This window comes from Medicago truncatula, chromosome 4 (assembly GCF_003473485.1).
Source record: "Medicago truncatula cultivar Jemalong A17 chromosome 4, MtrunA17r5.0-ANR, whole genome shotgun sequence".
Lineage (NCBI taxonomy): Eukaryota > Viridiplantae > Streptophyta > Magnoliopsida > Fabales > Fabaceae > Medicago > Medicago truncatula.
Window position 1 is genome coordinate 42,633,578 of NC_053045.1, and position 71,132 is coordinate 42,704,709.

General features: G+C 32.8%; 7 protein-coding genes and 1 long non-coding RNA gene across 9 annotated transcripts in view; 6 read left to right on the forward strand and 2 right to left on the reverse strand.

Moving 5' to 3' along the window:
- Window positions 1–2,678: 2,678 nt before the first annotated feature.
- LOC25493052 (rac-like GTP-binding protein RAC13) lies at window positions 2,679–4,370 on the forward strand. Its single transcript, XM_013601458.3, has 7 exons — window positions 2,679–2,985; window positions 3,074–3,161; window positions 3,247–3,356; window positions 3,445–3,508; window positions 3,641–3,705; window positions 3,806–3,871; window positions 4,014–4,370. Exons 1-7 carry the CDS (start codon window positions 2,887–2,889, stop codon window positions 4,110–4,112), a joined length of 591 nt encoding a protein of 196 aa, XP_013456912.1. The 5' UTR covers window positions 2,679–2,886; the 3' UTR covers window positions 4,113–4,370.
- Window positions 4,371–7,934: 3,564 nt separating this feature from the next.
- Window positions 7,935–15,107, forward strand: LOC25493054 (WUSCHEL-related homeobox 9). The gene is made up of 6 exons (XM_024780692.1): window positions 7,935–8,261; window positions 8,585–8,778; window positions 8,883–9,181; window positions 13,040–13,903; window positions 14,020–14,219; window positions 15,096–15,107. Exons 1-6 carry the CDS (start codon window positions 7,935–7,937, stop codon window positions 15,105–15,107), a joined length of 1,896 nt encoding a protein of 631 aa, XP_024636460.1.
- A 5,830-nt stretch (window positions 15,108–20,937) lies between these two features.
- Window positions 20,938–24,614, forward strand: LOC25493056 (WUSCHEL-related homeobox 9; the record flags this gene model as incomplete). Its single annotated transcript, XM_039832771.1, has 3 exons — window positions 20,938–21,829; window positions 23,929–24,128; window positions 24,571–24,614. Coding segments are annotated over 3 exons (1,101 nt in total), but the record flags the coding sequence as incomplete, so codon positions are not given.
- A 1,320-nt stretch (window positions 24,615–25,934) lies between these two features.
- Window positions 25,935–28,692, forward strand: LOC25493057 (ras-related protein RABA1f). The gene is made up of 2 exons (XM_013601463.3): window positions 25,935–26,371; window positions 28,020–28,692. The coding sequence occupies exons 1-2, from the start codon at window positions 26,151–26,153 to the stop codon at window positions 28,450–28,452; spliced, it is 654 nt and encodes a 217-aa protein (XP_013456917.1). The 5' UTR covers window positions 25,935–26,150; the 3' UTR covers window positions 28,453–28,692.
- Window positions 28,693–39,769: 11,077 nt separating this feature from the next.
- LOC25493059 (28 kDa heat- and acid-stable phosphoprotein) lies at window positions 39,770–43,660 on the reverse strand. The gene is made up of 8 exons (XM_013601465.3): window positions 43,471–43,660; window positions 42,663–42,700; window positions 40,819–40,899; window positions 40,615–40,698; window positions 40,486–40,520; window positions 40,277–40,362; window positions 40,101–40,166; window positions 39,770–40,007 (listed from the first exon to the last, which is right to left on the reverse strand). The coding sequence occupies exons 1-8, from the start codon at window positions 43,535–43,537 to the stop codon at window positions 39,973–39,975; spliced, it is 492 nt and encodes a 163-aa protein (XP_013456919.1). The 5' UTR covers window positions 43,538–43,660; the 3' UTR covers window positions 39,770–39,972.
- A 1,435-nt stretch (window positions 43,661–45,095) lies between these two features.
- LOC25493060 (transcription elongation factor 1 homolog) lies at window positions 45,096–47,293 on the forward strand. The gene is made up of 5 exons (XM_013601466.3): window positions 45,096–45,255; window positions 45,916–46,038; window positions 46,218–46,288; window positions 46,816–46,837; window positions 46,961–47,293. Exons 2-5 carry the CDS (start codon window positions 45,926–45,928, stop codon window positions 47,019–47,021), a joined length of 267 nt encoding a protein of 88 aa, XP_013456920.1. The 5' UTR covers window positions 45,096–45,255; window positions 45,916–45,925; the 3' UTR covers window positions 47,022–47,293.
- A 5,281-nt stretch (window positions 47,294–52,574) lies between these two features.
- LOC25493061 (transcription factor VOZ1) lies at window positions 52,575–58,654 on the reverse strand. Of its 2 annotated transcripts, none has more exons than XM_013601467.3 (5): window positions 58,427–58,654; window positions 57,633–57,880; window positions 57,285–57,434; window positions 53,773–54,271; window positions 52,575–53,662 (listed from the first exon to the last, which is right to left on the reverse strand). In XM_013601467.3, exons 2-5 carry the CDS (start codon window positions 57,858–57,860, stop codon window positions 53,109–53,111), a joined length of 1,431 nt encoding a protein of 476 aa, XP_013456921.1. In that variant the 5' UTR covers window positions 57,861–57,880; window positions 58,427–58,654; the 3' UTR covers window positions 52,575–53,108. The 2 variants fall into 2 exon arrangements, with proteins under 2 accessions (XP_013456921.1, XP_024637757.1); XM_024781989.2 differs by having other exon boundaries at window positions 57,633–57,889; window positions 58,427–58,637.
- A 10,510-nt stretch (window positions 58,655–69,164) lies between these two features.
- Window positions 69,165–71,132, forward strand: part of LOC25493062 (uncharacterized) — a 2,539-nt gene continuing 571 nt past the window's right edge. The window contains exons 1-5 of the long non-coding RNA XR_003010834.2: window positions 69,165–69,440; window positions 69,546–69,605; window positions 70,000–70,336; window positions 70,438–70,590; window positions 70,979–71,130. This is a non-coding gene — a long non-coding RNA (uncharacterized lncRNA). The remainder of the gene's footprint in view (window positions 69,441–69,545; window positions 69,606–69,999; window positions 70,337–70,437; window positions 70,591–70,978; window positions 71,131–71,132) is intronic.

Consider the following 71,132-nt stretch of genomic DNA (forward strand, 5'->3'; position numbering starts at 1 on the left):
AGGTCCGCATTATAACATCAAGTTTAATAATATTTAAAAAACTAAAAGTCTCCCTTCAAATAAATAAATAAAAGGTCTACCTCTCATATTTGTATTATTCGAAAGATGAATGTTTAAAATATTATTTGACTACTTATGTATTTATTGATATAAATTTATATATGCATTGAGTGTAATACTCACAATATTTGGGTTCGTCGTTGGCTCGTTGCTGAGTTGTATCATTAAATTTAATGAATCCGATTTAAATTTCAATCAATAGAATGTAGTATATTTAGAAATGTATGTTTGAGAATATGTTACTAACACTACCAATCTCAGTCTCATGTTGATCCATTCAAAATTAGGTTCAACTAAAAAACTAGGCGCCTTATGCATATGATGGGATATGAGATATTATGAAAAATGCTAGATGTCGCTCTTATATTTATATTCCTTTCTGTCTTAAATTTCATTAGTTACTCCTAATTTATTAGATGAGTTATTGTGTGCATGTGAAATTACACTTGTTTGTGAGGTTTCACAATAATTTTGTTGTTTACAAAGTTTGGTGCGACTTACCTGACAAATTTTACTCAATTTCTTAATTAGATTGACTTGATGATTTTGTACAACGGAGCTGCTGGTTCATGTGTAAGCATTTCTCCACACCTATGTATGGTGTTTTTGTTAGTTTTATTTTTCCCCACATGCTATCTATGTCTAACTCACTGTTTCATTTCATGCATTGATCAAATTAGACTTTGATTTCATTTTTATTTTATTTTTGTGTAGACCTTTTGAACAATGGAGTGAAACAGACAACAGATGAATGATTGATACATGAGAGATAGTTTTTTTTGTATACCTTAGAAAAGAAATTACATCCAATAACTCATTGGAAGTTTTGCAAATTTACATTTTCTACAAACCTATGTGATGTTTAGGAGAGAAATAGTTTTTTTTGTAGCAAGTTTCTTTCTAGTTATTTTAGATTTTAATTTTTTTGGAATATATATTGTTGCTACTATTTTTTACGGCAGCAACTTAAGCATTGATATAGTGTCTAAACTACTTTTATGGTTGCTAAGTTTAATGCGATGATTTTATTCATTTTATCGGAACCTTGACACAGACATGTGTAAATAGTTGAAGAAATTCTATTACGGTAAATGTGAAATGAGTTAGAAGTTCTACATTGTTTAAAAAAAATAGAGGCTGAACATTTTATAAGTGGGAGGACCCACGAACTCATTAGTGTCCGGTTCATTTGTGTGGTTGCTTTTAATTCAATGTGGATGATCCGCCATGCTTCCCTCTATGACCCAACAATGGTATTAAAGTCGACGATTCCACGAATGATGTTCAAGTGACGTGTTCTGTTGAAAGAGAACCAATGGCAGTGCAAGTAAGTGTGTGTGGATGAAAAAGCTTACACTTGAAGGGGAGTATAGTGAATGGAAATCACTCGTACTTGAGAGTGGAGATTGTTGTGGCAAGTGTGAGGTGAGTAAGAATTCACATATTTCTTAAAAAAGTAGAGGTTGAACAATTTACAAGTGAAATGTCCATAAATCTATTATCTTAAAATTTTGGATCAAGATGTGATGTCCAACTCGCTGTTGTGGTTCTCGATTAAATATAAATGATCCCTAACTTCCCCCTATGGTCCAGCATTTTTGATATACTTGTTATATGCCCCAAAAATGTGAAGTGTTGTAGTGAGTTGGATACACGGGAACAATGGAGTCAAGAATCAGAGTGCTTTCAGCTCTCATAACTTTATGATGGTGCACCCATCAATCAATTTTTAGTAATTTTAACATTTGTAATATGTCTTCTTTGTTAAAAAGGTTTGTACATGATAAAAAAACTGAGGTGGCATTGCTTTCCTTCCCTCCATTGCTCTCTTCCACCCATCCTCCGAATATTAACTTTTGATCCTCAAATTTTGTTAACAACGAAAATTGTCATGATAACATTCGTAAAATTATTACTTTTTTTTTTGTCTATATATGGCTTCATGGTAAAATTTTGGCTCGCTTTGCCAGTGAAATTTAACCAAATAATAATTTTGCTTAGGATTCAAATTCAACCTTAACAAAAGCTTCTTAGCCAATTGGTTACCATATTATTTTCCTATGGTTAGAGAGTGTACGACTGAACTGAAATTTCGATAAAATAAATAAATGTAATCAAATCATTATGGGTTTGTAAGTTGCAACGACTGAACTGAAATTTAAATAAAATAAATAAATCAATGCATTAAGAGAATACACAGCATGCAAAAATACATTGCTTAGTATAATGTTTTCCATTGAAGTTTTTGTGTTACAATAAGGTGGAGTAAAAAGCATTAACTTTTTTTGGACCACTCCAATAATAGTGGACCCATGAAGGATAAAGAAACCAATGTAAGCTAGCTCAATCCGTTTAACCATAACCACAAACATATTATAATTAGAAACAAAGACATACCCAACAAACATGTCACAACAAACTTATTTGACTTACTTTACATCATATCATACCTCAAAAAATAATTCCTTAATTTCATTATAATGTATTAGCTAATTAAGCAAAAAATTCTTTGCTTTTCATAATTCATTACCTCCCTTCTCCCACACTTAACCAACTAACTAACACCACCACTATACCTACCTACTTTGTTACCATATCTACTCTTGTCCTTACACTTTAAGAAAAGTAACACTTTTTTATGTACATGATTATAAATTTTGATCAATTTCATGAGCCACAACAACTAAAAGTAGGTAATATAGACTTACTCCTAAGTAGTTAAAGGCTTGCTTAGTCACCCCCTCCTTTAACTTCCATCATAAATATTGTTTCAATTGTTTCTTTGCAACTATAGTTTATGATCTTAAGTTAAGAAAAACAAGAAGAATGAGTACTGCTAGGTTTATCAAGTGTGTAACAGTAGGGGATGGTGCTGTTGGAAAAACTTGCATGCTTATATCCTATACAAGCAATACCTTTCCCACTGTATGTTTCTAAATAGTTCAATTTACATGTAAAAAAATATAGTGATGAATCTAATATATTTTTTTTTCTTTTGATTTTTCTATGATAGGATTATGTTCCAACTGTGTTTGACAATTTCAGTGCTAATGTAGTGGTGGATGGTAGTACAGTTAATCTTGGTTTATGGGATACTGCAGGTTAGTCTAAAGCTTTATTTTTTACTTTTAATATAAATCAATATCAAGTTTTGATGAGGTGAAATTTTGTGTGGATTACTTACAGGACAAGAAGATTACAATAGATTAAGGCCATTGAGTTACAGAGGAGCTGATGTGTTTTTGTTGTGTTTTTCTCTCATTAGTAAAGCTAGTTATGAGAACATTTCCAAAAAGGTTTTTTCCTCTATACATTACCTTATAAGTTAGATTTAGATCTCTATTATTTTTTGGTACTGTAATAACATTTTTAGTTTATTAACAGTGGATATCTGAGCTGAGACATTATGCTCCAAATGTGCCTATTGTGCTGGTGGGAACAAAATTAGGTAAGCTATTCCATCTAAGTAACATTTCAACCACCATTATATTATAAGTTGACAGTAATGAAAATTTCATTTGATTATAGCTTACAGAACATTCAAAATGTCTGATTATGTTTAAATCCTACGTATGCACAGATTTGCGAGACGACAAGCAATTTTTTATCGATCATCCTGGAGCGACACAAATAACAACTGCTAAGGCATGCCGTCGATAAATAAATTATTCATAAAAATTTCTATATTTGAAACCAATATTATTTTGAATGTACAATGGATTTAATCAATGATTGTGGTGAACAGGGTGAAGAATTAAAGAAAATGATTGGAGCAGTTAGTTACATTGAGTGCAGCTCTAAAACACAGCAGGTAAAATTACAGCACTTCTTTTTTGGATTTAACTTTTTTACTGTTTCATATTTTGAAGCAAAAGATGCTACTTAATTCAACTATTATATTCCAATTGTGAAGTATTTTTTTAAGTATTTGTTCTAATTCTTTTTGTTTACAGAATGTGAAGGTAGTTTTTGATGCTGCAATAAAGATTGCATTGAGGCCACCTAAGCCAAAGAAGAAACCACGCAAGACAAGGACATGTACATTCCTCTAATTTGGGGGGTGTGAAAATAATATATAACCACTCCATTTCATTTTCAGATTTATATAGCAGAATTGAAACCATAAGCTTCAATGTTTTGTTTGTGATTTTATAGTATATAGAATGAAAAAAAAGAGTCTTAAGGGTTATGGACTATCTTAGTGAAGAATTATTGAATTAATTATTTTTCTTTTTGTGTCTAGTTGCTCTTGTTTATGTAGTTACTCATATTTGAAGTTAAATTGGGAATTCCTTTTGTATTTCATGATATTCTGATTCCACTTTTAACTTTAAGTTGTTTCTTTCACTTTGGATTGTTCAAATTTTAAACTTAATTAAAGGAACTTTTTGATGACTAATCACTGTGAAAAAGTTAAATTTGAGCGACATTAGCTTGTGGCATTAAACCAACATAAAACTGAATTTCAGAAAATCAAAGTGATTGAATATAAGTGGTTAATGCGTTTATCGGAATGCTGCCTCAATTTTGATGGAAAAAAAATGAACTGGAAATTTGCTCTTTAGGCATTCATGATTTGCTCTTAAGCACCATAAACCGACGAAAATACTCTCAGTAGCAATAATTAACGATTGTTTTGGAGACTTTTTAAAACGGTTGGAACAATTGAAGAAGGAATTTAACGGATTTAAAAAATGTTTAAAGGCTGTTAATTGTCATTTTGTGGTGAACAACACTTAACGGTCGTTCAACCAACGATAATTGTTAAATTAAGCAATTAGAGGGTGACTCATGAGCAGCTTTCAATGAACTGACTAATCGAACGTAGAAGGTGGGTTGGGCTAATCAAATTCAAAGCCTAAACTATTTAAAGTTCAATCCAATCTCTAAAAGAAAATTATTCTTCCTACCCCTCAAATTGTACTCTTACCCCTATAAAGCACATGAAATCCTAATTTTACCCTAAACATGTTAAATATTTTAAAGAAAGGTGGTTATTCATTTGGACTTGGATCCTCTAAGGGTCACATAGCTGTTGCACCGTGTAGCCGTTTGAGGAGATCATTTTTGTATCCATTAGTCAAGACTATAGTTGTTGTGGATGAAATACTTTCCACCCCTTCCAATTTCTTTGCTAGGGATAAAGGCATCAAATTGATGTTCGACCCCAAATCACTTTAGGCTTCATGAATAAGAATCTTACCAATCATGCAGGGTATAACAAAACATCGTCTTTTTATTGGCGTGTCACCTTCCTTCTTCTCTTCACTCTCTACCCCACTTCGTTCAAGCTCTTCCTTGGATCCTCTTGTTTCGAAAAGAAAGTTTTCATAAGCTAAACAAATCCTTGTAATGGACCCAAAATGTCAGAGAATTTGAATTTGTTGTCGCTAATGGACAACTTCTTCGTGAACTTCCCCACATCATCTTTGTTCTGGACTTCTTCTTTAACTCCCGCCTTCATTATATTGGGACTTTCACCTTCCAAGCTAATAACATATGTCCTCACTTCCAACCACCACCATCAACACCCTGCCCTAAAGAAAAAATCTAAGCAACTAGCACCAAATGATTTCCAGACAAATCAAAAGGTCGTCTAAACCTATTACATAAAGGATCACCCTCTAACCACAAATCAATCCAAAACCTCTTTGAATCATCATCACCCACCACTCACAACCCACATCAAATTATCACCATACCAATTACAAACTCCATACCCAAACCTCTTTGAATACCAACTATATCTTTCTATTAAGTTGACCCCTTCTTCCTTTACTCATACCTAGCCGCAAGAACCTGATATCACAAACACCATTTATTCACAAGCACCTTCGAACACCATTTACCGAAAAGGTCCAAATTGAACTCCTAAATTCTACGAACCCCCAAATCTCCTTTCTCCTAATCCAAACAAATTGTGTCCCATTTAATCACATGGATTTTTCTAACATCCTCACATCAACTCCTCTCTCTTCACTGGTTTCCAAACAATTCCTTCTGCTCATTATTATTATTATTTAATCAAACTAACATGTTTGTGTGTATGAAAGAACCAAATCAATGACTTTATAAATTCAAAATTTCAATTGAAACAAATTAAATAGATTTGATATTTTTTTTTTCATGTTTGGGGTGTCATATAAGGAATAAAACCAAACAAATTCATTTTCAAAATTGAACCGTTGAGATCAAAACGAACAATTATATTTGATTATAATGTACTTTATGTTATATTAGTAGTTATTTCTTAGAAAAAAATATTGTATTTCTTTTAATAATTAAATATAGGGTTAATTAAGTTTTTGATCCCTATAAATATATGCGATTTTGTTTTTAGTCCCTATAAAAATAAATCACACTTTTTAGTCCCTACAAAATTTTCTGTTAGTGTTTTTAGTCCCTGTTAAATTAAAATTTAGTTAATTATGCTTAAACTTCTAAATTTTTGAAAGATTTGTTACATACATGTTCATAACATCGTAAGACACTCTTTTATAATTTTTTTTTAAATTTTTTAACATGTAATGAATTAAATATGAATTTTTCTAAAAGCCGAAATTTTAAGATTATATTAATAAAAATTTGGACCTAATAATAAAATTTTAAGTTACTTTTTTGCGGAGGAACTTTATATAATATTCTAAGTAAGTATGTGAAAAATATGTTACAAATTTAAAAGTTTAAGCACAATTAAGCAAATTTTAATTTTACAAGGACTAAAAGTATGTGTTGTTCCCTATTAAATTGAAATTTGTTTAATTATACTTAAAATTTTATATTTTTAAATGATTTTTAACAAACATGTTAAGAAATTATAATAATCTCTTTTATAAAAAATTAGAATTTTTTAACATGTAATGAATTAAATTTAATTTTTTTAAAACGCCAAAAATTCAAGATAAAACTAACGAAAATTTGGACCTAAAAATAAAATTTTGAGCTAATTTATTGTGGCAAAACATTTTATAACGTTTTAAACAAGTATGTAAAAAATCATTATAAAATTTAAAATTTTAAGCATAATTAAACAAATTTTAATTTAATAGGGACTAAAAACACTAACGGAAAATGTTATAGGGACTAAAAAGTGTGATTTATTTTTATAGGGACTAAAAACAAAACTGCATATATTTATAGGGACCAAAAACTTAATTAACCCTTAAATATAAATTTTTCTATTGTAGTTTATGTAATTGTATTGGTTTATAAAATAAGTGTGTGAAATTATTTTTTTACATTTTATAAAGTAAACTCCTTATTTTTTTTAAATCTGATTGAACTGAATCGAAGAATCTAAACTAGCCCACAAAAATTGACACCAAAGAGAATCGATAGACCTTGAGGAGGAGCACCCTCTAAGATCTCAAACCAACACGGTCACCAGTCTAATCCAAATGGGTTTAACGAATAAAGAGTTGGTATATAATTTTTGTGTGAAATATATATGACAAAATATCAAGAAAATGAGAGGAGCAGCTATAGGGACTTGGATTCCATGAATGAATTCATATAATTTAAAAGTGACTGCAAGAGTAATTTTATCCCTAAAAAATGTGAAAAAAAACCTAAATATCAAAGTTTTATTTTATCGTTAACTATTTGATCTTTTTTAATGGTTTAACCATATCTGTTTGATTGTGTGAATTTAAGATTCCAATCAAGTACGGATTCCTAAATTCACACATTTAAGCAATATAGGCAATTAAAAAATAACATAGTTATTATAGAAGTATCGTAATACTCCATAGTTTGTACAATATAATGAACATCTTTCAGTGAATTTTATAATTGGTGAACATTGCATGAGAGAACTCCAAAACCAAAGCCTAGATGGAACCCAAAGCTTGAGCAAGTAGTGTTGTAGGCTAAATATGGTTTGGAGGCAATTCCTTAATAGATTACCCACTAAGTATAATCTAAGCCTTAGAGGTGTGAGGTTGAATTCATCTTTATACTGTGTTGGCGGTTGCGGTAGGCTTGAGACTGTGAACCATATCCTTTTTAATCGTGCTGTTTTATGGTCGATTTGGAGTGAGTCGTTGAAATGGCTCGGTGTTTTGGCTGTTTTTGTTGAAGGAGGATTTGAGCGTCTCATTTTGTTCAAAGGTCTAGTTGCAGGAGGTAAAACCGTTTGTGAGAGGTTGGGAGTGATATTGGTCTCCATTATCTCTTCCATTTGGAATGCTAGGAATGCAAAGGTATTTAAACAGGCTGCTATTAAATGGGAAAAGGGAGCAGATGAATATAAAGTTCTATCTTGAAGAATTATTCAATCAAGATCGACAAGTTTTGTTTTTGGATCTGCGCTCTTCTGTTTCTGTGGAGCATTCGTGTTGGTTCTGTTTTGGTGTCTATTTGATGGCCGCAGGGACTTTCTATCGTGGGAGCTCGAGTTTCAACAAATTCGGTGCATACATACATCAGCTATCACAAGAAGTTAGGAACTATTTTCACAAATTTGTGTCATCCGTTCTAGTCCCTGTGTTGCTGTCTTGAGTTGGTTGCTGTTTTGAATTGATAGGAGGCTTCTGGTTCTGGAGTTGGATTAATCAGCTGCAAGGAATGCGGGATTTTGAACGTGGATCTGGATTGGAGAATTTGCCAAATTTGCTTTGGTTTGATGTATGTTCTATCTGTCATTGAGTTTAGAAGTTTCAGGAAGGGTACTGTGCCATTAGTTTCATCTTATAAAGGTTTACATATGCAAGGCTTTTGGTATTGGTGTAATTAACATTGTACATGTATTCTGATCCTGTTAAAACTTGTGCTAGGATAAGTGTTATAAATAAATTTTTGCTGTTTAAAAAAAAAAAAACAAGCGATGTTGAACCCGCGGAGAATAAGGTTAAAAAGATACATGAACAACTACAAGGGTTTGGACAAGTTGGTGCTGTTAATGTTTCTTACTGGTTTCAAAACCGTAACTCCAGAAGCAAACAAAAGAAAAGAATCTTGTACAACAAGAAACTAAAAACACAACAAAACTCTACTCCGTGTAACTCTCTTCCACAAATCCTCACACCACCACCCAACTCATTTTCCTCTGATCATCAAAAAGCCTCCATTGGATTCTCCAATATTAATGATGTGATGGTGTTGTTGCATGTTTCACCTGCAGGTCTGTGAACCAAAACCACCAAGGTCTCAAGGCAACACCACCAAGTCAATTTAAGTGGGTTAAAAATGATATTTTTACTGTTCATAAGTCCTAACTCAACTGAAAAAATAAATATCGAAATTGTTATGTCGAACGTCGTGAACAGGACTCTAACTCTGACTCCTACATTTGCGTTTGTAAGATTCAAATGGCTATTTTAATTTCATCCGTCTAAAAAAAAGATACCTTTTCTAGTAAAAAAAAAATACTTTTATAATGCAAATAACCTTTTACTTATAATCTTTTTATCGATAAAAAAGATCGTTAATTAATTTTTTATTTTAATTTTTTGTCAAATAACCTAGTGGTTAGAACTCCGACCCCAAATGTAATATATATATGGGATTTGCTAGAACACACCCACTAGTTTTTATGTGGGAGTGTTTTAGCAAGTTATAACTAAAAAGTTAACAAATACAGCTTAAGGTGTATGTTGCTATAACACACCTTCTAACAAAAACAAGTGGGTGTGTTCTAGCAAATCATATAGGCATTTGCTAGGATACACCCACTTAGTTTTTAGAAGGAGTATTTTAGCAATTAAATAACTAAAAAGTGGTTAAATACACCTTAAGGTGTAACTCTGCTAAAACACTCCCACGTAAAAACTAGTGGGTGTGTTCTAGTAAATATATATATATATATATATAATACAATATTTGTATCAACTTAGTCAGATTCATAAAACAACTCGTTACTTAATTTTTGAAATCAATTCGTTACTTAATTTATTAGTCAAGGAAACAAGTATATGAAAACTCCTTAAAAACTCCATAAGTATATAACTTAAGTCAAAAAGGAGAAAAAAGATATATGTATATGAATTGGTAACGGATGAAAATAAATAAGGACTCTCAATGTACCGTAAGTATTTTATAAATTTCAGAGTTCATTATTTAATACAATAGTGAACTTTGAATATTTTTAAGAAATACATAAAATGAGCATTAATGTTTATAAACAATGAAATAATATTTTTTTAAAAGAGTTTTTTCTTTTTTATAAATTGGATATCTTACACGCGCAACTGTAGAGATTAATCCTAAGTTTTGTGGGACTCAAATGGGAAACAAACTCTTCTTAAGAGTTTTAACATTGTTGCCCGTCTAAAATTCGTGTCATCTTATCTAAACACTCTTAGGTAAATTATATCATTAAACAAAACAGTTTACAAATAGTTATTCATTAAAAAGAGTTTGCAAATAAGTTAATCTGAACTCCTTTTTATGGTTATCTTCGAATCATATGCCATTTGCTTTTTGTTATCATGATTGGTGGCGACATTCACTCCTTTATATGTGTGTCATGTAATTTTTTGTTATTTTCCTTTGGCTCTTGGCGACCTCTTGTTAGGTGCCAATTGCCATCTTCTTGTAACAAACATTGTGTAATTCACCACTTTTAACACACCTTGTACAGGGTGAATTGCTCTTGGCATGAACAATATTTTTCATTTTGATTTGTTGCAAAAAAAAGAGTTTCCAAATAGTTATTTGATTCGTAAAGTATATCATTAATTACCAACAATAAATTAGTTCAAATACTAATCCAGAAGTCTAGCTCAACTGGCAAAATGCCGAAATTGTTAGGCCGGATGTCATGACCGGGGTTCGAACCCCGGTACCTCCACTTGTGTGTGTGAGTTTATAATGGCTTTGCCATTTCGTCTATCTATTAAAAAAAAAAAAATTAGTTCAAATACTAATAAGGGATTTAGATTCAAACGACGGAAATTTTGTACCTACAGTAACATAGTAATGCAAAAAATATAAATTATTATTTCATTAGTTAAGAAAACAAAATACGAAAACTCTTTGATATGTCAATGTTCTCCAAAAATTATTTGGGTAATAAACAACTTTTAAGTTTGGTACAAGCATAGAACAATGATAAATTGAGCACTCCGGATCCCGTGAGCATAATTCAATTGGTAGGGGAATACATTATTATATGCAGAGGTTGGAATTCGAACCTCAGACACCCCACTTATTCACCTTATAAGGTGAATTCTAACCACTACACTATCTGATTAAAATAAAATAAAATTGAACACTCCGATAAATTTGATTGAATTTGTAGTTTTCATTCAATTATTCAACATCAAATCATATTTTTATATTTATTATTTTAAAATAATTTTTAATAATAAATTATTTTTACTTGAAACGACCATTAATATCTTAAGTTTAAGTTTGTTCTTATCATCATTCAAAAAAAAAAAATCATTCAAAAATTGGCTAAGATTAAAGCTCCCATGAATAATACAATTCGAGTCAAATTAAAAAAAGATATGTATGCTATACATAACGGAAGAAATTAAATACAACTCTCAAATGAATCCAAAAAAACCCACATTTTTCGTCAAATTAACCTGAAGAAAGAACTTTACAACTGCAACTACATCACCATTTTTCCAATCAAACAAAACATTTCACATTTCTTCGGCTTTGAAACCTTATCCCTCCCCTTTTCTACTCTTTCAATTACATCATCATCCATCACAGTTTCTTCTTTCTCTTCCATTGATCATGCACTACTCCTTTTTCTCCGCAGTACGTACACACACGTATGCGCATGTAGAACAAGCAGTTTTCTTTGTTGTGTAATAAAACAAATTTAAGTTAGGTCAATTGGTAGCAACAATGCATAATATATGCAAAATATAGGTTCAAACCCCACGACTACAAAAAATAACCGGTGTAAGTAAAGCTGGCAAACATGGTTCTTGTTTTTATTGCATTCATTTTCTTTTTTTGTTTGTTTCTACTTTCCTTTTACTTCATTGCCACGGTGTATTTCATGCATGCATCCATTTTTATTTTTAATTTGACTTTTTCCCTTCTATGTGCAAGCGTTTCATTAAATAGGAGGCCACATTTTCCATCAAAATAATCTGAAGAAAGAACTTTGCACTTGAAATTACATCATCTTCCATTACTTACTACTACTATATATTTCTTCTCTTTCTCTTCCATTGATCATACACCATTTCTTCACTGTAAGTAAGAGCTACAGCTATACACAACAGTTAGCAAACATGGTTCATGTTCTTTTTTTGTTTGTTTCTAATGTGTCCAGTTTTATACATTTGTATTCTAGTTCCGTTTTATAAAACCTAGTACTTATCTCTAATAATCATCTCTATCTTTTGATATTTAGGTTAAGTTCAATAATTTCCCTTACTTTCTCTATCTATCGCAGCATATCAACGATCGATCAGTGATGGCTCCCAGGAAGAAAGTACATTGGCCAAGCAGGTTCATTAAGTCGACCAGTTCGTCGAACTCCAACCATCAAAATCGTCTGCATGGCAACCCCTCCTCTCTCTTCAATGGTTTCCAAACTACTCCTTCTACTTTTTATTATTATTATTAAATAATCAGACTTACATTTATGTTTGTATGAAAGATCAAAATCAACTACTCTACAAACTCAAAATTCCAATCGAAACAAATTATATCGATTTAGTTTTTTTTCCATGTTAGGGGACATGTAATCGAATCAAACCAAAAAAATATGATCTTTTACTATTTGATTTTTTCTAATCTTAGCTTTAAAAGAATTAAAAAGCCTAAATCTAACATCAACTATTTGATCTTTTCTAATGGTCTGACCATATTTGCTCGACAATGTAAATTTAGGATTTCAATGCAAGTAAGATTTCCTAAATTCACACATTCAAGCAACTATAACCCATAAAAAAATAGTTCTAGAAATATCATAATACCATGCTTCATAGAGTGTAATGCATATATTTTGGTCAATTTAATAATTTGTAAACTTTGCATGTTTGATCGGCTTATAACAAATATTGTTTAGGCGATGAAGATAGAAATCCTGGACCAAGGCCAAGATGGATTCCAAAGCCTGAGCAAATCCGCATTCTTGAAGCCATCTACAACTCAGGGATGAAGAATCCACCTGTAGATGAAATCAAGAAGATACGAGAACAATTACAAGAATTTGGACAAATTGGTGATGCGAGTGTCTTTTACTGGTTTCAAAACCGCAAGTCCAAAGGCAAAAACAAAAAAGCACCCTACCCCAAGAAATCAAAAAGACAACCAATTGCAGATCCAGCTCTTAATAACTCTCTCCCACAAATCACCACACCACCACCCAACTCATCTTCATCATCTTCCTCTAACAATATTATTGGAATCTCCAATATTAATGATGGGACGGTGATGGTGCCTAATTCACCTGCAATCTCTCTGAACCAAAACCAAGATGATACTTATCCTGACACCCTCGCTGAAACCGGTCTACAACTACCTACACCCCCATTTCCCTCTTTCCCGGTTGAGAATCATATTAATGAAAGGGTAGTGCTTAATGACATGACAACACTAGAGGGGTCTAATTACTTCTCTGATTTCCCGAATATGATTGAACCCTCACCTCAACAAAATGTTGATCTGCCTCTGCTGAATTATGATAACATCATGAACAATGAAAATGAAAATGGAATCTACTCAGTCCATGATCTTTTTTATCAAGAGAATATTCAAGAGGAAGCGATGAATATGATGCACATGCACCAACAAGACCCACAATTTAATTTTGGTGTCACGACAACTTCAAGTAATGATGATTCAACTGATCTTGCTCCTCTACCTCCGGCCATTGACATGAGTGCACCTGTTGATGTTCCATTCCTTTTTACCGGTGATCAACTTCAAGGTATAATCAATATCAATTTTTACGATGGATGGATGTCGGCAATGTGCATCGCTTAATGTTTTTTTTTTTGTGAACAACATGTATATTATAACGATTAGTTGATGTTTGGTTTTCAGGTTTTGGTGAGGAAGATGGTATGAAAAAATGTAGGGTGTTTACTACCAATGAAGTAATCGAGGTTAACGCTGGGCCCTTTAACGTTCGTGAATCCTTTGGTAATAGAGCAGTTCTGTTTGACTCCTTCAGTACCCCGGTTCTAACTGATGAATGGGGTGTCACCCTCAACTCACTCTACCATGGGGCTGATTATTATCTGGTATGCAACTTTTTTCTTATCTACCATGGAGTATTTTACTAATATATATTATGAGTGAACAACAATTACTTAGACACTAATTACCAATATAAATGATTTGGACACACATAGATCACATACATATCAATTAATCATTTGAAAAATATATGTTTAAGGAGTAATTAATGTTATTTAGTATGGTAAGTTCCCAAATCATTTTCCCTTAAAAATAAAAATAAAAGTTCCCAAATCATTTTGATTGGTGGGTAATGATATTTTCCCTTCCTCTAAAAATGATCAATAGATGAACCTTTAACATTTTTAGTAAAAAGAACTGAATTTTATAATAATAAAATAATGGACAACAAACATAATAGTTTTTTTTCAGGGACAAACATAACAGTTTATAGTTCTTAAAAAAAACATAAGAGTTTATTAAAAAGGAGGATTTGTCGTTGTACTGGATCTGTATTAGACATCCCCTCTTTCCCATCACTTCACTATTTGTGTTCATAATTATTAGTCTCTCTATTTCTTTCGTTCTCAAAGTGTAGAATGATATTTGTGCGTTCATAGATTATTTTTCATATATAACTATCGATTTAATTGGTATACCTTATGGGTGTAAATATTTTTTTTTTTTACAGATAATTAACATTGTTAGTTCATTAAAATTATTTTGGAAATTACGTATAGGAATAATTGTGATAATTTTACAGTGTAAAAGTTTGGGTTGAAAGTTAATCAAAATTAAATTAATTAATATACTATATAACACAATCTTTTGGTACTAGACACGCATTTTTTTTCAAACTGGTTTTGTACGAGTAAGTCAAGCACCCACCTACATTTTGGGTTGTAATGTTATTGATTTTTTGTTACAATTTTCTTTTTCAGCTATATCTTTGATTTGCTTCAAATGTGTACTCCATATGGTTGATGAAATGTTTGAGAGTGATGGTCAACTTATCAATAAGAGGCTAATTGCGATTATCGCTAAATTCAACATTCTCTCATCCTTGCAATTGACTTATCAACATGCGGTTGAATTGATCCTTTCAAAGATCGCCTATAGTTAAAATGAGTGAACACCAGCAAAAAAAAATTATGAGGATGGATATAATTAAAGTCCGTGGATCTTTCACTAATCTCGGCCATTTACCATATGTGAAAGAATTTAGTTTGGGTATTAGGATTAAGAGTTTGGTTTGTTAATGAACTTTTGGTTTCTTAAATTTGTGTATTGGTAGCATGTTTTCGGCTTTCAAAATGTGTATGGGAAATGTCTCAACTCATAGCCAATTTGATTGTACTCTCGTTATTTCAATATTTGAATGAAGCTTATTTTATTGTCAAAATGAGGAGGAGATGATGGAACGGCTAGGGATTACATCTCTCTCTGTATGTGTGTGCGCGCAATTTTGTCTTCTCCATATTACTATATCTAGAAGGTCAATAATTTGTCTAACTTTTATATTAATATATAATTCAATTTATAATTTTTTTTTTAATTTTCAAATCGTGAAGCAATACTTGAAATATTACTGTCTATTTAATTTCAAAGAAATCGTGTGGTATAAAATTCTGTTGAAGATTGAAGTAAGATATGAAATGAAGTTTAAAAGTTCTTTTTTTTGGTTACGAAGTTTAAAAGTTCATGAATAGATAGATTTTTATGGAAGATCCATTAATTTTAAACATTATTCTTAATCTAAAAATCCATATTTAATTCGCTTCCGGGAGAAATAAGTTCACGATATATATCAAGCACTATTCTAGGAGAATTCTTCTGGTTTGAATATAAGCATATTATACTGCAATGAATGAGAGAATCAGTGGATTCAAATATTCAGAATTTGTTAAAAGCATGGAAAGAAATGTAGTGGTGCACTTTATGAGCTGCCTACAATCCCTGAAACACTACGAATTACAAATAATTTAATCGCAAGAATTTTAGATTTGTTAGCTAATAAATAATTATCATATGAAATGAAACACTGTAAAATGAATATGTTAGATAATTTTTAATTTGTTTGATAATTTAATTGCAAGAATGTAGTGATGTACATTAGGAAATGATTGAAGATATTGTTGACTTACGATGATGGTGAATGTATATTAAGGAAAAAAATACAAAAGGAAAGAGGGACTATATACCAAAGCCTTCAAACTAAGAAAATCAAAAGTTAGGTAAACCCTAACCTGTGTCCAGCAAAATCATTCCTAAGGATGTCATTTTATCAGCATAGTGATTGCCTTCCCTAAGGATGTGAAAGGCCATGAAATTCATGTTTCTTGTAAGATGCATACAAAGCTAGCCAACGATACCTTAGATCCCAAGGAACAGAACTTGATGACGAAATAACTAGAATTACCAGTTTGGAGTCAATTTCAAGAAAAAAGGTTGTGCCAACCTTTATGAAAAGAAATTTCAATTGCAAGCATAGAAGCTACTAATTCAAACCTAAAACATTTGCTATGCCTAAATTATCAACCAAACTTCCAGGATGATATGCTTGATTAGACCTAAACATGCCTCCACGAGCTAGTATTCCAAGAACGTCAAATGATGCACCATCTGTATTGAATTTTATCCAATTTTAAATTGAAGGTTGCCACATAACTTCTTTGATTGAGGGAGCTTTATAGGAGGAAGAATATTTACATTAAAAGCTTCTTTAAGCACAACATAGTCAGAAATAGGGTAAGTAGCACCCTAGCTCTAAGCATAAGGTTGTAGGGTTGGGCATAAATATTCACATCAATAACGATTTAGAGGGGGGAATGCTGATATTCCAAACCCATTTAGCCCTAAAAAAGTTTGTTTCCTGAAGGCCTGAAATGAGCATAAGCAGTTTTGAGAAATTGATGCTTGCCCCGTTTCCAATTAACCAAGAAGATTTTTCTTTGATTTCATTATACTGATTTTTTATACTACTCCATATTGAAGAAAAAATGTGGTATGCAATGATTCTTTGACCCCTCAAAACTTTGTGCTTCAACAAAATGGCCCAATATCAAATACTACTTCTATATACATAAAAGCTTTGTAAATCATATTTTCATTTTTTTTTTAAGAGAGTAAATAGACCGCTCAAATTATCAATAAAATATATTTTCAAAGTTTGACATCTCCAAAATGAATCATATATATATGTAAGATCGAAATCAAACAAAAAAATTTCTTAAGAAAATATACATATTCCACATGTTATATTAATATTGCAAGATTTAAAAAGAAAATGAAATAAAATCAATTCATAAAAGATATTATCAAAGATTATGTAGAAAACCATTTGTTTTTGACTTGCGACTCAAGCCTTCTAAAAAAAGTTGTGGAATAAGAAAGAAGAAAATAAATCTTGCAAGATTCTAAAAGGAAATTAGTCGTCAAATAGAAGTATAAAATCCTACCGCATTAAAAAGAATTGAAAAAAAATATTTGATTATCTCAATTAAATCCCTAGAGATACATATTAAGAAAATAGATGAAATTTAGAAAAGAAGTGAAAACCAAAGTTTAAGGAACTTAAAGGGGTGGAGAAGAACCAAGAGATGAAAGATCTAGAGAAAACTCAAGAGAATAACCAACTAGATATCACTACATCATTCAATTATTGTCTATATATCTCAAGTGTCATGAAACCTCTATTTATAGGATCAATATTATAAAGAGTTGCAAGAATCATGTACTAATTTCATATCAACGTAATTGTATGACCTTCACATTATCTATGCAAGAATCATGTAGTAATTTCATATTATCATACCTTGGATCCGTAGCATCCCTTCTCACAAACCATCAACTCCTCCACCCCCATTTTTTGAAGATATCACCGGCAACTATTTGATGAACTCATATTGCCTCTACTGGAACCATTCGGTGGTAAACACTCTTTTCAACCAACAAGACGCAGCGGCTGTGATTACAACGCCTCTCTTTCGTCGTCCTTTGATTGACACAAGGATATGAAAGCAACTTCAAACGGGGAGTATTCAGTAAAATCTGCTTACAGATTATGTGTAGATCTGCTCCTCCCCCATGCTCCTGCGCATCATAATTTCCCTTGGGTGAGCATATTGAATGTTCAAATTCCTTCAAGGGTGAGGTCCTACCACACTACTTGAGGTATTCCATGCGACGATTCTTGTGTGGTATGCGAGTTATTGGCTGAATACCATATGCACCTCTTCTTTGTGTGTGATGAGGCAAAGGAATGTTGGGAGAATATTGGTATGGGGAACTTAATCCGAGAACTGTTGAGCTAACAATTTCTCTACTTTGTTATTTGATTTCTTGAGAAGGATAACAGTTCAACAACAGCAGATTGTTGCAATGGTACTTTGGATGGAAGAGCCACAACGCAAAGCTTTGAGAGTCTACTGACAACCCAACTGTTGTTATTATCTCTCGAGTAAAGGACACTCTGTATGAACGGTCTTGCATGCAAATAGCTAAATTGCAGATGCCAAACTGGAATCAACTTATACCATGGTCCAAACCGCCTCCAGGTGTGATAAAATGTGATGTGGACGCCGCAATTTTTCACAACAATGTTGTCATATGGAATCTGCTTTATGAGGGTCATTTCATAATGGGGAAGTCTGATTTTTTCAACTTCTAATATGTCAGTTTTAGAGGCTGAAGCAACAACATTCCTAGAGGCGATCAAGTTAGCAGCAAACAACAGCTCTTAATTTGTCCAATTCAAAACCGACAGAAAAATCCTAGTTGAGGCTGTGAACTCTAGTTGTGCTCATATCAATGAGTTTGGAGACATCGTCTCTCAATGTAGAGACCTTTTGATTTTAAATACCGACTTTAGAGTATCGTTTATTCGGAGACAAATTAATAGGGTCGCTCATAGTAGAGGTAGAGCATCCCTATCACACAGTAGCCCCATCTTTTTTTATTGTACCTTACTCTTTGTTTATGAAGGAAATACATTAACCTTGCCTTTGCTAAAAAAAGAGTTTACGAATAGCTTTTTTATTGATAAACAAGATCGTTGATTAATTTATTATTTAAGAAAGCAACCAAGGGAAAATGACAGCCATTAGATCGATCTTGGATATGTTGGCATACTTATGGGTGATGAAAATGACAAAAATCATGTTAAGGTTGCTCTAACAACTATGGTGCGGTAACTAGCAATTTCTCAAGTTTGGTCAGATCAGCAATGCAAAACATCGGCTAAATAAAATAAAAACTCCCTGAAATAATAATACAATTTGAGTTCAAAAAGAGACAATTTGAGTAACGTATGAAATAAATACAACCCTCGAGTCAATCCAATCCAATCCAATAAACCCTAAAGAAAGAACTTTACATTTGTAACCTCCACACCCTCCCTTTTTCTACTCGTTCAATTACATCATCTTCCATTACAGTTATTTACTACTACACTACCTCTTCTCTTCTCTTCCATTGATCATGCTACACACATACTTGCGTGAAAAATAAGCAGTTTTCTTTCTTCATAGTGTAATAAAACGAAATTAAGCAGTGTTAGTAAAGCTGACAAAACATGGTTCTTGTTTTTATTACATTCGTTTTCCTTTTTTGTTTGTTTCTACTTTCCTTTTACTTCATTGGTGATGTGTATTTCATGCATGCATCCATTTTTATTTTTAAAATAATCAATTTTTGACTTTTCCGTTCTATGTTTTATTAAATAGGATGCCACATTTTTCGTCAAGATAACCTGAAGAAAGAACTTTGCAATTGAAATTACATCACCCTCCTTAGTTACTCTTGCAATTACATCATCTTCCATTACTTACTACTATTATATATTTCTTCTCCTTCTCTTCCATTGATCAAGCACACACACTTGCGTGAAAAACAAGCAGTTTTCTTCGGTGTAAGTAAAAGCTGCAACTATATATACACAGCGTTTAGCAAATTCATGGTTCATGTTCTTTATTTTTGTTTGTTTCTCTCTAATAATCATCTATATCTTTCAATATTCAGGTTCAAGTTCAATAATTCGTCTTAATTTCTCCATCTATCCCAGCATATCAACAATCGATCAGTGATGGCTCCCTTCAAGAAAGTACATTGGTCAAACAAGTTCAAAAAATCGACAAATTCCTCGAACTCCAACCATCAAAATGGTCTGCATGGCCTCCCCTCCTCTCTCTTCGATGGTTTCCAAACAACTCATTATTATTATTATTATTATTATTATCATTATTATTATTATTATTATTATTATTATTTAATCAAAATGACATGTATAATTTGTATGAAAGATCAAAATCAATGACTATACAAACTCATAATTCCAATCGAAACAAATTATATATGGATTTGATTTTTTTTCCAAGTTGGGTGTCATATAAAGGAATCAAACCAATCAAATCTTTTTTTTAACGGCAAACCAAACAAATCTGACCTCTACTATATGATCTTTTCTAATCCTAGCTTTAAAAAGATTAATCTTAGCTTTAAAAAAATGTAAAAGCCTAAATCTAACATCAACTATTTGATCTTTTCCAATGGTCTGACCATATTTGCTTGACAATGTAAATTTAGGATTTGAATGCAAGGAATGTTTCCTAAATTCACACTGTGTCAATTATTTGATCTTTTCCGATGGTCTGACCTTATTCACACATTCAAGCAAATCTAACCCATAAAAAATTAGTTATAGAAATATCATAATACTCCATGGTTCATACAATGTAATGAATATCTTTCGGTCAATTTTATAATTTGTAAACTTTGCATGTTTGATCGGCTTACGACAAATATTTTTTAGGTGGAGATGATGAAGAAATAACTCCTGGACCAAGGCCAAGATGGATCCCAAAACCTGAGCAAATCCACATTCTTGAAGCCATCTATAACTCAGGGACGACGAATCCACGTAGAGATGAGATTAAGAAGATACGTGAACAATTAGAAGAATTTGGCCAAGTTGGTGATTCCAGTGTCTTTTACTGGTTTCAAAACCGCAAGTACAGAAGCAAAACCAACAAAGTACCCTATAACGAGAAACCGGGAACACAACAAAAAGCAGCTTCAAATAGCTCTCTCCCACAAATCAACACACCACCACCCAACTCATCTTCATCATCTTCCTCTAACAATATTATTGGAATCTCCAATATTAATGATGGGATGGTGATGGTGCCTAATTCACCCGCAATATCTCTGAACCAAAATCAAGATGATACTTATCCTCACACCCTCACTGGAACCGGTCTACAACTACCTACACCCCCATTTTCCTCTTTCCCGGTTGAGAATCATATTAATAAAAGGGTAGTGCTTAATGACATGATAACGCCAGAGGGGTTTAATTACTTCTCTGGTTTTCCAAATATGAGTCAATCTTTACCTCAAGAAAATGTTGATCTGCCTCTACTTAATTATGATAACATCATGAACTATGGAAACAAAAATGGAATCTGCTCAATCAATGACCTTTTTGATCAAGAGAATATTCAAGAGGAGTCGATTCATATGATGCATATGCATCAACAAGACCCACAACTTAATTTTGGTGTCACGACAGCTTCAAGTAATGATGATCATTCAACTGATCTTGCTCCTCTCCCTCCGGCCATTGACATGAGTGCACCTGCTGATATTCCATTCCTCTTTACTGGTGATCAATTTCAAGGTAATAAATATTAATTTTTATAAAGTGATTGAACTTAAGTGGTAAATAATTTCAATTAAAGATGAATATTTGAAAACTATAGAGAATTGGCTATATTATTATTGATACAGATTACAAATTACAAACATAGTATATATACAACCATGTAATAATAATGAAATAATGAGGAACTAAAGTTGACGTTGTTGACTTATTCTAAGCTACAGCTATAACATAATGACACAATGAATTGAAATGAATATTTGCAATCTGATGCAATAAACTACTGATATGAAAATTGGTGTGTTGACTTTGAAATTGATGCATCTAGAAACAGCTGTACATTAATGTCTAACACGCCCCCGCAAGGTTGGAGTGCCGTCAGAAACTCCAATCTTGTTTCGTAGATAATGATGTCGACCTTTTGAGAGAGGTTTTGTGAGACAATCTGCTAATTGATCAGTAGTGCTGACATGCTGAATTTTGAGTTTCCCTTGTTGGACTAGATCACGGACAAAATGAATGTCAATGGAGATGTGTTTCATGCGAGTGTGATATACCGGATTTTGAGTAAGATATGTGGCACTGAGATTGTCACAAAGGATAATTGGTGTTGAGGAAGATGATACTCCTAATTCATTGAGAAGGGAGTTTATCCAAGATATTTCAGCTGCAGTGTTGGCTAATGCTCGATATTCTGCTTCTGTAGAGGATCTTGCTACGGCTCTTTGTTTGGATGATTTCCACGAGATGAGATTAGATCCAAAGTAGACAAGATGAGCAGATGTTGAGGTGTAATCATCCTTATTTCCGGCCCAATCAGCATCACTGTATGCTATGAGTGAAGACGTGGCTGGTTTCTGAAGAAGGAGACCATGAAAAATAGTTCCTTTGAGATAGCGAAGAATTCTCTTTAGTGCTGTAAGATGAGTAGTTGTTGGTTTTTGCATAAACTGAGCAAGTTTATTGACAGGGAAAGCAATGTCAGGCCGTGTCATGGACAAATATTGGAGGCTGCCTATGGTACTACGATAAAAGGTAGCATCAGTATTTGGCGAACTATCATCTTTTGTTAGGGCAATGGAAGTGGAGAGTGGAGTGAGTACAGCCTTGGCATCGGTCATTTTTGTCCTTTCAAGAAGATCAACTATATACTTATGTTGGGAAAGGAATAGGCCTGTGGAGGTTGGAATGACTTCAACACCAAGGAAGTAGTGCAATGAACCTAGATCTTTGATGGAGAAGGAAGAAGCAAGTTTGCTGATACACTCATTCACTTTAGCAGTGGAATTCCCTGTGATAATTATATCATCTACGTACACTAATGTGTATAGTACCATGCCTTGTTTACGAAAGACAAACAGAGATGAATCAGATTTGGAATTAGCAAACCCATAGTCACAAAGAAACTTACTTAGAGTTTGATACCATGCCCGTGGTGCTTGTTTGAGGCCGTATATTGACTTTCTAAGGCGACAAACATGGTGAGGCTTATCTGGATGGATAAAACCTGGAGGTTGTTGCATGTAAACTTCTTCAGTTAGAGAACCATGTAAGAAAGCATTGTTTACGTCTAGTTGACGTAATGGCCAATTGTGTTGTAGGGCTAAGGAAACGACCAACCGTACTGTGATGGGCTTAACCACTGGGCTGAATGTTTGTGTGTAGTCAAGTCCAGGTCGTTGGTGGAAGCCTTTCGCCACTAATCTGGCTTTGTATCTCTCAATATCACCATTTGCTTTCCTTTTGACTCGATAAACCCATTTGCACCCAATGAGATTTTTATTAGATGGTCGAGGTACCAGATCAAACTTTACTAGTTTTAACAAACTGATTTAAATCCTAGTTTTAACAATTTTTTTATCAAACTTTACTTATGTGTCAAACTCTAAATTACCTATAGTCCCTTCTTAAAAAACAGAAGGTTTGGACAAAATATATATCAATATTTACATGTGTTTGTGTGGGCGCCCGTGCGCACACCCAGAATTTAAAGCACGGGGTATGGTTATGTTCTATAATATCTCATGGACGTGTGCAATGTTCATGGCTTCATTTGGTTGATGTTTGTGCTTTCGAGTTGCATATGACTCATAAATTGTTGTATGTGTGTTTCTCAGGTTTTAGTGAGGACAATGTTACTGCAAAATGTAGGGTGATTACTATCGACGGTGCATTCGAAGTTAATGTGGGGCCCTTTAACGTTCGTAAATTCTTTGGCGATGGAGCAGTTCTGCTTGACTCCTCCGGTGTCCCGGTTCTAACCGATGAGTGGGGTGTCACACTCAACTCACTCCACCATGGGGTTGATTATTTCCTGGTCTGCAATTTTTTCTTATAGCATAAGCTTTGTTCATAAACTTTTTTACTGATATATAATGAGTGAGTGATCAACAATTTCTATCATGCATCACTATTTATCACAATATCACTCTCTCTATTACACTCTCTTTCAAAGTGTAGAATGGTATTTGTCTGTCTATAGATTATTTTCCATATATATAATTATGGATTTAATGGTATACCTTATGGGTATAAATATTATTTTTTACAGATAAATAAAACTGTTAATTAGTTCATTAAATTATTTCGAAAATCACGTATAGGAATAATTGTGATGATTTTATAGTGTAAAAGTTTTTGTTGGAAGTTAATCAAAGTTATTTTTTTGTTGGTAGAATAATCAAAATTAAATTAATATGAGTAAGAGAAGCATATACATTTTAATGCTATTAATCTTTTTTTGCAATTTTCTTTTTCAGCTGTATTAAGGAGCTGAAGCTGGAACGGCTAGGGATGCGAGATTGAGATATATATATATATATATATATATATATATATATATATATATGTGTGTGTGTGTGTGTGTGTGTCTTTTCTTGTTTGTCTTCATATGTCCATGCCATTTATATATACATGCCCATTATGTCCATTTATGTATATACTAGGGTTTATGAATAGGGTTACTGAAACTGACGATATACCTCATTTAGGTCTAAGTCGTTGAAAGTTTGGAAATCTCATTGTCGACCAGGGTATATGCATTTGTCCTTTTTAATTCTAGGGCCTTTATAATGTGGTACTGGACTTCTGGTTCAATAATGTTGACCATATGAAATTATTCAAAATATATATATATATATATATATATATATATGAACTAATATGTTGTATTTAATTTATGTGTTCTTACTATAGAGCTTTGTTGGTGGCTTGCTCGTTTTCCTGTTGTTCTTCTCCTTTGAGATGACTATCTTTTTTTCTCTTGCTTACTAGGGTGGGGGTCGGGCTTACTTGGACCTGCTGGTGTTTTTCTTCCTTTTTGATTTTGAATTTGTGCCTTGATTTTTCTCTTTCTTTATTTTTTTTGCCTTAAATGTATTTTTTTAACCCTTAACTTTTAAAATTTAGCGATTTTGGTTATCTTATTTAAAAAATCTCAATTTTGACCCTCTAACTTTAACTTATTTTGCAAAAGTCTCGGCCGATTTAGTTTTAGCTTGGTCAATGCTAATGTGTACACTATTTTAAGAATTAATTGCCAATTGTGTGCATGGAAATTAATTAAAATAAAATAAAAAATTGCTTCTGCTCAACCTCAATTGTGTACATCCTATCTGTCTCTCTATCTCTATCTCTTAAGTATATACCCATTGTGGTGGCTAACAAACCTTTTCCTTTTGATTTTTATAATAAAAATGATTTTTGACACAAAATCTGACATCAACATATTACCTTTACATTATTTTTCCTCTTAGCTTAGCCAATTTTTCTCAACTTCCAAGGGCGAATCTAGTAAGGAGTGAGGATGTGCAATGCATACCCTCAAGTTATGATATTCACATCAATAATTCTATTTAATTTCTATTTGCACGCCCTGACTTTCTCAGTTTGTACTCCGTATCTGTCTAAAGACTAATTTTAATAGAAGATTATATATTTATTTTGTACATAATATTTGTTTTTTAAACAACGGTAAAATTGAAATAAAAAGGTTATAATTCATTATATTTGGTCCGTTTTCCAAACAATCGAGTGAAAACTTTGTTATGTTATATTGTGGAATACCCAAAAAGTTGTTTCATTCCATTTTGATTCGCTCAATTCAATTTTATTCTAATCCAAAAAAAATTACGTTTTGAGAGTGATAAAAAAAAATAGAGTCTACATAATCGTATAACGATTGATTCGGTTACCGTTACAAATGGCAAATTAAAAAAAGTTTAGGTTACATTTTTTTGATGACTCTTCTAAATCTGGATTTGTTCCCAATACCATAAAATCAAAATCAAAAATAATTTTCTCTCTCCTCCATTTCTGGTTCTAATCAAATCAAATAAAAATGGGGGCATACAGAGCCGACGATGATTACGATTATCTATTCAAAGTGGTTTTGATTGGTGATTCAGGTGTTGGTAAATCTAACCTTCTTTCTAGATTCACCAAAAACGAATTCAGCCTCGAATCTAAATCCACCATTGGCGTTGAATTCGCTACTAGAAGCATTCATGTTGATGATAAGGTTGTTAAAGCTCAGATTTGGGATACTGCCGGTCAAGAAAGGTATATATAATTCTCTCATTTCTTATTATTAGTGCATGTTTTGTAATTTATAGCAAAATGTTTGTAAATTATTTGTTAATTTGGTTAGGGTTGTGCATTAATAGAGGAAATTACTAATGTCATTAGGAGTACCATAATCTTTTCTTAAAATGATTACTTAAATGAAAGTCAATACTGTAATGCTGTAAACAAACTAGTTAACAAAATAGTTATAGAAGATAGCCGCTACTGATTAACACATTTAAACCACCAACAAGAACAAATACTAGAATAGTTAGCAGACATTACTAATTTCCTTTATTATAGAATACTGAAAGTTCTGGAACCTGTGAATCGAAGGCGAATCCGTTTAGGAGGATATTATTTAAAGCATGCTCTATGCATACGGAGTTGTGCAAGGTCACTTTACCGAGTCTCGTCCTAACAACATCGTCAACCATATCTATCTAGAGCAACCAACATGAAAAGACAAATTAACTATTTATTGAAGCATTTCATCAAATATGTAGAACTCAAAAATATATTCACATTCCTAACTAGTATTTCAATACCACATTTCACTAATTCAAACTGGAGCTGCATTGGCATTCACATCTTACGTGATCAACAACTACAATATTTTACTACAGTCACATTCTACAAAAACACTAACCTACAAAGTGAGAGGAAATGTTTGGACTTTGGGAAATTTAACACTTACTTGTTGAGCTTACAAAGAAAAGTCACGACAAATGCAATACCTTTGAGTCCGGTTTGATGAAAATCAATTGTTGGAAGTAAGGAGAGTGTTTGAATGTCAACAAACTCGAAGAAAAAAAAATCTGTTTTGATTCAATTTAAACGCAAGTGGAACCAACACATTAAACATTAGCTGCCTTGGCATCTTCTCCAATTGGTTTTCTTCTCCAATTGAAAGCTATGAGCGAGATTCTTGTGTCTCCTTGATTCTTGTTATGAATTTAATGGTGTTAATAAGATTTTTTATTATAGCGTCCTATAGTGATAGCGTAATTTTTCAAGGATCCATTACCTTTTACAATGCTGTTTTATTTCTGAAATTAAACCTGAAGCAGTTCTTTTCTTGTTTGCCTTAACACAACAAAATGAAAATCTTCGAGCCATTAATGTCTTCTTTTCTTATTCACTGATATTGTTCCGTAGACATTGATTAATATTTGAGAAAGTATGAGCGAGAATGCTCGAGAAGATAAATAAAAGGAAACTAAACTAAAAAGACAATAGTTAATATTGCATTTCTAGTGAATTACAATGGTTATTTGATGATATCATTTAACTTCCTAATCCTAATTAGGATGTCCAATTACTAAAAAGGCAAGAATAATGTGAATATAAATTCGGGTCATGCTAACAAGTGCCCGAAACTTGAAGGGCACTTGTTAAGGATTCAAAATTAGAAATGATTGATGAGTTTTATGTAGAAAAAGTTACCTTTTGTTGTTTTAATTTGTTGAATGTACAATTTCCAAGGTAAAGTTTCCATTTTAATTTGTTGGGCACTTGTTAGCATTTTCCTATAATTTAATAAGACTATGTTTCTAGATTCCATGTTACTAATGATCTACCCTACTGTATTTTATCAACTTTTCATGTTACATGTTTATCTTAGTTTGCTTTTTTTTCACTGAAGGTACCGAGCAATTACAAGTGCTTACTATCGTGGAGCTGTTGGCGCTTTGTTAGTCTATGATGTTACCCGCCATGTTACATTTGAAAATGTGGAGAGATGGCTAAAAGAGCTGAGAGATCACACAGATGCCAACATCGTCGTGATGCTTGTAGGCAACAAAGCAGACCTGCGTCATTTACGAGCAGTTTCGACCGAAGATGCTACAAGTTTTTCTGAACGGGAGAATACATATTTTATGGAGACATCTGCCCTTGAGTCCTTGAACGTTGAAAGTGCTTTCACCGAAGTGTTGACGCAGATCTATCGTGTGGTAAGCAAAAAGGCCCTTGAGATTGGTGATGATCCGGCTGCTTTACCTAAGGGACAGACGATTAATGTTGGGTCCCGTGATGATGTATCGGCTGTGAAGAAAGCTGGATGTTGTTCTGCTTGAGTATGTTGTAGAAGTGTATTTTTTTCTCTGAAATTTATGCCCTGTTTATACCATTTAGAGATTGAACTGACAGCATGAAGATGATTGTTTAGAGAGCATCAAACTGTGAAGTTTCTGCTTTGGTCTGTAGAGAATTCTGTTCAATGTTAGCCAAATGTTTAGGAAACATGCACATTTATTTTGCGTAATTTATAATTTGTGCCGTTTTAAGATATTCATTCATTCATCTTATTTAAAAAATTTCAAGTCTGTTCTTTTGTTAGTGTTAGCGATAGTTTTATTTATTATCTTCTATATATGCACGCTGACGAAGCAAATTATTTGGTCTAGTAGTTTCCCTGCTTAACTTTTTTCATCCTTTCATAATGAAAGAATATTGGATACTTAAATCCAATTTCCTCCCTTATTGGATATTAATTATCTCCATGGGGAATTGTCATAGCTGACTGAAATTATAAGGGACTTTATGCTGACAAACTCGGTAATTGGATTTGGCTTTTCAAACATTGTAGTTATTTCTGTTCTTGGAAGGCTTAGAGGAGACATTTTTGTTAACGGCATTAAGGTTAATGCTTTCATCACTCATTAGTTAACCATATGATTGAGACCATGTCCTTGGTCTGTGGGGGGGCATCAAGAATAACTATGGTGTATTTTGCTGTTCTTTTCTTTGGTCTAACATTAAATGTATTGTATTATTAGTTATGCATTCATGTTTGCTTAGTGTTCATGACAGCTAAATCTATACAAACCAGCTGTACCAATGTCCATTGTATTTCTCAGGGATTGGCAGAGAGAATCATATGCGTCATAGAACTGTGGTACCTGCTATACTTGATTTTACATTGGAAAGGTTCTTTGGTTTGTTTGGATTAGTGCTATGGGATGGAATTGAATGAGACAATATCCATTTTTAAAAAGTCAATTAGCTCATTTAGTTTCACATTATTCCATTCTATATCACCAATCTAAACACTTCACTCTTTAAACAGTTTAATAATTAGCTGCTCGTTTAATTTCTCTCTTTCGTTCGGGTTTGAAACCAGAAACTCCAACTCCTTATCCCTTGGCTCAAATCAGATGAACTACCCAACCCGCATGCTTGCCATTCGGTTGTGTGTTTAAGTTAGGATGGTTGGTGGTAGAAACAGTACTCTAATTTACAGCGGCTCTGTTAATTTTTCTGCAGTTATTTCACCTGTGACGATAGTTTCTGCTTTTTTATGTAACCACCTCTGTTGGAAGTTAACCGTAGACTGTTATCAACAACAATTATTCAAGTACCATCTAGGATGTTGCTTCATTCTGTCCTTACCGAGAATTAGAACTAGATTAATTTTCAAGACTCGCTAAAGTTGAACTCCTTGCAATCCCTCAAATGGGAGAAAGATCTGAAATATAATGGTTCTTGTTGTGGTGTCTGCATTTTTTTCAATTTACAATATTCTATTTTATCATAATTTATAAACAATATTTTTTTCGTTGACAACATGTTATAAAAAAGCTTAGCAGGGACCTGTTGTTCTCCTTTTGTGATTCTTAATATTAGGAGTAATTGGCAACTACTTTGATGATAAGTATCTGAAACCTCACTTTGTCTTCTAACCTAAAATCAATAACAAGATATGCAAATTACTCCGTCCATCCCATAATGTAAGACCTTTTCAAAAAGTAAATGCCAACGAGTGCCTCGAGAGATTTTTTAAGCACTTAAAGTGGTATTTGTTGCATTAGAAATTGAAATCTTTGATTTTTTTTTAAAGAATGTACTATAGAGTAATTTTTTCTCTTCTTTCTCATTTCCCATTGCATATAGTACGTTCTTTAAATCACCCCCATAATACAATCATCCTTGTGTATAACTTTAACATCCTTTATCCTTATTTTCTAATCCTAATGTACAATGCACACAAGACCTAAAAAACCCTAATCCTTGATTTTGAGCGGGAAAAATTTGCTTTAAATGCATTTACTCTCAAATTTGAAATTCAAATTCCCCACTATGTAGTTGCAACGAACCAAGTGCACCTACTAACTTTCAGTATTCCAAGAACATTGAATGTTGGTGTCTTTCCAAGGTGCCAAATACTAATGGACTTCCATGTTCAACTAACCCATTTCAATCTTTCTCTTCACAAACCCATAAACCCACAAACTAACATTGAATAGGGGATATTGCTCCGCTCTCTCTCTCTCTTCTCCAAACCCATTTCGAACTAATTCAACTATAATCTAATCTTCAGCAGAAAATTTTCAGCAATGGATAATCCAAATCCTTCTCAACAAAAGGAATTTCCGTTGGAAATAGACGGAGAAACAGAACTACAATATTCACTTCACTCTAATTTACTTCAACAATTCATCTCAATCTCTTCCATTGACAAATCGTGGATTTTCAATTCAAATTCAAATACAAATCCATTTCCAAATTTCAATTTCATTTTATTCTGTTATTTTTACGGTTATAGCAGATTCTTCATCACAAGGAATGATGGTATATTTTGCTTATTAGAGTTTGATCCGATTCATTTTGCATAATCTCGATGATCTTGAAAATATTATGATTTTTAGCTGATACAATCTTTTGGTGTCATGTATAGATTGTTTAGGTCGTTGATTCATCACTTTCTGTTGTTAAAGAAAAAGCAAGCGAATTGTAGGACTCTTCTGATCGTGACAATGAGGATGAGCAGACACCCTACAGCAAAGCGGTGGGCAAAAGATCTGCTGAGAATGCTATTTCAGATCTGACGGTATATGAGCTGGATGGTGAGGAATCTGCCACAAAGCCTGTCAAAGCGGTGAAGCTCAAATGCATGAAAGTTGAGCCTCAGGAATAGGAGAACGTTTCATGTCGCAATTATTCAGCTACTATGTTGCATCAACTAATTTATTTTGAATTTTTTTATGGATGTTGTCATTTCCGTGTTTACCGCAATTGTTTTTGTGGTTTCAACTACTTTATGTTCGTTTCCTGTTAACCGCCGTTTAAGGTGTATGAGAGTTCTTGGCCATATGCTGATATTTATGAATATCATCTTAAGAATCTTATTAAATATAGTATATACTACCTTATTATTCAATTAACTTCATTCATGTTTTATATGAGTGAAGTCCGCCTAATATCCTAAATTGCGGTGAACATTCATTCTGAAGCTTTTTTTGCGTCTGTAGGCACATGAAGGAATGGTCTGCCATTTTTTTATTTACACCACTATATTTTGGTGTATATTTCTGACATATTATTTGTAAGGCCACTTCATATGCTTATATAGTGTCTAAACCCCTTAAAAAGCGGTGGCTGTAACTATTTCCTATATTGCAGTGTCGTAACAATTGCTGCCATTTCAATGATTGAGATGCTTTTCATAGAGATGACATGTACTATATCGCGGTGTCATGACAACTGTTGCATCGGTGATAACGCATAGATCTGTGGACGTATCATCATAGTCCGTCTAACATTAAATCTCATTGTTTAATAAGCCAACTGCAATTCCATTTTAGCAGGCTTCTGTTATGCTCCAATGATGCTTTTTTTTCCTCCAAATGGTTGAGTGTTGATGAAGCGGACAAATGATTTCTGGTATGGTGCTACGTTATTTTGTGGTGATTTCTGCCGAATGTATAAACAGTTGTTTATATAAATGTCACTAATTTGTGCGTTTGTTTTTGTTCAGACCCTTTCATATGACAGAGTTCTGAACTCTGTTATGCCAGTAAACACCAAGGACTTCTATTTGAAAGATCATGCGGGTCACGTGTGGATTTGCACCCAAGCTTCTGTCCGTTCCAGGAACCGCACTACAAAATAGAGGGTGAATGGAAGCATTCTGTTTAAGCCGTAAGGTGACTGCGGGGACATTCATCAAAATTGGTCCACCGACTGTTGGAGCTAATACTTCGTTTTATGTCACTTTTAGAGTTAGTAGTTTGTTTGACTGAATCAATAGATGTTGAACCGTTATTTACATTTTCAATCTAACGAGAAAAGACGAGTGATATGCCCTGATCCACAGATGTCGCCATGGCTGTGATTAGTTTTGTTATATTCTACTGAATTTATTTGTATTGCATCAGAATTTGTCAAAATCTTATGTGTATTTTCAATTCGTTTTGGATGATTCATAAGAATTTAATTTATCAGTATATAAAGCTCCATTTTTAACTAAGTTCTATGTAGCATGAAACCGTTTTAAGGTTTTTGAATTGCGGTGACTTAAGAGATTGACAATGTTGATTTCAACGTCAATGATAAATATGATCGGAAGCATTGTAATTTGTGGTTATGCATTGTTCGAAATGTTTTTTTTTTAACAGCTTTCGAATAATTCTGTTGAATTTTTTTAAGCAGTATATAAAGTTCCATTTTGAACTAAGCTCAATGTAGCGTGTAACTGTTTTAAGGTTTCTAAATTGCGGTAACTTCTGATATTGACATTGTTTATTTCAGTGTCAATGATAAATATGATCAGAAGCATTACAATTTGCGTTGAAAATGCTTATTATAGGATCAATTTTGTAAACACCGCGATTTATGAACTGTGTTTGTCCTCTCTAATTGAGTAAAGTAGGATCACCACTATTTAGAACGATATTTATAAGCAATGTCTGTGTTTTTTGACGGAAGCTTTGTTAAATTGCGGTGATGTATTGTTCTAAATGTTTATTTTTAACAACTTTCGGATAATTCTGTCGAATTTTTCTTAGCAGTATATAAAGCTCCATTTTGAACTAAGCTCAATGCAGCGTGTAACCGTTTTTAAGGTTTTTGAATTGCGGTGACTTCTGATATTGACATTTTTTATTTCAGTGTCAATGATAAATATGATCAGAAGCATTAATATTTTCGGTGAAAATGCTTATTATAGGATCAATTTTATAGACAACGCAATTTATTGAATTGTGTCTGTCCTGTTTAATTGAGCAAAGTAGGATCACCGCTATTTAGAAAGATAGTTATAAGCAATGTCTGTGTTTTTTGATTATGTCTATTTCACAAGTAACTAAAACATGATGTACTCTATAAAATTAGACGTTTATTGCTATCTCGGTGTTTATGATCAATTGTAGTAACACCGCTATTCAGTTGTATATGCTCTAAACTCAATAAAATGAATCAATATCAATTTATGTTACGGTTGCTGCAATTACACAAAGTTACCACTACCATAACTATATGTGTATATCGTAAATATGTATCAGCATGCAATTTATGATTGTTTTATACAGTATGGTTTCATAGCTTAATATATACTACAATTTTCTATTTTACTTATTACTTCCTTAACCAAAACAGTAATATTAGATTTATACTAATTGCAATTATATCATGTGTTCAGGCCTAAATTTATGCTTATTCGTATATCTTAGAAGTAACTGTTTGTTTATATATTGCAGATTTGGTGTTGGATTATACACAATTGCGGAGCTATGCACTTGCGGAAATTGAACAGTTGTTGCAATGTCATGGAAAATCCATGAAGGATGATTATCCTATGATGCCTCTGCCAGATGTTTCTTTAATTCATCAGTCACACAATATGATGTTGTATGATGAGATGAGATGAGATATGATTGTAACGTCTTGAAAAATGAGCACAAGAGATTGATGGACACCATGACTCAAGAGCAAAAGCATGTGTACGACACCATCATTTCAAGGGTTGATTCAAACTTACCAGGTTTATTCTTTGTCTATGGATATGGTGGAACAGGGAAGACCTTCATATGGAGAGCTTATCATCAACAATTCGATCTAGAGGTGATATTGTGTTGACAGTTGCTTCGAGTGGTATTGCTGCATTGTTCATACCTGGTGGAAGAACTGCTCACTCTAGGTTTGCAATTCCATTAATTGTTGACGAGTGCTCAACTTGCACCATACATCCCAACAGTAATTTGGCTGAATTGGTTGATAAGGCAAAGCTTATAATATGGGACGAAGCTCCTATGATGCACCAACACTGTTTCGAGGCCCTTGATCGAACACTCAAAGATGTTCTAAGACATCGCAACAACGACAGACTTGATATCCCTTTTGGTGGAAAAAATGTCGTCTTAGGTGGTGATTTTCGACAAGGGAGTTAGCATGGATAACACATCAAATGTTGTCTACAAGGAATTTTTTCGCAATGTACCAGCATGAACCACTTTTTAATTGTAATTTTATATGTACCGATGTGAACTACTTTTTTATTGTATTTTTTCGCATGGATTTACATTGTATTTGCACCATATGAACATTATTTTCTATATTAATTGAATGTTATGTCTTCAACAATTATGACCCGTGCGGCAGCACGGGTGCAAGGTCTAGTTCTTAAAAGTTGTTCGGTTGCAACAACTTAACCCTAGATTTTTTGCTCTAAAAATGCATCATTAATTGCTAATTTCCCTCTAAAAGCTATGTTAACCTGAAAATCTAATTAATTTATTAAAAAAAACAGAGAAATTAGTGTGATTTGTTGAAGTGTGTTGTATACCGTGTTTTATAGCCTTTACATATTCTTATCATTTGAATTTCAAATACAAAGGTTATAGTAACTATAAACTTCAATTAATGTCACCATTGGTATCCTCCATCAAGTCTGGCATAATTCCCATGCAGGTTCACGTTTTACAACACCAGAACATTTGGGTATAAATAGTCAAGCTGACACTTTGCGACCTCGCAACCTATTTCGCAGCAGATAGTTAATGGCCATACCCACAGCTGAGACTTAGCTCTCATACCATTGCTTGACTGGTAAATGCAAATTTAAGCAAAGTTGCTTTCCATGTTGTCTTCCTTATAATGCAATTACTTCATATGACTAATGTTGTCTTCATGGCAGACACCTTGGACAAGGCCTCTACATCACTCAAGTTGGTTGATGACTGTAGAAACATGTGGGTGTGGGAGTGCATATTAATCTTTGGTTCAGCTCCGTATGAGCACTGCAAGATCGGTGGTGAATGGAAACGCTTTGTGGACGCGCGTAATTTCTATGATGGTGTGAAGATCAGACTTGGTGCACCTGCAGCTGGGAAGAACGATAGCCTCTACATCACTGTTAGTTGGAGTTTGGGTTTGGTTGCAAGAATGAAGGTGTAATTTGGTGCGGTGGTGGATGTTTTTTTGGTTATGGGGGATTAAGCTTTTTTGGGTTTGGTCTGAAGTTTTTATTTGATGGGAGTTCTGTAGTTTTTTAAACTATGTTTTTTTCGTTTCCATGCAATTTCTATTTTGTAATCTTGAATTCTGACTATTCAGTTTGAGGTCATGATGCTTAATTAATATAATTGCATTTTATTTCTATGCCAATTTATTTTTATGCCAATCTGTTGTGAAATTGGAGGTTAAGCGAAAATATAATTGCCCCTTACCAACATGGGCAATGATACTTCACCTGAATTAATTTATTCCTCGTCAGTTAATATGCAAGTGCAGAAACAATCAAATGGGTTAGTTGCACCAAATTTTAGTGTGTTGTTGATTTAACTTGAAGATGTATATGCTTAAATATATAAACAATCAATAACTGCACTTTGTCTGGATACAATTTATCATGTGGATGATTTCAAAGTTTTTGATGTTAGATCATTGCTCTTTGTGTTGGAAACAAACTGCATCAGAAACCTTGATTCTATTGTTTGTGATTATGATCAGAAGCAATGAATTCAACATTAAGTGTGTTCTACTCCCTCCGTATTTAAATATAAGCAAAATTTACTTTTTAGATTCATTCATTTAATGATGTATGTGGTCCATATTATGAACCACATACATCATTAAATGAATGAACCTAAAAAGTCAATTTTGCTTATATTAAAAAACGGAGGGAGTATGTTTAATAAAAAAAATTAATATTAACAAGAGTATATAAAACCCATAGTAATTAATATAGGAGAGATGGAAAGGTTAGTCACCATGTTTCAAATTCACGAAGCCATTACACTTTCAAAGTGCTAATTCATAACCTAATGTAAAACTTAGTAAATGTTGGAAATATTGTGTTTAAAATTGTTAAAATTTATTGTCTATACTATAGCGAAATATTGCTTTTATAGTAGAATGCAGATTTTTATATATTTAACTGTTATTTTGAATAAGTTAACACTAATAATTTTAACTCAAGTGATTTGAATGCTGACTTTCGAAATAATTAAATTACAAATAGATGCAAGAAACTCATCTAATAGTGTATAAACCTGTGACTATTAAAACTACTTTTAAATGCTTATAGTTTAAATTGACCCACAGTAAAGTATATAAGAAATTAGGAATGAGAATATGCATGATTGTTGTGCTTCTCACTGCTTTATTTTGTATTCTAAACATACACACAATGAATTAGTTTGGCTTTTCACGTTACTAGGCAATAGTTTTGGTATTCTCTACCTTTTATTAAATGCATTTGGGAAGTTGTCGTGATTAATGTTGATTTACATTGGTTGCCTGTAAGTGAAAGGGCCATATACATAATTTGGTCTTGATGATTTACATTCAGCTATTTTTACTGTTCTATTTTTATTTATGTTATATTGCTGTAATTTGACCATTAGTTATTTATGAAATTCATACTTTTATTATTTATATTGTAGTGCTCATTTTGTGAACACCTTTGATCTTTAAGATTTTGAACATTATTCTATTATTAGAAGATATATTTCAGCTAAACAGACTCGTGCGGCGCGCGGGTCATCTATCTAGTTATGCCAAAATCTCCTAATTTGATGTGTAATTTTATGCAATATTGTAAAGTGTCATCGAGTAAAATATGCCCAAATCTACTAATCTCGTAAGTTCTTTTCACATACAATATTGTAAAGTGCCATCTAGCAAAATTATCTAGAGGGAAATATAATGAACCACACATAACTGTGTAAATGGAAAAAATATTGACCAAGTTTTTTTTTTTTTTTTTGGTGAACATGCACACGAAAAAATAGTTACACGTAAAAGTATGCTTATAAATTCATATAGGGATCAAAAAAATAAATTAAAAATTCATATGGAAGAGTTATACTACCGTATTCATCAAGTAAAGCTTCAGATTCATCATGTCCCTCGTGTGTGGCATCATCCTCTCTTTCTGAGTGATTTTCAAAATCTTGCTGGACATTAACTTGACTTGGAGCTTGGTTTAAATCAATGTTAAAATCACCTCTTGGGAGTAGAGTCTCTTCAACATATGGCTGAGCATCATCATTATTTGGAGATTGGTTCAAGTCAAAGTTAAGAGGAGGTTTCATGGCTTCCTCAAGACTCAAGAGTACGATGCATTTCTGTTCTATATCCTTTTTATACTTTTTTTTTCGCATGGCGCCAAGCATTAGAGGGAAATCAATTTTAGAAACTTTTTAAATTTTAAGAGTTATCAAACAAGTTGAAGGCTGAAAATATTTTCACTGTGAGAATATGAAACGAAATCCACCGAACAGTTGTAAAGCTAGGGAAGTGGAACGGCATGGTAGTACCTAGAAAAAACTATAAATTTATGCACTTAGTAGTACATAATTAAAGGAGAGAGGAATGATGATTCCCAACAATACAAGGGGCAAAATCGGAACAATAGTGTAAATAAAAGACAAAATTAATGATTTTAATTAAATAAACTAACTTCCTTAATTCGTGTGATATGGTTAACAAGGTCTTTGTATATTATGGGGGAGAGGTAGTTGCTAATGAATAATGATGCAAAAATGGTTGGAATATGAAATATTTTAGGATTTTTGTTCATTGTAAAGGTTATTTACATGAAAACATTTAATGTGTGGCACGTTGAATCTTTTTTGAGAAATAGGTGAAGATTGCTAAAAGGAGAAAAGTTGTGTAATTTAAACTTATACTGAAATAGAAATGTAATTGATAGTACCATAATACAGTTATGCATCTCATCTTTGGGTTCCGCTATTCAACACCCAGCTCAATCAATTTGCTCTTTCAGGCCTCATGTTTGGGGGAATGTGTGTCGTCATCCCTAGATTCGGGTGTTCAACGCTCTACTCAATCATTTCACCCTTTCAGGCCTCGTGTTTGGAGGGATGTATACCCCCATAAAAAAATAATTCCTACAAGACTATGGGACCCACCGCGTGCCCACAACGAGGGTGTAGTCCCCATAAGAAGACCTATCATGTGCCCGCGACGTGGGTGTGGTTTGTGCGTAATGTCCAAAGTCTCGGAGCCATATCCATAAGACACGTGGGGAACTTAGCGGATTCTTGCAACTCAAAACCGAAGTTCTCGCCCACTTCGACCAAGTCTCCCCTCTCCACTTTCACATGACCGATAACTCGGGAGGGAGAGGCAAGAAACGAGCAAAGTTGGCGTGGGACGTGGAGGGAAAGCAGTTTCGCCTTCCTCTAGATCTAGGATTCTATAAATACGGGAGCCATAATCCTCACAAAGTTTATCATGGTTACAAACTACGTACATCCCTAACCCTGGTAAAGCACATCGCAGCTAGGCTAGAAACTATTGTACTCATAACAAGTACAAGTTCAAATACTAAAAACATGCAAAGACATTTGAAATACTTATGTTTAAACCCGCAATTCTCTCCACTTCTCGTCGCTTAGTGTTAATGAACTCAATCGTCTAACTCTTTGGAGAAAAGTCAAATGTGACCTATTATTTTATGTTTTCCTTATTTCCTTTGTTACACAAAACCATATAGACTGTGAATTCCTTCGTATCGTTATCATCGCTTTATCTTTGAAAGATAATACTCACATTATTTTATCCACTCAATTTCCCTTTTTTCATTTTCAACTAAAGCCACTCTAGTCACTATAGTAGCAAGAGTCAAATAATTACATGAAGTGAAATATTCAAATCTCCACAATGTTGGTTATACAAAAAAAAATTGGATACTTTGGATCTCGCCAACAAGATTAAAGATGAATAGTCTTGCAATTCCACACACCTTGATGATTTTATTTGCGTTATACCAAATTAAGATACTACTACCCTAATCAAGTTATGTTTATGCCAATGAAATCCTCTTAAAACTAAAACATGTTTATTCACAACAAAAACTATGCTTAAGCTTTGTTTGCGAGGCATGGGGGGCAGTGGAAGGAATAGAGGGCTTGGAATGTGTATTTTTCTTCATAATTCAAAAATTGTATTTGAAGGGTTTATGAGAAATCTTTAAATTTAATATTTATATTGTTATAATATTCTCAAATTAAAAATATATTAATCATAAACATTCATTTATCACTCTACAAAAACACTTTCAAAATATGTGAAAGATTCCCCTTATCTCCCCAACCTCCCAAACAAAACCTTGAGGAACTGGATTTTATTTTGAAACCTAAAGCCACATTCAGAGAAAGAAAGCATGTATAATAAAGATTTCAAGTCATTAAGTAGAAGGAGTAATTGTGCTACATGCTACCAACATGGAATGTTAATATTCAATATAAAGAAGATAAACATGCATTATATAAAATGTTAAAATATAGCAAGAGCAAATATTCTTCCGGTGAATTGGAGTAAAACTTGGTCCCGCAACATCCCCCACAAATTTACTTGCGAGCTTCAGCCTTCTTTTGTTCTTTTGCTGAAACAATTGTTTGCAATCATCAGTTTCAAATTTCATTCTTCAGTGTATGTCAGCAAAGAATAATCGGGAAAACTAGTATTAAAAACATACCCGCTTTCTCTTCTTCTCGCTTTTTAGCAGCTTCAGCTCTTTCTTGACGGATAAGAGCTAAACGGTCTGTACGACAAAGATATAGAAGTCATCGGAGAATTAAAATCTAGTATAGTTGAATCACGTTCAAAAAGGATTGCTTATTAGGTGCATGTTTGGTAGATAGCAAGTAGTACCTAAATCTTTCCTGGATTGTTCTGTTTTTCCTTGCTCTTGAAGTTTCATGTAGCGCTCATGAGCTCTCTGTTTCTCTATCTCCTCTCTGAAAAGAGAAATCAAATTTTCAAAATATTAGAAAATATGTCATACAGAAGAGAGAGAGAGAGAGAGAGAGAGAGAGAGAGATTATCCCTATAAACAATAAGCAAATTAAAAATAAGCATACCTTTCACGCCTTGAAAGCTCAGAGGTTTTCCCAATCTGCATTAGGAAGGAAATACCATTATTCTTTTCGTATGATTCAATTGTTACAAAAATATCTAATAAAGGACAAAAAATGGTAAGATGAACTCACGTCAATGTCTCTAGCTTTAATGTTCTTGGGCTTTACCAAGTTAGGGTTTTCAATCTCAATAACTCCTTGAACACCTTTTGTCTTCTGCAGAAATTACATAACAACAACTTCATATTGATGGATGTAGACCATAGAAACAACTGAAACATATAAAAAAAGGGTACAAAAGAAGATTTTAGAGACTTCTTATTGTAAGGTACTGACAGTATTTTCATCTTCTGATTCTTCTTCAGATTCGTCCTCGGAAACTTCCCTAGTTGCCTCATCTTCATTCTCAGGTTCTTTCTGATAAGATTGTAGAGAAAATTACCATGTTAAACAATAGTTACAATACTGATTTGTAAAACATATAAAGAAAATGGAAAACTATTTAAGACAGGCAATGCACACACAAAACAAAAATGAAATGTCACCACAGGATAAAAAACTAGAAATCCAGCAGTCCTGAAAATTCTGTAATCCTCCCACACAAAAGGTTCAGGTATGTTTCTACTCATGAAAATATAGCACTATTGAATTTTAGTGCATGATAAATTTTGATCTTAGTTTTCAAAAATAAAGTCGGTCCAGGCCTTTATCAAGCATTTCTTAATCAATTAATTGAAGAATTAGCAAAATGTCCAGATTTAATGTTGTCATGTGTCTGTTTTTCCCCTTGTATCAACAAACATTTGCCACATCTTCGACCCTTGGCCAATTTCAATACACTTCTTTCTATCTACTCTGCTACGGTGCTCACGAGCAACAAAATTGCAACATCAAGTTCTCTGTTCCATAGAGGAGCTTTTTTTAGATACTTTGCTTCTTTGATAAAAGGGGAGTCCATCATCTTTTATTTGACGGAGAAACCACTGTTTAAGAATATGAAATATGAATAAGTGTACCAATGCCAGGTTCTGCAATGGTACCCAAAGTTTAAATCGATGTCCATCAAGATCTTGATGACTTAGTTCATCAACCTCCAAAATCTTATATTCAATATAATGTCAATGATTCTCAGGGTCATTCACCAAACCAAGCATAAAACTAAAATTAAGCAACCTAGAAGTTGATCTGCTCTTGAAACAAAGAATCTGAAAGGATAACGTGATGGTGCATGGGATAGGTAGTTGGTCCGTGTGAAGGATAGCAGGGGCGGATCTCATCAATGACAGGGGATGCCATGGAGCCCCCAAATTTTTTATTAATTTATAGATATTTATGTACCATCCAATACAGTGTACAAAAGCGGTGTTCGATAACAAATTCACAAATGTTTATTGCGGTGCAGTGGCAAAGACCCATTTCTCAAGTACCCGAGCTTGAGTTCGAATCCAGACAATGTCTTTTCTAGTGTAAAATTGAATTTTATAGACTGTATGTGACCTTTTTTTATCAAAATAACACATTACCTATCTAATATAGGATTAGAGCCTGGTGGATTTACGAAAAATTGGAGGTCAAACCCGCTACACCGACAACCAATTGAGAGAATGTATATAAATAATATAGCAGTTAACTATTTGGCCCCTTCAAAATGATAAGTGAAGCTCTGCCACTGAAGGATAGGGTGGAAGCCTGTTGAGCTTTGTTTTTTAGGCTACCATGTTTGATGAGACGTTCTGGTGGATGGCTTACATGATTACATGTTGTATAGCTATAGAAATAGGACTATTCGGTGTTTATGGTGGCTTTGGCTACCAGAAAATTTGAACACGAGAAAAGTGGAAGAAGAAAATCGGGTGGGGGACATTGCAATATGAATGACACATGCCAGATGTGACTTGATAATTAGCCTGTCATGTTGAATCAAATTCACTCAACTTATAAAATAAAATCTAATGCACAAATTGAACTTTGAAATTCAACAGGAACGAAAATGAATAAGTGGCGTTACATGTAAACTAAAAACTAAATTAAGCATGATGAAATGGGAACATATTCTTTAGCATATTAACCTACAAAAGTGTAAAAATCATATTGCTAACATCTTTTGTGCAGCTAATCACACTAGTACATGCATGTCAATCACAGAGAAATAAATGGTGGAGTCGGATGCAGAAGAAAACCTGTCTGAAAGTCTTAGGACGAGAGGAGGTTCCAGCAACTGCATTGATCATAACAAACATCAAATTTTCAGAAATCTTTTGAATCAATACAGTTAAGAAATATCGTATTTTATCCATCAAAGGCGTGATATCTCACCTCATTCAACTATAGTGCATCTTGTAGTTACCACAAAAAGAATCAAACAAAAGTAAAAACACTCAAATTTAAGTTTCAAATAGAGAAAGCTACAAACAGTAAACTTCTTTCTATAGACCAAGAAGACATGCAAAGGCATTACTCATGCATGTTTGGATGAGCATTGGGATTGAAAAATCACGGTGAACCACCATGATTGTGTGAAGCTGCAAAGGGTAGCTTTTGCCAAAACAACTGTGGCTCACTGCGATTTTGCCAATCCCACCTCTCATCCAATAGGTTGTCACAAAAAACCCAACCAACAATCAGTGACTTGAACTGAATTCTAACAACAAATCTTCAGAAAGCTTCAAACTTGCAATCAATTCAGATCTAACAGACCCATAAAAATAAAAAATAAAAAAACATTTTTTCAACAAAAAACCTCATAATGGAAAATTGAAAATATTAACAGCATCCCCAAAATCCAAATAACTTTATTGTAAGCTAAATAATCAGATTTGTGCCAAAAAAAAAAAAAAAAAAAAAAAAACAAATTTTGCAACAACAAAAAATCATGGATTCATGAGATGTATGGACAAAATTAAAGCATAGCCACAAACAAAAATCTACCAAAGATGCAAAATTTTAATCGAAAATCGAGAAGAAGAAAAATGGATTGATTGAACTTACCCATGTCTTCATGGGTAGAAAAGTTGCGGCGACCAGTGGGCTTAGCCTTGAATTTTCCTCTTCCCATGATGAAAATTGATTTTCAGCAGCTTACGTATGAGCCTTTGCTGGATTGAATTTGAAGAGAAAATGACTATGGGGGATGCACTTCGCCCTTTTTGTTTATTGAAAACCCTAGTTTAATATTTCTGATGTGCTTAAATACAATCGATTTTGCTTTTTTTTTTTTTATTTTAATTCAAACAAAAAAAAAAAGAACAGTTCTTCTATTTTTTATTTTTATTTTTATTTTTTTAAGGAATTTTATTCTTCTTTTACATCATCTACTGAGATTTACGATTTTGACCCTTTGTTTTAAATATATCTGATTTTTCTCAAGTTTAATTTTTATGTTAAATTACATCGGAATTCCTTTTAAGATATTTAATTATAATATTTTGACCCTTTAAGTTTTTTTCGTATCATCATCATCTGCAATATTTAAGTTATTTAATGGTAACAAGTTAATCATTTAAGTATTTTTCGTAACATTTAAATTCTTTTAAGTTATTTAATTATAATTCTTAAGCCTCGAATAACTTACGTTTTTAAAATTTAAAATCCCTTAAATTGTTACGGTTAAATAACTTAAAGACCTAATTGATATGGGAAAAAACATAAAAGACAAACTTGTTTCAATTAATTAACTTAAAAGACTTAGGTGATACGAAAAAACTTAAATACAAATTTATTACAATTAAATAACTTAAAAAATCTCTAGCATAATTTAGCCTTTAAAAGCCTTTATAAATTGTGAATGCACAAAAGTTTTACGTATGTATTGAATGATTCATTATCGCGTAATTTAACAAGTTAAAAACACATGACATGTACTTCATTAATCAATGTGCAACACATTATCCGATGCAAATACAAAATTTTTGTGCATTGACACTGTATATAAATTAAACTTTTTTTCTGATATATTACTACTCTGTATCATCCACGATAACAATTACATTTGACAATTTCATATACAACATCAATTGCTCTCTTCGTTTTTTATTACGGTAGAAGATTTACATTTTTGATTCATTTAATAAATGATACATCTAATCCCTAATATATACTAAATATTTCATTTGTTTAATGAATCGAAAAAGTTAACTTTCTCTTATAATAAAGACTAGAGAAGTAGGTATTTATTATCGAGACAGTTCATGAATCAACAAAGTCGAACTATATACAGCTCAATTTAAGCTTATTTATTTAACGAAATTAATTTTCAGCTGAAGTTCGACTCATTTAGTTCATAAACCAAATTCAACGAGTTGACTGTCAAATCGAGTTTCAAACTATTGTCGAGTTATTTCGGTTCATTACCAACCCTGTCCGTTAACTTTAATTTAAAAATAAAACTAATCATAAGATATTTATTCACTAACTATTTTGTTATCATTCAAAAGAAGAAAAAGAAAAATCAAAAAAATTCTCAGTGAACTTGATTCAGTTGACAGAGATATTATATATTATATATAGGGGTCGAGTTCGAACTTCGGATATCCCAATTCTCCACAGTTAGATTGTGTGAGTTCTAGCCGCTGACCTAAAAAAAAATATTAACAATATATTTTTCCTTTTCAATTGACCATAAAGCAAACAAGACAAATATCAGAGAGCATAAAAACCCCTATTTTCCTCCATTATCATTGTCCCTACCTTTTCAATTTGCCTTCACACTCTGATACCTCCTTCCATCCAACGCTTCTTCATCTTCGATTTCTCGCTTCGTCATCGTGTTCATTGGTTAGTGTTGTTAATCTTCAATTTCATCGTTCCTTTATTTTTGCCCTTTTTTCGATCGATTAGGGTTTCGTTTACGTAACCTTTTCCCCATTTGTCATCGTCGCTAACCTATGCCTTTATCTCACCTTCGATTCATGAATCGTTTCGCTGCTTGAAAATTGGAATCATCAGTTCATCGTGTGTATTGCATGATCTATGTCTTGAACGCTTTTTTTGTAGTTGTTGATTTCCTTGAATATTATTGAAACAGCGATTAAAGTGGTTTGAACTTTTCTATAATATATTGTTCAATTGATAAAAAAAAATATCTTTTTTGTTTGGTATTAATTGGAAATCTAACTTTTGGTTGCTCTGTGATCGATTTTGTCTTCGGAATTGATTCTAACTTAAAAGCTGATTTGTAGCTCGAGTCCAAACATGATTTTTACATTGAAATTTATTTTTCAACTCGCTTTCATGCAAATGTATCCAAACATAAACAATTTTACATTTAACTCGGTTTTAAGTAAAATCAATTTTTGTCATCACAAAACCAAACAGGAACGTAGTTGAATGAACTGACATGAGAATTTTAATTGGGATGCTATGACTTTTAAGCGCATAATAGATGTTATTGTTTTTGTTTATTAATTTTGTGTGCTTGAATATCTGAATATCCAGGAATTTAGCTATGGGAAAAAGGAAGGCGAAAACAAAGCCACCTCCAAAGAAAAGAATGGATAAGCTTGACACTGTCTTTAGCTGTCCTTTCTGCAATCACGGCTCGAGTGTTGAGTGCCGCATGTAAGTAAATTTTAACTACTTGGAGAAAGGATGTACTATGCAGGGTTTTAATTTCCTTGCATATTCATCCAATAACGTTAGGGACTACTTTTTTCGGATATCGCTTGTACCCTTCCGTATTTCACTTTCGAGATTAATACTACTCTGTATGATGCTCATTTATGGGATTTTTATGACAGTGATATGAAGAACTTGATTGGGGAAGCTTCTTGCGGGATATGTCAAGAGAGCTTTAGCACTACCATCACAGGTTTGTTTTTCTGAAATTTTAACGCTCTATGCTTAAGCTTTTTCTTAAAGAAGCAATAAATCCCATAGGTACATGGTATCATGGCTGGCATTAGATATAGAAATGAGAAATAGCTAAGATGGCATTGAAACAATATACAGTTTGATGTTTATAGAAACAAGTTGAAACAATGCCAATCACTTGAGAAAGTTGAGATTTTTCTTTGAAGTCCTATTTTTGTGTATTAACCTTTTAGACCTTTGATCTCAATCTCATGCCATTTAGAAATCTGGAAAATTTTTACAAAGATTTATCGTTAAAACTAATAATAATTGAGGAAGTTTTCTTCACCATAACTCTCTAATGGCTTGCAACTGTAAAACACTCAACAACAGAATCCCTGTATAGTGGCCAGGGGCCACTGCCGCCGCTTTAGCATGCGACATAATAACTATGATTGAACTTATTTGTATTGAGTTTTATCTATCTGCTGGGACCATATTTGCTGTGTCATAGCTAATGATCTTATATTTTTTCTCTCTTTGCAGCTTTATCTGAGGCAATAGACATGTAAGTTCAATTACTCTGAATTGAAAATCTTCTCTTCCACCTCTCCCTCTACCCCCACTCTTTCCCTCTTACTCCCACTAGACATAGTCGCATGACTCAAATATCTTATTTGTAATATTGCAGATACAGTGAATGGATTGATGAATGTGAGCGAGTGAACACCGTGGAAGATGATGGTGCTTAGTGATTGCAAGGATGTACTTCTAATGATAGTAAATGGACAACCGTCCAACTTTATAATTTCTTCACCCTGTATTTATGTCCGTTTCTGTTGTGACACTAGTGTGACTGCTTTAGTTTGAATGTGGACTCCTTGACATATTGTAATGCTTGTACTCAAGAACATGAAAATAATTGTCTAGTTAGGTGAAGCCTCTTTGATAGAAAGCTGATATGTAATCTGTTTTGGTTTCTTTGATGCAGTATATGTGATAGTAGCTTCTTTTTTTGAAAGAATATGTTGAAGTAGCTGAAAGCAGTTGGATCTTGTTTTGAAATTAGTTAATCCCGGGTGGGGACATACTAACAATTTGAGACCAGCGATAAGAAAGATGTGTTTGTTCTGCTCTCACACCCTTTTGCTATGTTTTGAAAAGAAAAATTGTTATTGTTTGCAATGGTTTGATGTGAAGAGAAGTTAGACCAAAGTAGGTTTGAAAATGATCTCAAAACGAACATAGTTTTTATTTGTTCCATCCTTGATGATATAAAATGCATCTAATGAATCTCGTTATTTTGATTATTTATTTTTTTGAAAGAATCTCGTTATTTTAATGTTGCACGACAAATTTCACATAGCTAAAGGTAATAGTTACTTTAAAAAAATCAAAATTGTTGTAAACAAAAATATTGATATATAGAAGAATGTCATTCACATAAATAGTTCTTTAACTCCTTGAAGGATTCATCTATACCATGTGCGTGTGGATACTTTTGTATTACCTAATTTTAGCTTTCTAAATTAATTATTAGTAAAATAAAGTGTCTTAAACTAACAGAAAATATTAGAAGAGGGGATGGTAGTTGGGTAATTGGGTTCAGCAGTTTTCTGGGTATTGCCAATAATACTTGCGCATTGTTTTTTGGTTTGAAGCTTGCTAATAATATGGGTTGCAATCAAGTTTGTTGCTATTCAGACTCGAAAACTATTATTGATATTGTTTCTAAGACGATTAACAAGTACTATTGCTATGCTTCTGTCGTTGCTTGTGTTCAAGATTTTTTTAGAATGGATTGGGAGGTGCAGTTATGCCACTCTCTCAGAGAAGGGAATGCTAGTGCAGATTTTCTCGCTAAATTGGGTGCTGCCAACAATGACAAGTTAAAGATTTGGGACTCTCCTCCAGAAGACTTGAATTCTTTTCTTTTAAGTGACTCATTGAGGGTTCTTTATCCTCGGGGCTAAGCTTATTTTTCTTTCCTTTTTCTTTTTTAAGCATATGTACCAAAAAAAAAAAACCAACAGAAAATACAACGAAATAGCATGAGTTGAAAACTCCTAAAGCACTAGAGGGCAATATAGGAGAGTCGGGGGTAGGGCATAAGAAATTACAGTTGTGTTTTCGCTTCCCAAAATGCATGATGAATACATAAAAACCTACCAAGAAATTACAGTTGTGTTTTACTACCTTTAAGGCAAGAAACCACCACGGAAGAATTCAAACAAAGCTCAATCTTCCGGTATCCTCAAAGAGCTTAACCTTAGCCGAAGTTGCCCAATCAAAATGCTTTGAAAAACCTACAAACCAATTTTCTCCCTTATTACGCCAGAGACCTCCACATCCTGAAGAGACGTTATACATCATCAATATTAAGACACACAGTAGAATTGGACCCCTCAGAATAGTCGGTTCTTAGGTTGAATACTAAGTTAAAAAAACAGTCATAAACCTATTTGGGGTTGGCTTAGTGGTTGGCTTGGGATCTTGGAGTTTGCTCCTCCAGAGTAGGGGTGTTCAAAACCGAACCGATCCAAAAAAAAAACCGCCAACCGATCCAAAAAACCGAAAACCGCAAAAAACCGATTTTTTTTGGATGTGTTTGGACCATAAAAATTATAACCGACCGGTTCGGTTCGGTTTTCGGTTTATAACTTAAGAACCGAACCGAACCGCACTTATTATATTGTTACTAGACTATTCTATTACTTAGGCCGGTTTTGTCAGCTGAAACCCTTCAGATCGCTCTCATCAGTTACCAAAGCAAACTAGCCAACTATCAAAGTACCAAGTACCAAGAGCGTGTTTAATTCTTTCTTACTCCCCAATGATGACTTTTGCTATTAAATTGAAGGAATCAAATGGTTCAGTCACTAATCTACCAACACTCCAAACACTAATCTCCTCTCTTCTCTCCCTTTGCAATGCGTCGCTCAGGTAACATTTTTGTGCATACTCACTACTACTCTGATAGTCTTTTCCTTCTCTTCAATAGCTGAATCAGATGGATTAGAAAGAATGGGTTTTTTTGGTCTAATTTGTGAAATCCATGATCAAAGGGCGCTATTGATACTGTAATTTGGGTTTCTTATAATTTTGAATGCTACTGGTAGCTTATATTTTTTGCATTATAAGGAAGGGATGCGTCCCTGTAGAGTTTGGTAGCTAGCTTTTCTTAAATAAAATTAGCTTGTGAAAATCCATCCGAAAGAATATATTAGAAAGGATGGGTTCTAATTAAATAAAATTAGATTAGAAATTTATCTTAGAAAAATTAGGTTGGGTTTCTTTAAGTATTTTACTTAAATAAAATTTATCGGTTTGTCAAAATCCATGATCAATAGTTGAATGAAATAGATTAGAAAGATCAAGTTCTTTGATTCACTTGCTTCTTTGTGTATAAAAAATGTTAATTGATTTTTCTTTTTATCACTTACTTCTGTAGTATAATTTCTTCTTGTATAAAAAATGTTTGGTAACAACAATTGTTGATTTGTTTTTTTCCACATAAGAATGTATGTTTTTTTAAGGAAAAAAATAACATTTAAATCAATGAGAATTTATGTTTGAAATCTTCTTTGTTATAGAATTATTTGTTAATTCGTATGTGTATACTTTGCAGGCTGAAAACACTCAAACTAATAAGAGTAGAATAGCTGGGAATGTTGAATCTATTGCTGAACCTGAACTACTTGCAACACTACCATGGATAGCATTTGTTTATATTGTTTCAGGCTACAAAAGTTTCTTTATAATTGCATGCTACAAAAGTTTGCGGCAACTTATATGTATCCAGTATACTTATCCTACAAATTATAGAATTAGGAAAGAATTTTCTACAGCATAATATATTAAATATAAAAGAGATACTATAAGTCATAACTTTATAGGTGTAGAACAAGGAAAAAGCTTCTCTCAAAATAATTTTTAATAAGAATATTACTATCACTTTTTTACAATTTGGATAACCGAAAACCAATCCAAATTAAACCGCGATAATTTGGATCGGATCGGTTCAGATTTTTTTTCTAGCACCAACCGAACCGAGCTGAATCGCATATGTTTTATTTTTTGGATCGATTCACTTTTTGCCTCATAACCGAGCCGAACCGCACCGCGAACACCTCTACTATAGAGGCCTCAGGTTCGATTCCCTCTGGTGCCAATTTCGGTGGGCTAAGTCCATACAAAGCTTGCTCTGGCTTTAAACGGGGCCCCCGCAAGTGGGTGGTGGGATTGGTCCTCTCGGATTAGTCGATTCTTGGATCGGATACCGAGTTTTAAAAAAAAAAAAAACAGTCATGATTGCAAGAATTTGATTTTTGACAAAACGCATATGTTGAGTTTTTAATTGATTTATTATATTTAGAATTGATAAAAGAGCATTCCCAAAGATTTCATTAGTTAAGGTATTGTGAGATTTTCAAGTAAAGTTGTCAATTTAAACCCAAGAGTATGAAGCAAATCAACTATTAAGTTTCTCGGTTTGAGTTTGTTGGCAAACTTGACTTGAGTGCAAACTTTCGTTAAAGCAGAAGAAAGAGTATGATCCATTTCTTATTTGACTCTCTAACAAATGTTAAGGGACTAAACTACCAAAATGGTCACTTTGCGGAACGCTCTCAATTTGATCCTTCATATTATGAATATTTTGATTTTACTGTTGACTCTATAAACATCTCTCAAATTTTTCATAAGTGAACACATATACTAATGGTGTGTATGGTGATGACACTCTAAATTTGATGGATGAGAATATGACTATTCCAAACCCATACTCTTTAAAACAATTCTCAAATACTTCTGGGAATGTTCATTACTAAATATCTTAAATCCTAATTCCTGACGATGTACTCGTTAAGTGTATTATAGTATTACTTTACTAGCATCTTTGTTAGGTGTTAGAGCTTATTACTTAAGCTACTTTGTGAGTATTAGAGTTAGTTTTGCATTGTTACTTGTAAAGCAAGCTACCTCGTATACTTAGATACTTTACTATATCTACTTGATGTAATTTTCGCTTGAATGAATAACAAATGAATCTTCTCCTATCAGTCTTAGTCATAGAGAGAAGAATACCAAACATTGACAATTTTAATATACCGTTTTCCTTAAAATAAAAAAAATGTCCGCATTTAATTCTCCTTGATGCACTTATTTGATCTAATGATCAAGATGAATGGTACACTGACGAGAGACTTAATTAAACCGTCACCTTAGAATCACATATTTACATAAGATGCACGCTAATAATCTAGCACAACATATTTACTATTGCACTTATTGACTTTTTGTATTCCGGATACTTTTGTCTTTTTAAAAAAGAATAAAACATCTCTTTCTCAGTTTAGTACTACCAAACAAGGGGATTGTGTGCGTTGTAAAAGCTTTATCTAAAAATTAAATCTTTGGTGTGTCGTGTGCTATCTATCTTAGCCTTCCTACGCTTCTACTTTTTTTTATCTTTCGTCATTCATTGACCGATATGTAAATGATATTCAATCGTCTCCGGATCACACTAACTTTTAAATACTCTCTAAGTCTCAAATGTAACTAACTTTTATGCATAAAGGTTTTGCCATCAATATATCCTTAAGAAACATAGTAAAGATTCTAAAAAGATATTTTTTGCACTCATATAAATCTTTCTTCTACTTTTTGAAATATTAAATCTACGACTATTAAGACAATATTACTACTCTATTAGGTTTCTTAACACATGTCCATATAACATGTTGGCATTCTCCAATATTATAAAACATTAAAACACTTTTGCTCTAAATAATGATGAAAATCTAAAGAACGATGGTATGTTTGGATCGGTGGTGAGTTTGTCAAAGTGACTGTCGTCATTATTTGATTGAAACTATTGCTATAATCACATTGACTCACCGTGATTGTGTGTCACTGTCATACAGAACATACATCTAACTTTGTGGCGGGGAAGGGAAAATAAGAGTTGGTCAGATTTGTGTTGAGGAAAGTTGACTCAATTCAACAGCCATGTGAAGCATCAGTACATGTGGCAACCAGTGATACAGTTTGCCATTTAAGATCTTTGACTGACATAGTTATGAACATGAATTAAGCATTTTAAAAAAAGATAAACTAAGTTGACAAAGAATTGAAGGGACCAATAACATTTTCTTTTTGTCGACTCCCACTATGTACCTGTAGGGGCCTATGTACTTCCTCGAAGTTCCTTCGTACTTCCTTGAAGTTCCTTCGAAGGTAGTGTACTAAATGACGCTTCAGTATAGGAAAAAAGAATCTCAAATAAGATAAACCAGACAGGGAAATCATCCAACATTAGGTAGTTCATATCACCGATGGCTTTCAAAGATTCTCTTCAATCATACAAAAATTACAACAAAATGAGACTGGACATTTTTATTACATGGCCAATACTATGTACCTTTGAAGGTTTGTCCTGAGACTTCTACCATGAAATAGTGCAAATGAGACCTTACATTAGCATAATTTTGAAAATATAATCAGAGCTGAATCACAGCAATAGAGCCTAAACAGCAGGGCAATTCTAATGATGCTAATTAGATTCTAGCATTCAACAAATTGCAAATCATAAATGACATACAGCAATTGCTGTAAAATTTAAGTTAGAATCCAGCATCCAGCAGCTTCCAGTGCCGCGCTCCAGTAAGAGAATGAGCTATTCACAATATCTAGACAAGGCAAACAAAAATGGCCTTGGATTCTTGTTACTAGGGGAAGGGATAAAGGAAAAACAGTGCAAGGAGGCCAAAACAAAAGGAAACAGCATAGAATGTATAAGCATGTTGAATACAGCATGTTGCACATTACTCCAATGTAGATCATGTCCCATAGTAGTCACCCGTGTTCTCCACAAGATAGTCATATGGTGCAGCTAACCCATATTCATATGTTCCGCTTAGTGGGGCCATTCTGTGTGAAGCTGGATAGACAGCACCCATGCCAACTTTGGCGTTGATCTTGGCTCTGCCTTTGGCAGGCCTTTTGTTATCAGGTGGAAACTCAGCAGAGAGCTTTACCATCTGCTTCTGTAGATCAGCAACTGAATCATTTGTTATTCTTGCCTTGGAGTTCTTCTTCCCATCAACAAGCTTTAGTTCTAAACGGTATAAGGCACATACATCACACTTGCTAATCTCATATTCGTAAAGGTGCCATTCAAAATGGTTCAGAGGCTGTGGATCCATATAATAGGATCTCTTCAGACCTCCAAATTCATTGATAACTTGCTTTCTAGATTCGTGCCAACCACGTCCACTGTAATCTGGCAATGACCTCTGCTTTCTGTTTCCACTTTCAAATGCTCTTCGAGGCTTATCAAAGAAGAGCCATTCCCTAATAGTCTCGCCCTCAAGAACAGAAAGGTCAAAGAGCTCTGCACTCCAACAAGGGGAAATAATTAAACAATATTGCCAAACCTTGTAGGCTGTAGCAGACAAAATTGCGCAAACGCAAACCATAAAAGATTCTAAAAGATTGAATTACCAGGTGCATTCCATGGAGACTTTGCAGTTGCTGCTCCCTCACATTCTGGGATGCCAACATCTTTTCCTTGTGCCTTTGCACTAAGAGCAGAAAAAAGTAAGTTATCCTTTAAACCAATGCCCCCGGGTCGTAGAACTGGGGCCATGCCTGGTGGCCCTTCATTCAAAGCTAGAGCGGCATGAAAGCTACTACAATAGTCTTGACACCAGTCCAACCCTTGTGCGGGTCTTGGACAGTCCCAAAGTGCACATTTTGGGCCCAAGAAAGCAGAAGGAGGAGGGCATACACTTGGTAGATAGCTAGATATAAGAGGAACAGCATCCTCCTCACAATAACCTGTACCATTGAAACCAGCATATAAATTATGATCAAAGTCCTGTTGCAAATCAAACTGGTGATATTCTAAAGCAGCTCCATCCTGGTTGGCTGCCACATTTTGAACTCCTGAGGTTGAGTGTTTGCGCTCATCAACCAATGGGAAATCATGTTGCTGTTGGCCCTGTTTTACAGTTAAACCAGGAAACTTATTACAATTACAGGTGAGATCTAGTTACGAAAACAGCTCAGCATTAAAATATGGATAAAGGTACAGTATGCAAGAAAAGATGGAGAAATATGTCGATCTTTAAAAGGAAACATGCGTAAACTCTTGAGGAATAAAATAACCAAACCATCAGAGCCTCTCTCTTCTTTTGAATCAGTTAAAGGAGGAAGACAAAAATAGAAGATCAAACTAGCCTAATGCCCATTGCAACAGAAAATATCCAACAAATGGGTAGGTAATGTCATCTAAATCATTCATACAATCAAAAACAGTTAACTAATAGAGAATCAGTTGCTTTCAAATCAGGCCTGATGCTTAATGACTATTCCATGCAGCAAATCAGAGCTAACATCTCTTAGCCCAATTTACAAAGTTAATGAAACCTATGAAACACTATAAAGCAATAATCACTTCCAAGCCTGTATTATTTATTTATTGGGTTTTGCTAGAAGCCACCCATGAAGGTGTCTTTTAGCAACCCACACCTCAAGGTGTGATTTCCACTTTTTAGTTATAACTTTGCTAAAAGACACCTTCATAAAAATTAGTTGGTGTCTTTTAGCAAATGCTTATAGAATAACTTGCTAAAAGACACCTTCATAAAAGGTGTCTTCTAGCAAAACCCTTATTTATTAATTTTGACAACCCTTCAAAGTCTATAAACTTCCATAAATAAGATACATAAGCCCAAGATTTATTCACACGGTAAAACAAAAAGCAATCAAGTTTTGGTAAACACTGCATTAAGCCTTAAAATTATCTTGTTAAAGTGCATACTTGGTAGCTCCAGGTAGATGGAATTAACAACTCAATTTTCTCTCAACCACATACAAAGAGTTGAGTTTATCATGGACAATGCAATAAGATTTATAGCTATCAAATCGCAAATCCGGAGACGCATTTTCTGAAATATGGATTGAAATTTATAATGGATTGAAATTTATAATGAATCACGACATTGATGATCAATCTTTAAAATCAATAAACTATAAAAGCAATATATAAAAAAACAACATTGATCTCCTTATTTTCTAGCATATCAATTAGGTTTCTTTATAGGGCCCACATCTTTTCTCCATGCTCTTCGCTTTCTAACTTCTAAAACCTAGCCCACATTTTTTTCAACTACCTCTTCTACTCTGTTTTTGGACACATACAGATCCACAGATCCAAGTTGCATTTCACCTCCCACCGGCCCTCACTGCCACCGTCAACCAATCGTCCCATCCAATACCAATCAGCAGATGCTGACTATTCCTGGAACCCACATTTCCCACACACCACCACACCTTGATTGTCAGATTGCTACATGCCTGTATCTATCCATCTGGGCAGCGAGCGAGTGATGGGAAAAATTAAGCCTGTCTTCGGGCTACTTTTTTCACAGAACACTCTTCGCTGATGAGATTCTGGCAACAATCAACCGTCACCACATTGTTTCATTGCCACTCCAGAGGATAATTAACTCACGGTCCCTCTTGAGATAAATTGAGATTCGTGCGATCCTTCCAGGAACAAAGTGATTCAACATGCACTTCCAATGAAGACTTGCATTGAATCGCACAAATAAAATTGCCATCCATGTTATTCAACTACAATGTTAAGGATAGTCAATACAGATCTGTGTGTGTATCAAGTATTAACATACCATAAAGTACTGTCAATTCCACAACGAGGCTACCAATATGTCGGACAGCTACTTTCCCACCCAATTTACCCCCCATCTCTTACCCTCCAACTCACATAAAGAAATAAAAAAATAATAGATAAACGAGAATGTGAAAAGAATGCTACCGATGTATGCACATTGAGTTTTTTTGAAATTCTATTTGAACATACCATTTTTCTGGCTTCAATATGAATAATAGATAATAGATGCCATTCAAATTTCAAGAAAGGAGCAATGAACTTCAAACTAAATAAACATACATTTATTCAATCCAAATATAACAAAATACAGACATTGTTTGTCACACTGAATGTTCGAACTATAAAACGACCTCACTTAAGGACTAGTGAAAACAGATTAAAATAAAAAGTATAATATCATCATTTTCTAGAGGAGAAGAGACAAAATGTCAGGCGATAATCTTTTCCAGTTTACATTACATGATATTAATCAGTGTTATTAATAACGGATGGTGCAAAATAGCAGGTCACCGAAAATCCGCTATGAGAAATAGCAGATAGCGTAACGGGCAAATAGCGGAAGCAGCAAAACGATTGATATTAATAATTGTATATAAAATAAAACATTGACAGAAATAAAAAAAAGTGACTGACATAAAACTCAAAATCTCAATAGTACAGATAACTAATAAAGGATGATGCATAGTTGCATACATTGCTGCTGAAAAACCAGTAGCAGAAATTGAAAGTGAGTTAAAACTCAAAAACTATATAGTTCAAAACAACTAATAACCGGTAGTTCTAACTAGTGATAAAAGATAAAAAGATCTAATTATTCTCCTCTTCCCTAACATCATCATTATCCTCATTTTCAGATAGTGAGGCATATCCTTCAACTTTTTAAATGGAATCCTCCGATTAATGTCTTGAAGGAGATGAAGTATGAGATGAAGAGATAAGATGGAGATGCAGATGTGGTTTAGCGATGAGAGGTTACCTGGCTTGTGGGGCTAGGGGTTATATAAAATAAATAAAAAAGAGGTTACCCGCAAGAAAAGCCAAAACACCATTTTATTCCGCTATTTAAGCAAGAACGGATATCACCAATATGCAAAAGGCACTGCTATTGCAGTGATAGCGGAATAAAATAGCGTTTCGGCTTTTGTTGCGGGTGGTTGCTTCAAATCTGGATACGTAATAGCCGTATAGCGGCGCTATATTGGTTATTTGACAACACATACATTAACCATTTCTGAAGCATCTAATAAAAATAGAAAAACATGAGAGAACTTGAGCAATATGAAGATTATCCATCCCCAAAAGGGAATAAGAAACTCACCTCTTGAAAAATGACATTACCCCCAGCCTGTAGAGCCTGGTCGTTAGGTTCAGGCTTAGGTGCAGTTAATGGACTAGAGGCGTCATCTTCCTCCTCACAGAGCTGCAAAAGCCGACAGATATCGGTGGAGTATGACCCAAGACTTCCACCCTGAATTCACCAACAAACACCACAGTTCAAAATCACAGCTTTACCACTAATATATTGTCACTCAATTTCACATGTATCCATCACAATTAAAAAAAATTGCTAGTTAGAAACGAGTACCCATGACAGTTAACTCAAACAAAGTCCACTAGCTGCAATTGCATTGAACCTAATAAGAATAGCACATGAATATGATCTTACTTGCTGCAATGAAGAAGCGGGAGAAGGCTCGTTGAGCTCGGACTTCCATTCACGAAGCATTTGATGAACTTGTTCCTCGAGCACAGCAGCATCAACTGTACGGCTTTCCTTCCTCGCAAACTGCAAATCCAAGAACATCAGCTGCAGATCATCAACACGGTTCTTCGCCTTGTCCTTGAAAAGACTATGTGATGCAGACTTGCAGCTTCTCTTCGAACCCTTCTTCATCGTCAAACTCGAAGTTCTTCCTATAAAATCTAAACTCATAAATATGACATGCAAAAAGTGAGAGAATAATTCAACAAATGCACACAGCTAGCATGAAAAGTTATCATGATCAGAAGCATATTCCAGCTCAAATTATTCACAGCCCCAAAAGACTAAAACAAGGAATCAAACAACCCCACTTGAAAACTAAGTTAATTTTCAATTATTTCAGTTGTATAATAGGATTCGCCCCAATTACAATTAATCAACCAATAAACACAAGCATATTAACACATACAGTCATACTCTTTTTCTGATGAAAAATAAACCCTAAACATAGATCAAAACAATCAAATAATCTGGCCCAAAACCCCAAAAATGAAAATCAAATAAAAAAAAACGCAAATTTAAGCATGAATACAGTGAAGTAGAACCAACCCAAGTAAATATACTAGCAGAAATCGAAAACCCAGAAACAAAATTGGATGAATAAATTGCAGAACAAAATGAACAGTAAAAAGGATGTTGTAGATCGATTGAAAGGTATGATTGTTGATTAGGGTAGAAAAGAGAAGGACGGTGATTACCTCAGATTCTGTGATAATCGCTTTTTCCCCCAAAAATGCGTTGGTGATGTGAATTTTGGGGTGAAAAAACAAAGAGTTCAATTTTTTGTGACTGTCTCTTCCAAAAATTGAGAAGGTGGTATATAAAGGAATGTAGAGAGAGAGAGAGAGAGAGAGAGAGACTTTTTGTGTTGGTGACTTCTCTCCCTCCTTTTCCTGCTTACTTTCTGAGGCAATAAAGCAAAGACTATTATAGTGAAGAATCAATATTGATAGTGTGATTAGGCCAACGTTTAATATCATATTGATTGCATCGGCATCACGGCGTCGGCGACTCATCGTGGTTTTGCATAAGTTACATTTTTTTAATTTAGATGAAATGATACTAGACATTATAAATTTATACACACAAGTGAAAAAGTCGGAGATTGAATAGCTCAATTTTGTTTTGAGTGAAGGGTTAAGAGTTGAAGGTCGAGGTTAAGGAGTTGAATTGGTCAGTTGATGGCCTGAAAGTATGGTTCTCGTCGAGGTCTCAGATTCGATTATCACCGTATCAATTTAGATTGGCTAATTTATCTTTTAAACGGTTCAAGTTCTAAACACAATGGTTGACCATAATTTGAACATTTTTTATAATTGAGTTAGGATTTGTGTGAATCATATGTTTTTCTATTTTCATAAAAATAAATCTTTAGAAAGGAGTAAATAGTCAATTACCCTCTTGAAATTGTAAGTTTCTTCAATTACCCCCCTAAAATTAACAAAATGTCAATTACCCCCTGAAATTGCACAACGTTAATCAATTTACCCCCTCCGTCAAATTCTTCTGTCAGTGAACATGAAGTTTTGCAAATACCCCCCTGAAGTTTTGCACTTATGTGCAAAATGCCCCCCAAAGTTAAAAATTTATATGTTTTTTTCTTATCTTGATTCAAAAGATATTAAAGACAAACAATTAACAGTTAACTTTAATATTTAAGCTTAAAATAAGAATATATCCTCTAAAAATAATGCATAATTAATAACTTCGTATTGCTTTAGCAAAATGCATGTTTAGTTCAATTTTTAAGATAGAATAATTTTATTCAAACTTATCTTAAGAAACTGTTAGAATTAATTATTCATGAGGAATGAGTGTCTCTAGCTTACTTTGTTGTGAATTGGCGTGTCTCTGTCTAAATAAGTCATAATTTATGGAGAATTGAACAACCAAATGGCATAACATAAACAAAATAAAATAACATACCCCTTTAAGAATGAAAGAGCTTTGTAAAGTATTAAAGTTAACTGTTAATTGCTTGTCTTTAATATCTTTGAGTTAAGGATAAGAAAAAAATATATAAATTTTCAAGTTCGGGGGGCATTTTGCACATAAGTGTAAAACTTCAGGGGGGTATTTGCAAAACGTCATGTTTACTAACAGAAAATTTGACGGAGGGGATAAATTGATTAACGTTGTGCAATTTCAGGAAGGTAATTGACGAAACTTACAATTTCAGGGGATAATTGACTATTTACTCATTTAAAAAGGTATAAATTTCACATTAGCTAAAAGAGTATCAAATAAAAAAAATTGACTAATGTGGTTATTTGTGAAAACCTGCATACTAATGTTTTTCGTCTTACTGACAACATTTGCCTTCGTACTTTTCTTGTAAAAGGTGTATTTCTTTTTATGATAATCTTTTTTATTTATTGATAATTTTTGTAGTTTCATCTCTATTTGAAATGTTTTCAGCTATGAACCTTGAATACCTTAAATATGAAGACATATATGTACCAGATATGTATCCGATATTGATGCTCTGTATATTATAATTAATTATTTTAATTTTAAAAAATATGTTATTGAATACTTATTTGATACTAGACGTATACGTACAAATACTTATAAGATACTTCATAAATACCTATAAAATGAAGGAAAAAAGCGACTATACTATAAAAAATCAATGGAGATATATGTGATTTAAGTTAAAATATAAATCAGCATAATTATTTTTCAATTAACCAATTAAATATTATATTTTTGGTGGATGAAGGTAACGAAAGAGAAAATTAAATAAATCAACGTTAAACAAAATTTGTTTTAAGTGTTTTTATTGATGCATTTATTGATATCCTAACATATGAATGAAAAATATAAGATAATTCATTTTTTATTTTGATCACGTATTATTTTTTGTAAATTCTAACTTTTATAATTATATATAGTAACAAAGAGTAATCAATGTTTTTTTTAAGTATTTTACATGAATATAAGTCTTATATAAAAAATTTGTTAACATATCTTGTTCTTATTATATCATAAATTTTAAAATTAGGTGTATTTACACACACCCACCTTGTATCGTATTCGCACTTGTGTTATGTATCCGGACTTCGTAAGCTCTAAGCATTACTTCAACCATTTTACATTCCTCTACCAATTTTATTAGTCGATTTACCATGCATGTCGCTTCTCCTTTTGGGATCTTTTTATGGTAACTTGTTGGGTGGGTGGGGAAGCTACAAGACACACTTGTTATAATATAGTGTGTGTGTGTGTATATGCATTAGGTCATGGGGTTCATCATGGTCTCAACTGATGATGAGAGGGAAATTATGTCAAAGGTATCACAAAACGTTGTCGTTGGCAGGATGATATGTGTGATGGTTTGTTTAGAACCTGATTTGGCATACTCGACAGTTTAAAGTGACGACAAAGGTCGATACTCGATACGACATGTTTCTATTAATGTCTTCTATTTTTTTCACATGCTCCTTCTTTTTTTTTCAAAGCTCTCCCCTCCAAACTCCAAACAAAACCTTATAATTGTCAAATAGGTCGATCTGACCCAACTCACTTTGACCTTATGAGCTCGTGTCTCGTTTATTATTGGATTGCAAATCATTTAGCATGCTCCAACTATTATGGGTTATGTTGACCAATGATCAACAATAGTGAAGTAAATATAAAACCTTTTATAAGTGTTATTTGAGCTCAAATATTTTCCCTTCCTTAAACTAAGACGTTATTATCTCGTCTTAATTTTTTTATATAAAAAAAAGGATACAAAATTATGATCTTTCAACAAAGCGAATCTAATGGTCGTTATTTGTTTTTCATTTTCATAAGTTCTCGGTCACTGACCTCTAAAAAAAATGCTCTCAGCCATTGAAAAATATTTATGTGAAAGTACTGGTCGGACTTGTTTCGATATTTCTGGACAATTATTTGTCAAGATTGAACTCGCTTCATATGATACTGGATGAAGTTTTCTTTTTATAGTTGTCGTCATTTTGAAAAATTAACATAAAACTGAAGATTTGATTTGGATATACCGACGGTGTAATTCTTTTTACACATTTATCCAATCAAATCACATTATAATAATGCTATTGTTTTTACTAGTTCTTAACATATCTCTAAAATATCTACTTTGTAATAGGTAAAATAGTTTACACCGAGTATCCAAATTAATCTCAAAATTGAAAGTGTTATTTAATGACTTGTGTTGTGTATATGTAAGCGTGGATGTAAACATTACTAACTGATCATAGATCATTTTAAAGGCATCGCTACTAATCAAGGTATTGCCTTTACGGTGGTAGAACTTATCTAAACCTTTTTTTGAGGTGTCACGTAGGCACAATCCTAGCATAGAGTTAGTCAAATTTAATTTACAAAGAGAAGAAGATATAGATAGATAGATAGACAGATGCTCCAAAGATGCGACATCCATCTTGTTCCTCAGCTCCTCAAACTTGTCATGCTTCACAAATTTTGTTGAAATGTCTGCTTCATATATAGCAGTAGGGCAATGTAGCGGTTTCAGTCTCCCTTTATTTACTTGATCTCTAATACAGTGATTCCTTGTCTCAATGTGTTTATGATAAAATGTCACAATATTTTTTTAGATTTGTAAAGTTTCATAGTATTTAATTTAAGTTTAACAATTAGATTGGAGAAAAATATGACAACTTATAATTTTTTTCTTGATTTACATTGTATTCAAATGGTTGAAGTAAAAAATAAAAATTTATTTAATATGATTCCTAATCTTCACATATTCTTTTCCCATAACTTATACTCCCTCCGTCCCAAATTGTATGTCGCTTTAGGGAAAAAAATTGTCCCAAATTATATGTCGTTTTAAAATATCAATGCAACATTAATGATATTTTTCCTATTATAACCTTAATTATTTATTACTCTCTCTTCTTTCAATTCTTTCATTTATTTTTCTCATATCATTTATTAAGGACAATTTTGTAAAACAACTCATAATATCTATTTTCCACGCAATATTAATTGTATTTCTTAATATGTGTGAAATGCTCAAAACGTCTTACAATTTGGGACGGAGGGAGTAATATATTAAAATAGACCTCGAAATTATTTGTTTACAACTCATCAATTATACGCTACATGATTACCTCACATCCTCCTCTAATCCAACACTGCACTCCAAAAAATCATTCCCAACACTTCTTTTAATTCATTTCTCATTCTCTTTTTCTTTTTTTTTATTAACTCTTTCTCACATTTTCTACTAGGATAAATAATAACTACAAATATATTAAGAAAGGATGATAAGTTTTGTAACTTAAAATTACTTGCATTGTTATAATTATTAGATTAGATTAATTAGACAGAATAAGAAAGGGTGCGAAATTATTATACTATATGGGAGAGAATGGTTTTTTAGAGGTGACGCATATCCATAATCATAGCTTAAGAATAATGAGTCAAATTTAATTTATGGGAATATCTTTGAGGTACCATATCATCACAATGCTAGATCAAGAGTAACTCAAACTTACTTTACAATATAAATATAGAAGACAAATATATAATTGATATAAAAACTTATACATTCAACATTAACCTCATACTTTCAAATATATAAAATCCATATAAACTTGATTAAATTAAATCCAAAAATATTGCTAATAAATTTATTAAACCTTAATTAAAAGAAAACAACTAAATGGCAATAAAGTCATTTAATTATCCTGAAAATAAATTAATAATAAAACTTCCCCAAAAGAATGTGAGTATAGTTAGACAATTTCATAAGATGCACTCAAATTTACTCTTAATTGTAGAAAACTCAATTGATGGAAAGTATGAAGGTCAGCCAATTCCATGGTCAAAAGTTAAATTTCCATGTACCATTAGAATTTTGAATCTCCAATTTCACGAAGATCAAAAACATACCATTAGAATTTTGAATAGATGTGTGCTTCTACAATTAGTTACCTAGGCCTTGAATAGATGTGTGCTTCTACAATTAGTTATATAGGATACTTGATCTTATAAGAAACTATTCAATTAAAAATATAATAAGAGTATTTTCTCTTGTTACAAAGACACGGATACTTGATCAAATTAAACTAACACTTATGGATAAATTACTTTATCTTGTTCGACCCTTTAGGATTTTTGGTGTTGAGAGTTTTGAGTTTCTTGTAAGATCCATCCAAATCCTCCTTCATCTTATGACAATTAGTTGAGAATGAAAAATCTCTAATAGTTATAGCAACAACCACATGTTGGCTTGGAATAAAAATGAATAAAAAATATTCATTTTTTATATGTTTTCTTCCACATCTTTAGTGAACTCTTGATTTCATAACAATGTTAAATAAAAATAATAATAATGAAAAAAATACTTTAATTTCAATGAAAAATACAACCACCATTTCATATATGAAGTGTCCTTTCAACAAAACTCTCCCTTTTCTCAAAACCTGTGTATTTGAAATCAAAGAAAAAATATCCATTAGAGAATACGAAAAATTATAGAAATAGAAGCGCGCGCACACACACACAAAGCTTGAAGAGAAAATCAAAACTATCAAAAAATGAAATGGAAGAAGAAATGAAAAGGATAACATAAGCAACATATATATAAGCTTAGAAAAAAATGAGGAGCTTTATAGTAAACTTGTGTGTGTAAGAGGATTGATCAAGAATATGAATAATTTTAAAATGTAACCCCTCATTGTTAATAAAATGGATTATAATGCATTCATTGTGTAACTTGCATGAAGTGAAGTAGATGGAGTGTTTTTGCAACTGATGGAAAATGAAAGATAGATTGTACGGAATGGCTAGTAAAGAATCAAGAACAAAAGAGATCCACATGGCATAAGTATGAGAGATTAGTTAGAAAGGGAGGCATTGGTAAGGTGACACATATGCAAAATGTAGGTTAGAATACATGTATATAGAGATAGAGATAGAGATGGAGAGCCCTTTCAAAAAAACTCTCCTTTTTCCAAAATCCTATAAAGAAAGGATATCCATTAGATAACAAAATATTAAAAGGAAATGTACATGACGTTGGAAGAGAAAAATGAAAACTACGAAAAAATAAAATTGAAAAATGGAAGAGTCAAAATAAGTTACAAATATATATACATAGGAGCTTCGTAGAAAATTTGTCTAATAAACTATATGAATGCAATTTTTTATAGACAAAAAGTGGATAGAGTAGGAATAATTTTGAAATGCAACCATAAGCATATATCTTAGCCGTATGTTCTACCCTTCTATAAAATAAAAAGATGAAATCCACTTTTTTGATTGTTAACATGTATATTAATATATATTGTCAATTGTCAAACACTCTAAAAAAAATTCTAGAACAAAGACCAAACATGTGATTTAACTTGTTCAAGGCACAATATATATAATGAAATCCAAATGCTGCAATATTATTTTGGTAATATAAAGGCTGCAATTTACCTAATGGCTTATGCATATGTCTTTGTGAATGAGATATGGTTATTGACTTATTTCATGGGATAGACAAAATCCACCTCCTTCGTTCTCCTCCAAATACTCTTCATCCTCTGAAATAAAATGAGTAATCAAGTTTTTGCATGTTCTTGCAATGATTTTTATAGAAAATGAAATTATGCACTAAATTTGTTCAATTTGTAGGTTATAAAAATAAAACAATGAGTAGTGGAAAGAGCTACACAAATTAATTGGAAGTTACATAATAATTTGTCGGTTATAAATAAAAAAAATGAGTAGTTGAAGGAGTCACGCAAATTAATTGGAAGTTACATAATAAAGAAGTCAAAAATGAAGGAAAAAGAGAGCCACGTGGTGAATGCTTAGAAAATTAGTTAGAAAGGAGAAAATTGGTGAGGTGACACATAAACAAAGTGTAGCTTAGAATATATATATATATATATATATATATATATATATATATATATATATATATATATATATAGAGAGAGAGAGATAGATAGATAGATAGATAGAGATAGAGATAAAAATGGTAGTTAAAAACTTGATGCATAAATTGATGTTTAAACTATCACCGTTTTTATTTATATTTCATTTTGAAATGAGTAAATGTTTAAACCTTTAACTTCAAATGTCACTTTGGTCAAATATTGATGTCAACAAATAGAGAAGAAAAAGTCTAGAAGTCCTAGCTCAACTGGCAAATGCCGAAATTGCAAGGCCGGACGTCATGACCCGGGTTCGAACCCGGGACCTCACAGTTGTGTGTGAGTTTATTTTCAGTGGATTACCACTTCATCTAAGACCAAAAAAAAAAAAAAAAAAAAAATAGAGAAGAAAAATACAATCCTTTATTTTCCTTTTTCCCTTAATTCAACGAGACCACTGCTGAAAAGGGGAGAAGAAAAATCGAACAAAAGTAAAGAACCACACGAACATTTAAACAAAAGGACAATAAAAAGGTGATTCCTTTTTTTGTGCTAAACAACATGAGAAATAGAAATGAAATTCTTGTACTAGCCTATTAGGTTGAATAGGAGTGAAAGATGATCGGGGTAAGGAAGGAATAAAGTACACTTCCACTACCATCAAACATATTCTAGTTTTGATACTTATTTCGGAATTTGGAAGAACTTTAAAGGAGGGTGATTAATGGTTACAATCCTATCGTTGAGACCAGCCCATATGGATACAGGATGTCAATGATCATCTAGTTTTTCTTTGAGCTGGGATGTACTTGTTAACTTTGTTAATAAAATATTTGCAATTGGGCGGCATAAAAGATAGGGTTAATAGGTCTTTACCCCCCTGTAATATAGGGCACTTTTGGTTTTGGCCCCTGTAAAAAAATTTTTTTAGATTCCGTCCTTGTAAAATGAAGATTCTTCAAGATTGCCCCCTGAGCCCTGTGACTCAGCAGAATCTATGATGTGGCGCCTACATGGCTTTTTCTTTTTATTTTTTATTTTTTTTTGCTTGCCACGTGTAAAAAATAGTTTACACTTCATTTTTATTTAAAAAAATTAAAATAAAAAATACAATTTAAAAAACCGAAAATCATATTTTAAAAAATCTGAAAATTAATTTCCAAAATTTTAAAAAATATGAAAAAATTCAAACTATTTTTTTAAATCGAAAAAAAAATTAGATTTTTTTTCCAAAAATTAAAAAACATTAGATTTTTTTCCGAAATAGAAAATTGTCTTATCTTTTTCGAAATTCAAAAACATTCAGATTTTTTTCGAAATAAAAAAGTTTTTTTAATTTTTTCTACAAAGAATGAAAATTCTGAAAAATATTTTAATTTTTAAAAATTTGGATATAAATGTTTTTAAATTCCAAATATTTAATCTGGAAAAAAAAATTGATTTTATTTAAATTTTTAAAATCTTAACTTCAGATATTTTCGAAAATTTTAAATTTAGAAAAAATTCTGATTTGTTTTTGAATTTTTTTATAAAATCCAGTTTTTTTTTTAAAATACTTCCTAATTTCAGAAAAAAAAATGATTTTATTTTTATTTTTTTAAATAAAAAATAAATTCGTAAAAATTCAGGAATATATTTTTTGAATTTTTTTCTAAATGCTAACTTAATATATTTCCCATCAATGACAGGAAAACCCATATGGTATACCGTTTCCATTCTCAAACTTAATATATTTCCAAATTTTCCAAAAAAATTATATTAAATTTAAAAAAAAAAATCCGAATTAAATTAAAATTATAAAATTTGGAAAAAAAAAAAGTATTATCTAATTTTTTTGAAATTGTAAAAAATATTTGAATTTTTTTCTAATTATTTAATTTCAAAAAAGAATTTATAAAATTTCTGGAATAAAGATTTTGAAATATAAAATATTTTTTTTATTTTAAAAATTAAATTAAAAAAATCTGCATGTTTTTTGTGATTTTAACAAAAATCCGGAACTTAATTTTTTTTTAAAATCTGAATTTTTAAATTTTTTTAAAAATAATTAGGAAGTATTTTAAAAAAAATCTGGAACTTTATTTTAAAAAAAAAAATTTCAATTTTTTAAATTTTTGAAAAAAAATTTCTATTTTTTTCTGATTTTTAAATTATTTTTCGTTTTTTAAAAAAAATAGATTTTTTTATTTTTTTTTAATTTTAAATGACATGTAAATTATTTTTTACACTTGGCATCCAAAAAAAATGAAAAATAAAAAAAAAATGCCATGTAGGTGCCACATCATAGATTCTGCTGAGTCATAGGGCTCAGGGGGCAATCTTGAAGAATCTTCATTTTACAAGGACGGAATCTAAAAAAAAAATTTTACAGGGGGCAAAACCAAAAGTGCCCTATATTACAGGGGGGTAAAGACCTATTAAGCCTAAAAGATATCATGGGGAAAAAAGTACGTGTAATTGAAGATTAGATGAGGTTTGAATTGAACCTTCAATTATTCCCAAACTTGATATCCAATCGCATGAATCGGTTAACGCAAGTTATAGGGAAGGATCTACCATATGGCATAATGTCAGGGTTGTTTCAATAAATTTGGAGACCCGACTCTCATATTAAAAAGATATGTGTCTTATAAAAAAACACAATTTTTTTAGAAGAGAGAAAAAAAAACGAGTTTATAATGTTTGTTGTTAAAGCATTGTTATTTTATATAACAACTATGAACCAAAAATTATAAGAAGTGCCCTAAAAAAAGAAGAAGAAAAAAGTTATATTGTGTTTTTATTTAAAAATATATAATCAAATCATTAATTCTGAAACAACGTAAAAGATAAAAAATATAATCAATAGCGACTACAATTAAGGATTATTTTTTTTTTCTTCCACGGATCAAGTATTATAAAACAACGTTTATAAGAAAATCATCAATTTAACTAATGTAAAATTTCAGTGAAAATAAAATCCGAAAATGAAACTAGTGCAATGAAAGTTTCATACTAATAATCAAGATGTGAATTCTACTCACCTTAACCGATATAAAACAATGGTTGAATGTTGTAATTACGTCTTTGTTTTTCAGACATCAAGTACTGATCACTCACGCTGCTCTAGTGGTTAAATTTACAAGGTGCGACACTAATTCCTTTCATTTGTTCTCCAAGTACAGAAATTCATCAAAACCGATCCCTGTCAGTCACAACTACCTTCGGTATGTTTTTCTTTGAATTATGAAGTTGAAGCAACATTTGTAAAACCTAAGCAAAATTCTCCTCTTTTTCCGCTGTCAGAAATGCAAAAGCAACTGAAATGTAATATCAGTTGAGGTGACTCCAACTATCTCAAACAATGACATTATGTACAAGTTAGTTTTATAGGCGGAGTCCACACTACAAGAAATCCTGCATTTTGCCAGGAAATTATGCCAGGAGCATCAACCCCTGGCAAATTTGCCAGGGACTATGCCAAGGAAACCCCTGGCAAAACGACATAGGGACCACTTACAATTAGAGAGGGGTTTACCCCTGGCAAAAAACACAACCCCTGGCAAATGACCTTTATCTCCTTTTTCTCTCCCTCCCTCCCATTATTATTATCATGAAAGCCAATTAAAAAAATAAAAAATCTGACTCATTCCTCTTCTTCCTCTCTCTTACGATACCAGCCTCCAATTCTCTCTTCAAACAACCCAACCACCGCCACCAGCTTACCGGCGATTCCTTGGCCGCCATTCTCACCGATTGACGAAAATGAAACCATTTTCTTTTTCCACTCGACGAGAGCTTTCCGTTGGTCCAATTAGTTTCACGAAAGGAGCAACTTTTCTGTTGACCCTTTTTCTTCCTCCGCCGCAGTAAGGTCTTTTCCGGTCACCATACATCTCTTTCCTTCTTCTTCTTTTATGCTTCATTCATTTTTGCGACGTTTTCCTTCTTTTCTCTTTATTTTTGTGGTGAGAATCAGTTGGGAAGAACCACCGTGTAGGAGCTCCGATGGCCGCCATTAACTTCACCTTCTCCAAGGGTGAGTGTTCTCCTTTCATCAATTTTTGAGTTTGAGATTTGAAAACTAAAGAGGATTAATTTTTGTTGAACCCTAACTTTTCCACTCCCAACACATTTGGTTTATGTTTCTATCAGAATCCAAATTGTAAATTGTTATATCTCTTACTGCAATATCACTAGTTTCACAATGGATATATCTTGGTAAGTTCACAAATGAGTTAAGGTTCACCAATGTGTTGTGTTCATAGAAAATATATTAATTGGTCCATTTTCTGATAACTGCGTTTGTTTATGTCTGATGTGTGAAATGAATTAATTTCATGATAACTGCGTTAACACTTTCTGATAAATATATATGATACTACTATTGTTTTGATATGTTTATGTTAATCGTATTTATGTTTGTTATTTAGTATGTAGGTATGATTCTGAAGGTAGTGATGCTTCAATGTCTGCTTTGAGATCTGATTCAATTCCATCGTCCAAGAATGGAATCAAATCAGTGTACTCTGATTGTGTTCAAGTTTCTTACATAACCTCAAACCTTCATGGGCTGAGAAGGAATTCATTGAGCAGCCTGCATTCTTTATATTTAGAGGATATACATATGTTCATTATTCTCTTTAGGGTAAGGAGTCCTGTGAAATGAACACTAAAGAGAAGATAAAAGCTTCTCGTAAGAAGCTAGACGATGGGATTGTACTGTGGAAAGTTGGGAAGTATGAAAGAGCTTCTAAAAGATTTAAACAGGTGACTATCATGTATATTTTGCTTAAACTAATATACAAAATTAGCTTGTTCATTTTGCCGGTTCTATCATGTATATTTTCTTAAACTGAACAATAATGCAGGCTGTAAAGATCATAGAGGATGGTACTTCCTTCAGTGATGATGAGAAGAAAGATGTCAGGGACTTGAAGTCATCTTGCGGTGTACACATTTCAAAATGCGATGCGATGTTGCTTTATGATCAACAACTTATGAAATCGTATGAAGAGCACCGGGTATGGATGATGTCTCCTATTTTTGTACTTTGAGACTTTGATGACATTTGAGCTATTTTATAATATTTAGTGGGGCATATCTATGAATTAGAGAAGATAAACTATTTCAACAGTTGAGTTAGTGCTTAAGGAATCAATTTATTGAAGTTAAAAACAACTAGTTGATAGATTAGCCTTTGAAAGTAATGATTCTTGATGACGAACGATACTAAATTCTTATTAAGTTCTTGATATGGATTGTAGTGTTGATGCTATTTTGAAAATGATGACTTAAATTGATATTAGGTTGTTTCCAGGTAGTAACATTTAATTCATATTTAACAATTTTTAGTTAGAAATTCTCCTACTTTATGTTTGTTCTTTTATTAATGTACTACTTTATCATCAGAGATTTTAAGGGCTTCTAGAAAGAGTGGATTGATGTAGAACCAAGGGTTTAGTGACTATGACAGAGTGCATTTTGGAAGTGTCCAGCCTAGTCTTATGCCTTCTTTAGACACTACATCAAGTTTCACCGGATGGAACAGCTTGTCGCATGAAGT

What these genes read in the sequence shown, in the direction of transcription:
- LOC25493057 (XM_013601463.3), top strand. Translation starts at nt 26,151, where the DNA reads ATGGGGGCATACAGAGCCGACGATGATTACGATTATCTATTCAAAGTG. An exon ending in GATACTGCCGGTCAAGAAAG is followed by an intron (nt 26,372 to 28,019) that starts GTATATATAATT and finishes TTTTCACTGAAG; the next exon opens with GTACCGAGCAATTACAAGTG.
- LOC25493052 (XM_013601458.3), top strand. Translation starts at nt 2,887, where the DNA reads ATGAGTACTGCTAGGTTTATCAAGTGTGTAACAGTAGGGGATGGTGCT. An exon ending in GCTGGTGGGAACAAAATTAG is followed by an intron (nt 3,509 to 3,640) that starts GTAAGCTATTCC and finishes ACGTATGCACAG; the next exon opens with ATTTGCGAGACGACAAGCAA. An exon ending in CACAAATAACAACTGCTAAG is followed by an intron (nt 3,706 to 3,805) that starts GCATGCCGTCGA and finishes TGTGGTGAACAG; the next exon opens with GGTGAAGAATTAAAGAAAAT.
- LOC25493061 (XM_013601467.3), bottom strand. Translation starts at nt 57,860, where the DNA reads ATGAAGAAGGGTTCGAAGAGAAGCTGCAAGTCTGCATCACATAGTCTT. An exon ending in GTAATGTCATTTTTCAAGAG is followed by an intron (nt 54,272 to 57,284) that starts GTGAGTTTCTTA and finishes ACTGTAAAACAG; the next exon opens with GGCCAACAGCAACATGATTT. An exon ending in GTCTCCATGGAATGCACCTG is followed by an intron (nt 53,663 to 53,772) that starts GTAATTCAATCT and finishes GTTGGAGTGCAG; the next exon opens with AGCTCTTTGACCTTTCTGTT.
- LOC25493054 (XM_024780692.1), top strand. Translation starts at nt 7,935, where the DNA reads ATGGTTTGGAGGCAATTCCTTAATAGATTACCCACTAAGTATAATCTA. An exon ending in GGAATGCTAGGAATGCAAAG is followed by an intron (nt 8,262 to 8,584) that starts GTATTTAAACAG and finishes TTGAATTGATAG; the next exon opens with GAGGCTTCTGGTTCTGGAGT. An exon ending in TACCGGTGATCAACTTCAAG is followed by an intron (nt 13,904 to 14,019) that starts GTATAATCAATA and finishes TTTGGTTTTCAG; the next exon opens with GTTTTGGTGAGGAAGATGGT.
- LOC25493060 (XM_013601466.3), top strand. Translation starts at nt 45,926, where the DNA reads ATGGGAAAAAGGAAGGCGAAAACAAAGCCACCTCCAAAGAAAAGAATG. An exon ending in TCGAGTGTTGAGTGCCGCAT is followed by an intron (nt 46,039 to 46,217) that starts GTAAGTAAATTT and finishes TTTTTATGACAG; the next exon opens with TGATATGAAGAACTTGATTG. An exon ending in TTATCTGAGGCAATAGACAT is followed by an intron (nt 46,838 to 46,960) that starts GTAAGTTCAATT and finishes GTAATATTGCAG; the next exon opens with ATACAGTGAATGGATTGATG.
- LOC25493059 (XM_013601465.3), bottom strand. Translation starts at nt 43,537, where the DNA reads ATGGGAAGAGGAAAATTCAAGGCTAAGCCCACTGGTCGCCGCAACTTT. An exon ending in TTCTACCCATGAAGACATGG is followed by an intron (nt 42,701 to 43,470) that starts GTAAGTTCAATC and finishes TGATCAATGCAG; the next exon opens with TTGCTGGAACCTCCTCTCGT. An exon ending in GTCCTAAGACTTTCAGACAG is followed by an intron (nt 40,900 to 42,662) that starts GTTTTCTTCTGC and finishes CAATCTTATCAG; the next exon opens with AAAGAACCTGAGAATGAAGA.